Raw genomic sequence first — 60,708 nt, 5'->3', positions numbered from 1 at the left:
TAGAACAAAACATCACTTCGTATCGAGAAGAGCATACTGAACAGACACCAGAAGTGAAATAACGTGAAACCTAAACGCCTCGCATTTCATTACTATGGTATTACCCTGCAAAATAAAATAATCAGATTTCAGCGATTATAAACAAAATCATTAAAACGATTTGTTCCTTGCTGAAATACAATAATTATATAAAGTAAATAGCTTAAACGTGTAAGTTTCTTAAATTTCATCCCCTTTAAGTCAAAATAAGAACGAAAACAGAAAGTATAATACCGCAAAACTTTTGCATAAAATCACTGGGTATTTTATTCTCGTGTGTTATTTTCCCCTAACTTTTGAAAAGCTGAGGGAAAATCTCGATGGGTTTCAAAAATCCAAAATATAAGTTATATTAGCACAAAACATCAGTTCATTTTATGAAGAGCGTAATGCTTCGTCACCGGAAGTGAAAAAAACTTGAAACAAAAACTCCTCGTATTTCATTACTAGCGGGATAAAATAACCAGATTGTATCGATAATGACCAATCCTTTAAAACTATATTGTTTTTGGCTGTAGCTGAAATACACTACTTATCAGTGTATGATAGTTAGCAGCATATACGTGTTATTTTATTACATTTCCATCAACTTTAAATCAAAATAAGAACGGCACGATGCGTCTGTTTACAGAATGTACAATATCTAAAAATTAACAGGACGGGTACCGGATCGCGGTACTTCCAATGAACAGAGATGTAACCATTTTTGTTATTGTTTTTGTCTAAAACTATACGGCAAAAATATCTCAAGAAGGCGTTCAACACATTTAAATACAGGGAATCTAATTAATGTATAGATGGCAACTCTCGGTGTCACCGTTAATTACAACCTTACTTTTTTTGGTACTACAAACATGTGAATTGCTACAATGACTAAGTTTTATTTCAACACAATGTTAAAAGAAGAATACATGACATAATATACTATAAAGAAACAAATAAACAGTTTACTAATAAGCAATCTTAGTAGGCTTCGTATTGTACCAATCATGAGGGTTAACAAAGCACGGGGTTAGCTGGACACATATAGGAGTTTTACATTAGATGGTCTTATAAGTTCATAAACAAAGCACCATCATTATTGCTTCAAATTCACCCTCAATGTATAATTACCTCCTACCAGTGGTAATAAATAAAGTGTACGTGGCCTCCCTTTCTTAGCGTACGTGTGTATTAGACTGGAATATCATTTCTTCAAAATTCAATTGCTCTAGAAAAAAATCAGTATCCTAAATATTTTATTTTATTTTTAAAAATGTTTACGTTTTCTTTTGTTTTAATTGTTTCATCACCAATGTTTGTGTTTTCTTTGTTTGCTTTGTTCTTTGGTGTTCATTGTAATTTTGTGGCAGATGATACATGTTCATGAGCGCTGTGTCACACCTAGCAATTTACTACACGACATGCTTCTTCAGTAGCATACTCACACCAGGTTTCTATGTCCGGTAGGTCATCATACGACCAGATCATAAAGTTAGTTTCCTGTTTCCTTAATATTTTACACACTTCTCAAACACGTTAACACGTTCTTCCATAAGTTCATATGTATTGCTAATGTAAAACGTATGAAGATTAACATACTTTTCTGAAATATTTAGCTCCGATGAGTTGTTCTTTGTTATAATCTACTTCCTTAAGAACTTTGTTGCCATTTGGTGTGAAATTGCTCAGAAAAATACACTACTCTGTCAGTGGGTATGCCTTTTATCATGTAAGTTAATGGAATTATTTCAGAAATATCCTGCAGAGAATAGTTATCTTATTTTGGTTGGCAAGGTTTAAAGATGCTTCAGTTCGAGTTCGATGTAAACTGTTATACCCATTGAATTTTAAGAAATAAACATTTCAAATATTCACTGAAGGACACATCACTTTGTTAATGCGGAGGTATCCTCGCCCATTCCCCGCAGTTCCAACAAATATGTGTCATACAAAGTGCAGCAGTTCTAACGGGTTGTCTTGTTTGGGCAAAGCCTACTGATAACCTAAAACAAAATACTAATGAGTTAATTATCATGATCAACTGTTTTATTCTTAATCATTCTCTACCGTTCCAAACAACTCAACTTGAGGTGTCTGGCCCACAAATAATCTAGCCTTTATAGACTGTAATGCTAAAAATTGTTGACTGGTTTCCAGATCGGATAAATACGCGTGTAATTCACCGTGTTTGGTAGGGATGACATTTCAAGCTTCTTTTTGTAATGCATGCACAATTTTGCATTATACGTGTTAAGTGTGTACGGGAGGGGGAGTGTGCATTATCGATAAGATGTGGTTATTTTATCCCGCAGTAGAAAAAAACAGTGAAACTTGTATGAGAAAACATGAATGTAAACAAAATAAAAAGCAATACGGCTCAAGTAACTGTTTTTTACGAAACGGAATAAGCAGTTCCTATAGTAACGTCCATGCAGTCCGATGCCAAACACTATTGAGAACTCGACCGATATCTGCGACCTGTAAAAAACGTATCGTCATTACGGAAATGAAAACGAAAGCAATTTTCAAGCAAAACAAATGTCTGAAGAATAATTTAATGCTCTCGTATAGTTTCGTGTTTTAGAGGTTTTTTTTCCATAACAGGTTCTCATTAAAGTATTAACATTTGAATTGGTATACATTCATGATAGTTGATTTGTTATCATTTACGTCTTCAGCGCATTTTCTTCTGTATTCGGTGATGAGCCCCGTTTGAACACAATATTTACGTACACTGAACAACTCTTGGAGAAAATGATTCGCATGGAATTCGAATATGAACATAGGGACAAACGCTAAAATTAATGCTGATTATACTCTGTCAACTGAAAAGCAAATAACTATCTTCGCCGAAAATGCTCTGCAACGTTGTTGCAGGCCTCAACTCGCAACCTGACAATTTACAGCACCAGTCATGAGAACCTATATATCTACCATTATTTGTGTCCTGCACCACATGAAAGTATTAAATATGTCATTTTAGCCCAGGGAAATGTGATTGCGAAAAGACACACGTAACGAGCTGTCCTTGTGTTATTGCTGACGCTAAGGTACAGCTTAACGTCATTGACGTCGTCTTCGTCAAATCTACACACAACGCTTATAGTCTCTTGAGCAGTGGGTTACAGCACAATTCATTTCATGCTAGATTCAAATATTTTTCTTATGTGTTTCTACATTTTAACTAAATGAGAGAGGAAAACATCCGATAGAACGAATTTTAAATAATAATTCAGCTTAATTTGACATATTCAATTGCATCGTGTGTGTAACCTTAACGAGTAAGGGGTGACTATGAGGATGTACTAAATTAATATGTTTAGTTGTTTATTTTTTATCGTAATATCAAAGAAACTATATTGATACGCAGGCGACACGTAAGGTTTTCTAAAATAACGACGTCGTTTAACCTCTTTTATGTCCGTACAACGTAGGATTTCATGCGATGTGCTTCTGGGATAACGTGGAATCGACCAAGTGTGCTCCAGGTACAACATAATATGTATTTAAATAAACTTGTGTGAAATAATATCACATACTTTCATGGTGAATTTAACTGTTTTTGTTATTTGTTTGTCACTTTTATACTATGACACTTTATACTCATTTTAATTATTTATATATGTTTAAAGTAAGTATGACAACGTGAGCTTGTTTGAAATTGCTTTTTGCATTTATATGTTGCTTTTGTCAATCTCTACTTGGAACTCTTCTTGGAATTTTGTGATTATAACTGTCTTATCGGACCAAAGGATTTCGAACGCGAAAATATTTTCTCGTCTTTGAATTTTGGAACCTTCCTCGTGTATTCAAAATTTCCTCGTAGTTTTATAATATGATGTCAGGTTGGTAAGGTTGAGACTGTTTCGTAAAGGAATTCATCCTAGTATTTTTAATACAAATACTTACTTCCTCAACGTAGGATTCTTTCGAGATAAAAACGTATCGTCTGAATTGCCATATCTTGTTTTATCTTTAAATCGGTTCCCTAAAACATATAGTATGAAACATATTTCAAGTACAACACAACTTGCCTATTTTCTGATTCAAATTTGTGAGAGAATTTTATCATTGTTGATGAATTTGGAACACAATCAAGTGAAAAATACATGGAGCAAGGCACATATCTGTAACATAATTATGATTATCAGAGACAGTTCCTGGAATTGACGATAAACGGGACGTATTAATGCCTGCTTGGAATTTAGTTTTGATAAACGTTTAACAAAGTGCAGACATCACTCAGACATTGTCATTGACCAAATCGACACTGATTGCAAGATTTCGAAAGCCAAATCTGTAGTACCTTATTCTGATTGAAGGATAGCTTATCAGAGACACATAACATAAGATAGATAATGCAACGTCGGATAACAAGCAGTATAAAATAACATGGTTTATACTTGTTTGCAGACACATCCTATTTCGAGCCGATATAATCTACCCATAATGAAAGTTCAGCATAAATACCTCGTTCTTATTTATGCAGTGTCTTTTGTATTCGGTGATGAGCCACATTTTAAGACAAGATTTGACTACGATGAGCAACTTTTGGAGAAAATGATTCGCATGGAATTTCAATATGAACAGTGGGAAAAACGGATAAATGAAAGTCTGGAGAAAATGGAGAAACAGAGAGCTAGCATCCACACTGATTTGGAAGTATTGCGAAATGAAAGAGAAGAGTTTGACACGCACGTTAACGAGACGTTAACAGACATGCAGCAACTGTCCGAACTAAAAGACGCACAACAGCTGTCTAAACGTAAGAGTCACTTATCATATCATTATCATTTATTCTCCTTTACTGTTCATTTGTAATTTCCAATTTCAAAACATTATTATGTTTATTTTGACTAGGGAGTCATTTAATAATAAAATATTATTAAGTACCTTCAGCTATTATTTATATCCATTTTTCATTCATAGATTCTGCTTTTCTAGGCGGGACTTTGAATTTGACATGCATCCTTTAAAATGACATTATACATACTTACGAATAAAGCCGATTGCACTGTACATTCCAAGGAAGCATATCTTTTCGTGATTATTTTGTAAACCGAAGTTAAAACTGTTTTCACCTTCGTCGTCTATTTTGTCGGTTTCCAAAAAAGTACTTGTTATAAAATCCACCAACCGGTTAAATACAACTACATTATCAAACCGTACATAGTGGTTCAAGTACAATATACACTAGTTATCCAAATATGTTTAAACAAGGCACACATTTTTCAAAACAGTCGGTTAAACGGAAAACAAAATGGCTTTTAAAATAATTTACAGCATTCTAATAGTAAAGCGAGTTTCGACAGCCCATGAAAATATTCAATTCCTCTAATCCCATATTTGGCGAGTAGTAACCAAACAAAACGACAAAAAACTTGTATGAGCCAACGACTTTTTGTTTTAAATTGTTTAGTATTAGTACAACCTTTGTCCCGTCAATTACGAAATAGTTTTATAATAAAACCTGAATGATATTCAGTGGCATTATGTCGTTTAGACCAGAATGTTGTTTTGCAAGTGAATATCAGAAAACATTTCTCACTAATGTAAAAATACGAAAAACATTCGGCGACTGTCTAAACGTTAGAGTCACTTATTATATCAATATCATATATTCACCTTTATTATTCAGTATTAATATCAAATTGAAGGACATTTGAAAAAAATAAACACCGCGAACTTTCTGGTTAGATATATGATAAGTATATAACGAAATAAAGGATAAATATATATTTATTTACTCGAGGGCCATTGAAAGTGGCAAATAGATTGACGGATATATTTTTTGCTGTCAGTTAACATTAAAGTATATTGGTCTCTTGTGAACAACTGTTATATTGTATGACAATTTAATGTTAATATCTAATTAAACGCCTACACGCAAAACAAATTCATCAGTACCACTTATTTAAGAAATTGAAAAGATTTGTGCAAAATGTTTTTTCAAACAACCCAAATAGCTTTATTTTACACTTAATCGGAACTCGTTAGTCGGAAATTTCATGGCCTGGTTTGTTTCCTATATGTCCACTCGAATGTCCCCTGTAATTGTATCTGAAGGAATGGGTTTCAATGAGGCGTTATTTCTTGACAATACATCAGAATAGGAAAAAAACTCAAACTTATATATATATTTTAAGTCACCGATCATTCGAATCCTTTTATTCATAGGCTTTATAATTTAAAATGTCCAGTTGCGAATATACTCATTTGCTTTGCTTTTAATGTTTTTTTTTACGTTTTGTCGTCATATATATTTAAAACAATTAAAAAGTACAACTCACAACAGTTCTTGGAATCTTTTCCTGTTTACTTTTTAACTCCAAATGTTTATGTGCTTCGAAACAAAATAAATATTATAACAAAATGGTAGTTAAATAGAACCAATTCTAGAGAAATGTGATGGTACCTATACAACACATGAACACTAGAAAATACCATGTTCATCAACAAATATTTGGTTTAAACAACATTTATTTCAACATAACATCTTAATATTCAAGATATACACAGTTAATGCACAATTAATGGATCTACTATGGAAATGATGCACGTACTTTATTTACAAATAAGACAATCAGGGCAAAATAGAGAAGAGAACTTGTTTCTGAAAATACTAATCAAGTGATATGCAACGAAAAGGACAAAACTTGTAAACTTATATCAGCTTCTTTTTCGCAAACATAAAACAAAATTGATTTTCTTTTGTGATGGAAATGTAACCTACACATGTTCATCTTTTATGGATTTGTTTTCTTTTTCAGCTCCTCACTCAACAATATTGTTTCGAGCGCGAAAGGTTGCTGACTATACCCTCTCAACTGAAAACCAGATAATTATCTTCTCCGAAATGCTCAGCAACGTCGGCGGAGGCTACAATTCTGCATCTGGAAAATTTACGGCGCCAGTCGCTGGAACGTACCTTTTCACTGTCAGCCTGTGTCCGATACGCGGAAAGAGCATATTCTTCAACATAGTGACCAAAGAAGACGTAGTGGCGAACGGACATACGTATGATGTTGCGGGCTACCTTTGTGTTTCCGGAAACGCTATCGTGCAACTCGCCGCCAATGACGTCGTCTACGTCAAATCCACGTACACGCCTGACGTGCTTTTGCAAGGTGGACTGAAGGATGATTTTGACGCAAAGTCGAATTATTTTTCAGGCGTTCTTCTGCATTCAATATGAATGACACATATATCCAATTTGTGTTCACCATAAGGCGAATTAAATCGTTTACTGCAGTATATTTGCTAAAATGCAGGATTTGTAGAAATTAAGTTATGGACTTCGTTAATGTGTTGACATTTAATTCGTAATGTATCTTTATTATATTATCGAAATATTTGGCAAGAAAAATAACTAGAAGTGATATGTTCCTACACTCCTTTTTTAGGAATGTCGTAAATAAATTACAGAATGCATTTTCATTCATACATTTTGTTAAATAATATTGATAAGAGATTGATGCATATTTTATTGTTACATTTGATATCAACAATCAGGTAGTATTAATTTATTTTTATTTTGTTACGGTCAATTTGTTAAACAGAATAAAGCTATAAAAATAGTAATTTATGTTAATTATGAATGCTAATTTGATCAATTCACTCTGGAATGGATTAAATGATACCTTGAGAAGATGTTTTTAAATATTATTAACAGAACAATATCAGAAACATAATAATTATATTTATATTGCAGTGATAAGAATACTTCACTTGCTACATTCACTGTACATTCCACGGAAGTCAAGCCTTGCATATTTAGTTGAGTTGTCCATTCTGTTTGCAATGCGATTTGGATGAGTAATGATTTTTTACTAAATTCAGCATGATTCAGAACTGTTTCTTAGTTGAGGTTTCTCATCTTATTGTAAAAGTAGACGTTGAAAAGAATATAAGCTGTAGTTGCTATATTTCTGTAAACAAGCTTAAAATTTTGTTTAAATGATTTAACTAGTAGAACCCTCTCTTTTGTAAAAGAAAATCACCGTTAAAGCATTCCAAATGAAATCCAAAATCATTAGTTAGTAGCTTATTTATGAAAAGGGAAGCACCTTTTCTTATAACATAATAAAGTTAAGGACAGATACAGCAATAACTCAACACTATTCTCTATCATCTAAAACATGTTCAAGAAATACGCTTCATTAACAAAACACTATCGTTGAAAAGCCTTTGGTTGGATACAATTTCAACGATGCCTTGTATACGTTTAAAGAATATTTGTTGTTTACTACCAGAAAAGGTATGAATTCAATAATGATGTTGATTTCATTAAATGAAAGTATTAGTAATCATGTAGTTTCAGTGAGCATTGGGCCTATGTTTTTTATGTTATTAGACCTTCTACATGCGCGTTGTGGAGCATACGTCGTGACTAGGTTACTTCCCTTTTGGAGCAGGCTCCCCATCGGGTGTGTCGTAAAAACACGGACGTCTCAAAGGGTGATATAAAGAAAGAACGCGCGAGAAACATATGAAACAAAATATGTTGATGGCTGCTCACTGTTAAATGTTTAATTATTATAGTAATGTTTGTTTTCATACAATAAATTATTTAAGTATTGAAATATATATTTTCCTATTTCTTGGCTTCTCCGTCATTTCAACAAAGTAGCCATTTTGACCACAGCGAGTTTCAAATTAACAGAGTAATTAGTGCCTAAGTTGAACAGTTGCTCTACGGACAATTGTATGCTTATTGTTGTTATACAATAGTGCGACCTTAAATAGTCCAAATACGCACGTAGTGATCAGGTTGAATTGAAACAGGATTGTTCAATGGTCGACGGGCGCGTCGACCGCCTACAATTACCGTGTTAACACCCTAGCAGCAACATTTACGAGACAATTCAATATTAACATAATGTTTTAGCTTTAATATCTTTGTCAAGTTATATTATGAACCAGATTGGAGAAGCGTTATGGTTATAGATCAATCCAAAACTGCCATATATAAGCATGTTCGCAGCAACAGTTTTCTTCATCATAGTTATGATTTCTGGATATATAGATGGATTAAGATTGGAAAGATTATTAATTATATTGACTTCGGATCAAAACTAATGTGACATCAATTTAAGAAACATTTTGTGAACACCATTAGAGGTGAAATTTTTATCTGACCAAAGGTTACTTGCTCAGATTGTATTTTGTCCAAAATATCAATATTAAGCTCGAATATAGATTCATGTCATGACGAAACTTGCCACTTGCTAAAAACAAAGAACGTCTTTTGAGCACAACAAACTGTCGTTTAATAGGATAATCTCTAAACTTCTACCGAATGTTAGCCAATATTAAATAGAAGCCAATGTCGGGTACGCGCTATAGCAGGGCAATAACGAGGTCACTATATTTAAACATAGAAAGCACTCGTGTGGACAATATATGGTGATATTCCTAATTCCTAAAGGACATCATGAAAGTTTATCAGAACTCATTGTTTGTCTAAATGCTAGGTATACTAAAAACAATATGTCAATTTGGGTCAAACACTAGGTCACAAGTTCAAATAACAGACATTCTTGTGATCCAGTCGGACAAATGGTCCCTTCCGCGTACTCCGGTTTCCCCCACAACCAAGAACATCGAGTTTATGAGAGTGATTTATATAATATTGTAGAACTTGTTTCACAATCGTTGTATAAATAAATAAATTAAAACTAAGAATTAGCATTTCCGGAATATTGATAATAATATAAGGGATGATCCAAATATTCAAGGACACTATCTTTTATTATTATAATACATTTTTGTTTTATTTCTAACAGTTCAAGTCACCGAAGTCATTCTTGTTAAACACTGTAAAACTTTTCTCAAAGAGTAGCACTGTGCATTCAGAGAACATTGCTACACTCAATATGTTATGGTAAATATCAAATGTCATTCTTATGACTTTACCAGCTTGCCCGAGTGCATTCTCTATTCTGCTACTCTTTCAGAAAGTGTACTTTAAGTTTCACCCAAGAAGATTATGATGAACCTTCCATACGTACAACATCTTTCACTTATTTCAATTTGACCTAAAGAACCTGACACCTTAAGATTTAGTACTCACTTTATGTGTAGGTTATAAATGTTTTGACTTAAAAAAAAGAACTTTTAGAAATACATTTACTGTATTTGAGTAAGCATCTCAACAGTCAAATGAATAAAAAGAACGGGCAATTAATTGTAAAATCCTGATGGACCTTATATCTATACAAAATTTGCCTTAACATCATTTAAATTAATACAATCGTGTGTTTACACCAACAAACTACACATCGTTACAATCCCAAGCTCAATGAAACTGACGATCGTTCATGTCCATTATATTTGATATAACCATCCTTTGCACTTTCACTGACCCAGCGACCATGTCTTTTAAATAGTCTGGCATCAATGCCATTGTTTGCAGCAACAGTCGCTAAACCTGATCTTAATAAGTGAAGGCAATATATATTTACATCTTTTACGTGAGGTGTTAAAGCCTCTAGAAAAACGTCTCTGAGATTCGTATCAGACATTTTCGTTAAAAGGATAGGTGCTAGACAACCTCCTGTTATTATTGATGCCTTCAACTCACCCGATAAATTCCTCCGCCTTGCCAGATAAACATCCTCCATCCACGGCACTAACCTTGTATTCTCTATGTCTTCCTTGTTAAATGTTTGAGAGGAGCATCAAAGGAGTTGATTTCACTATTAGTTTGCGCCGTTTTTGTTGTATAAATTTTAATAAAAAAAGTCGTTGTTTAGTTAAAATATCTTTTATATCGCTTGAGATAGTTTTGATTGCTTGAGGTTGTGTAATCGATTTTAGTGCATTATGACGTTGTTGAAGGTTAGCAAAAAGTTACATATTTCATTCCTTTTTTCGACATATTGTACTTTTGACCGTAGTATCATTCATTCCATTGTTCGGTTGTAATAATATCTCATTCCTGATCAAGCAAAGTTATTTCTTCAACAAGAAAAGTATGTATAAGAAAAGTGGTTATCTTTATATTTCTAAAAGATATGACTTGCAATTAAGATGCATGTGAATTTTTCCATTTTTGTGTGTTTGATTGTCGAAACAAATAAATATGTTTTTTCATAGCAAAAATTAAAGTTATGAAAGTATAATAGTTATATTTAGAAGCATATAAAGGGAACCAGCTACAACCATTCAACCGTAATTTGATCAATTGTATATCCCAAGATAGGTATAAACAAATAATCAATCAATCAATCAATCATCAATCAATCAATCAATCAATCAGTCGATCAATTAATCAACCAATCAATCATTTATTGTATATGATATAACAAGAAAGCTATAGTTGCTTTACGACAACATTTTACAACTGCCAAGTTATCACAATATCCTTTAGTTTGATGACATAAAGAGATTGCGCAATAACATGTACCGACGAAAGTTCCCCAATTTTGCTAAATCTACTTGCAACAGTATTATTGTTTTTTAAAAGTGTTTTTTTTATCCAATTATGATAGGGAGTGAGGGCCTTTTTGATATGGAAAACGCGCCTTTTAGACTCAATTCATCATTTTAGAAATTCACAAAAGTTAACCAAGGTATACTAAAAATATGATGTTATTTATTTCCAAAAGTATGGAAGAGCAGTCAAATATGCACATGGACCATAAAGTGAGGCCTCGTAACGTTTGTAGACCAACAATTGAGGACTAGTATACGAGTATGGATCAACAATTGAGACAAACGTTTATGGATCATCCATTGGAACTCAAATATGTCTTTGAGGACTCACATACGTGTATGGATCAAAAACTGAGATTACACTGCTACTATTGACGAAACTTGCTTTCCTTACACCGCATGCATATTCTTCGTACACTGCTATTATTGACGATAAATCTAGGTCTTAAATACCGTATATATACTATAGATCGTACCCATGCACTATTGACCGTAGATCTAGCGCCTTAACTTCGAGTACATCCTATATTTCGTAACCATGTACTATTGGCGATAGATCTAGCGCCTTAACTACGTGTACATCCTATAGTTCGTACCCATATACTATTGAAGATAGATCTAGCGCCTTAACTTCGTGTTCATCCTATAGTTCGTACCCATATACTATTGACGATAGTTCTAGCGCCTTAACTTCGTGTACATCCTATAGTTCGTACCCCTATACTATTGACGATAGATCTAGCGCCTTAACTACGTGTACATCCTATAGTTCGTACCCATATACTATTGACGATAGATCTAGCGCCTTAACTACGTGTACATCCTATAGTTCGTACCCATATACTATTGACGATAGATCTAGCGCCTTAACTACGTGTACATCCTATAGTTCGTACCCCTATACTATTGACGATAGATCTAGCGCCTTTACTACGTGCACATCCTATAGTTCGTACCCATATACTATTGACGATAGATCTAGCGCCTTAACTTCGTGTTCATCCTATAGTTCGTACCCATATACTATTGACGATATATCTAGCGCCTTAAATACGTGTACATCCTATAGTTCGTACCCATATACTATTGACGATAGATCTAGCGCCTTAACTACGTGTTCATCCTATAGTTCGTACCCCTATACTATTGACGATAGATCTAGCGCCTTAACTACGTGTACATCCTATAGTTCGTACCCCTATACTATTGACGATAGATCTAGCGCCTTAACTACGTGTACATCCTATAGTTCGTACCCCTATACTATTGACGATAGATCTAGCGCCTTAACTTCGTATTCATCCTATAGTTCGTACCCCTATACTATTGACGATAGATCTAGCGCGTTAACTTCGTGTTCATCCTATAGTTCGTACCCATATACTATTGACGATAGTTCTAGCGCCTTAACTTCGTGTTCATCCTATAGTTCGTACCCATATACTATAGAAGATAGATCTAGCGCGTTTACTTCATGTACATCCTATAGTTCGTACCCATATAAAATAGAAGATAGATCTAGCGCCTTAACTTCGAGTACCTCCCTTATTACGATCACATGTACGATAGAAGATAGATCTAGCGCCTTAACTTCGAGTACATCCCTTATTACGATCACATGTACTATAGAAGATAGATCTAGCGCCTTTACTTCGTGTTCATCCTATAGTTTGTACCCCTATGCTATTGAAGATAGATTTAGCGCCTTAACTTCGTGTTCATCCTATAGTTCGTACCCATATACTATTGAAGATAGATCTAGCGCCTTTACTTCGTGTTCATCCTATAGTTCGTACCCATATACTATTGAAGATAGATCTAGCGCCTTAACTTCGTGTTCATCCATAGTTCGTACCCATATACTATTGAAGATAGATCTAGCGCCTTAACTTCGTGTTCATCCAATAGTTCGTACCCATATACTATTGAAGATGGATCTAGCGCCTTAACTTCGTGTTCATCCTATAGTTCGTACCCATATACTATTGAAGATATATCTAGCGCCTTAACATCGTGTTCATCCTATAGTTCGTACCCATATACTATTGAAGATAGATCTAGCGCCTTAACTTCGTGTTCATCCATAGTTCGTACCCATATACTATTGAAGATAGATCTAGCGCCTTAACTTCGTGTTCATCCTATAGTTCGTACCCATATACTATTGAAGATAGATCTAGCGCCTTAACTTCGTGTTCATCCTATAGTTCGTACCCATATACTATTGAAGATAGATCTAGCGCCTTAACTTCGTATTCATCCATAGTTCGTACCCCTATACTATTGAAGATAGATCTAGCGCCTTAACTTCGTGTTCATCCATAGTTCGTACCCATATACTATAGAAGATAGATCTAGCGCCTTAACTTCGTGTTCATCCTATAGTTCGTACCCATATACTATAGAAGATGGATCTAGCGCCTTAACTTCGTGTTCATCCATAGTTCGTACCCCAATACTATAGAAGATGGATCTAGCGCCTTAACTTCGTGTTCATCCATAGTTCGTACCCCTATACCATAGAAGATGGATCTAGCGCCTTAACTTCGTGTTCATCCATAGTTCGTACCCATATACTATAGAAGATAGATCTAGCGCCTTTACTTCGTGTACATCCTATAGTTCGTACCCATATAAAATAGAAGATAGATCTAGCGCCTTAACTTCGAGTACCTCCCTTATTACGATCACATGTACTATAGAAGATAGATCTAGCGCCTTAACTTCGAGTACATCCCTTATTACGATCACATGTACTATAGAAGATAGATCTAGCGCCTTTACTTCGTGTTCATCCTATAGTTTCTACCCCTATACTATTGAAGATAGATCTAGCGCCTTAACTTCGTGTTCATCCTATAGTTCGTACCCATATACTATTGAAGATAGATCTAGCGCTTTTACTTCGTGTTCATCCTATAGTTCGTACCCATATACTATTGAAGATAGATCTAGCGCCTTAACTTCGTGTTCATCCATAGTTCGTACCCATATACTATTGAAGATAGATCTAGCGCCTTAACTTCGTGTTCATCCAATAGTTCGTTCCCATATACTATTGAAGATGGATCTAGCGCCTTAACTTCGTGTTCATCCTATAGTTCGTACCCATACACTATTGAAGATATATCTAGCGCCTTAACATCGTGTTCATCCTATTGTTCGTACCCATATACTATTGAAGATAGATCTAGCGCCTTAACTTCGTGTTCATCCATAGTTCGTACCCATATACAATTGAAGATAGATCTAGCGCCTTAACTTCGTGTTCATCCTATAGTTCGTACCCATATACTATTGAAGATAGATCTAGCGCCTTAACTTCGTGTTCATCCTATAGTTCGTACCCATATACTATTGAAGATAGATCTAGCGCCTTAACTTCGTGTTCATCCATAGTTCGTACCCCTATACTATTGAAGATGGATCTAGCGCCTTAACTTCGTGTTCATCCATAGTTCGTACCCATATACTATAGAAGATAGATCTAGCGCCTTAACTTCTTGTTCATCCTATAGTTCGTACCCATATACTATAGAAGATGGATCTAGCGCCTTAATTTCGTGTTCATCCATAGTTCGTACCCCAATACTATAGAAGATGGATCTAGCGCCTTAACTTCGTGTTCATCCATAGTTCGTACCCCTATACTATAGAAGATGGATCTAGCGCCTTAACTTCGTGTTCATCCATAGTTCGTACCCATATACTATAGAAGATAGATCTAGCGCCTTAACTTCGTGTTCATCCTATAGTTCGTACCCCTATACTATAGAAGATGGATCTAGCACCTTAACTTCGTGTTCATCCTTTAGTTCGTACCCCTATACTATTGAAGATAGATCTAGCGCCTTTACTTTGTGTTCATCCTATAGTTCGTACCCCTATACTATTGAAGATAGATCTACCGCCTTTACTTCGTGTTCATCCTTTAGTTCGTACCCATATACTATAGAAGATAGATCTAGCGCATTAACTTCGTGTTCATCCTATAGTTCGTACCCATATACTATTGAAGATAGATCTAGCGCCTTAACTTCGTGTTCATCCTATAGTTCGTACCCCTATACTATAGAATATGGATCTAGCGCCTTTACTTCGTGTTCATCCTTTAGTTCGTACCCATATACTATTGAAGATAGATCTAGCGCCTTAACTTCGTGTTTATCCTATAGTTCGTACCCCTATACTATTGAAGATAGATCTAGCGCCTTTACTTTGTGTTCATCCTATAGTTCGTACCCCTATACTATTGAAGATAGATCTAGCGCCTTAATTTTGTGTTCATCCTATAGTTCGTACCCCTATACTATAGAAGATGGATCTAGCGCCTTAACTTCGTGTTCATCCTATAGTTCGTACCCCTATACTATAGAAGATGGATCTAGCGCCTTTACTTTGTGTTCATCCTATAGTTCGTACCCCTATACTATTGAAGATAGATCTAGCGCCTTAACTTTGTGTTCATCCTATGGTTCGTACCACTATACTATAGAAGATAGATCTAGCGCCTTAACTTCGTGTTCATCCTATAGTTCGTACCCCTATACTATAGAAGATAGATCTAGCGCCTTTACTTTGTGTTCATCCTATAGTTCGTACCCCTATACTATAGAAGATAGATCTAGCGCCTTAACTTTGTGTTCATCCTATAGTTCGTACCCATATACTATTGAAGATAGATCTAGCGCCTTAACTTCGTGTTCATCCTATAGTTCGTACCCATATACTATTGAAGATAGATCTAGCGCCTTAACTTTGTGTTCATCCTATAGTTCGTACCCATATACTATTGAAGATAGATCTAGCGCCTTAACTTCGTGTTCATCCTATAGTTCGTACCCATATACTATAGAAGATGGATCTAGCGCCTTAACTTTGTGTTCATCCTATAGTTCGTACCCATATACTATTGAAGATAGATCTAGCGCCTTAACTTCGTGTTCATCCTATGGTTCGTACCCATATACTATTGAAGATAGATCTAGCGCCTTAACTTTGTGTTCATCCTATGGTTCGTACCCCTATACTATAGAAGATAGATCTAGCGCCTTAACTTCGTGTTTATCCTATAGTTCGTACCCCTATACTATAGAAGATAGATCTAGCGCCTTTACTTTGTGTTCATCCTATGGTTCGTACCCATATACTATAGAAGATAAATCTAGCGCCTTAACTTCGTGTTCATCCTATAGTTCGTACCCCTATACTATAGAAGATAGATCTAGCACCTTAACTTCGTGTTCATCCTATGGTTCGTACCCATATACTATTGAAGATAGATCTAGCGCCTTAACTTCGTGTTCATCCTTTAGTTCGTACCCCTATACTATAGAAGATAGATCTAGCACCTTAACTTCGTGTTCATCCTTTAGTTCGTACCCATATACTATAGAAGATAGATCTAGCGCCTTAACTTCGTGTTCATCCTATGGTTCGTACCCATATACTATTGAAGATAGATCTAGCGCCTTAACTTCGTGTTCATCCTTTAGTTCGTACCCATATACTATAGAAGATAGATCTAGCGCCTTAACTTCGTGTTCATCCTTTAGTTCGTACCCCTATACTATAGAAGATAGATCTAGCACCTTAACTACGTGTTCATCCTATGGTTCGTACCCATATACTATTGAAGATAGATCTAGCGCCTTAACTTCGTGTACATCCTATAGTTCGTACCCATATACTATAGAAGATAGATCTAGCGCCTTAACTTCGTGTTCATCCTATGGTTCGTACCCATATACTATAGAAGATAGATCTAGCGCCTTAACTTCGTGTACATCCTATAGTTCGTACCCCTATACTATAGAAGATAGATCTAGCGCCTTAACTTCGTTTTCATCCTATAGTTCGTACCCCTATACTATAAAAGATAGATCTAGCACCTTAACGTCGTGTTCATCCTATGGTTCGTACCCATATACTATTGAAGATAGATCTAGCGCCTTAACTTCGTGTTCATCCTTTAGTTAGTACCCCTATACTATTGAAGATAGATCTAGCGCCTTAACTTTGTGTTCATCCCATAGTTTGTACCCATATACTATTGACGATAGATCTAGCGCCTTAACTTCGTGTTCATCCTATAGTTCGTACCCCTATACTATAGAAGATAGATCTAGCGCCTTAACTTCGTGTTCATCCTATAGTTCGTACCCATATACTATTGACGATAGATCTAGCGCCTTAACTTCGTGTTCATCCTATAGTTCGTACCCCTATACTATTGAAGATAGATCTAGCGCCTTAACTTCGTGTTCATCCTATAGTTCGTACCCATATACTATTGACGATAGATCTAGCGCCTTTACTTTGTGTTCATCCTTTAGTTCGTACCCATATACTATTGAAGATAGATCTAGCGCCTTAACTTCGTGTTCATCCTATAGTTCGTACCCCTATACTATAGAAGATAGATCTAGCGCTTAACTTTGTGTTCATCCTATAGTTCGTACCCCTATACTATTGAAGATAAATTTAGCGCCTTAACTTTGTGTTCATCCTATAGTTCGTACCCCTATACTATTGAAGATAGATCTAGCGCCTTTACTTCGTGTTCATCCTATAGTTCGTACCCCTATACTATTGAAGCTAGATCTAGCGCCTTAACTTTGTGTTCATCCTATAGTTCGTACCCCTATACTATTGAAGATAGATCTAGCGCCTTCATCCTATAGTTCGTACCCCTATACTATTGAAGATAAATTTAGCGCCTTAACTTTGTGTTCATCCTATGGTTCGTACCCATATACTATTGAAGATAGATCTAGCGCCTTAACTTCGTGTTCATCCTATGGTTCGTACCCATATACTATTGAAGATAGATCTAGCGCCTTAACTTCGTGTTCATCCTATAGTTCGTACCCATATACTATTGAAGATAGATCTAGCGCCTTAACTTCGTGTTCATCCTTTAGTTCGTACCCCTATACTATAGACGATATATCTAGCGCCTTTACTTTGTGTTCATCCTTTAGTTCGTACTCCTATACTATAGAAGATAAATCTAGCGCCTTTACTTTGTGTTCATCCTTTTGTTCGTACCCCTATACTGTTGACGATATATCTAGCGCCTTTACTTTGTGTTCATCCTTTAGTTCGTACCCCTATACTATAGAAGATAAATCTAGCGCCTTTACTTTGTGTTCATCCTTTTGTTCGTACCCCTATACTGTTGACGATATATCTAGCGCCTTTACTTTGTGTTCATCCTTTAGTTCGTACCCATATACTATTGAAGATATATCTAGCGCCTTTACTTTGTGTTCATCCTTTAGTTCGTACCCCTATACTATAGAAGATAAATCTAGCGCCTTTACTTTGTGTTCATCCTTTTGTTCGTACCCATATACTATTGACGATATATCTAGCGCCTTTACTTTGTGTTCATCCTTTAGTTCGTACCCATATACTATTGAAGATATATCTAGCGCCTTTACTTTGTGTTCATCCTTTAGTTCGTACCTTTATACTATTGACGATATATCTAGCGCCTTTACTTTGTGTTCATCCTTTAGTTCGTACCCATATACTATTGACGATATATCTAGCGCCTTTACTTTGTGTTCATCCTTTAGTTCGTACCCATATACTATTGAAGATATATCTAGCGCCTTTACTTTGTGTTCATCCTTTAGTTCGTACCCCTATACTATTGACGATATATCTAGCGCCTTTACTTTGTGTTCATCCTTTAGTTCGTACCCCTATACTATAGAAGATAAATCTAGCGCCTTTACTTTGTGTTCATCCTTTTGTTCGTACCCCTATACTGTTGACGATATATCTAGCGCCTTTACTTTGTGTTCATCCTTTAGTTCGTACCCATATACTATAGAAGATATATCTAGCGCCTTTACTTTGTGTTCATCCTTTAGTTCGTACCCATATACTATTGACGATATATCTAGCGCCTTTACTTTGTGTTCATCCTTTAGTTCGTACCCATATACTATAGAAGATAGATCTAGCGCCTTAACTTCGTGTTCATCCTATAGTTCGTACCCCTATACTATAGAAGATAGATCTAGCGCCTTTACTTTGTGTTCATCCTTTTGTTCGTACCCCTATACTGTTGACGATATATCTAGCGCCTTAACTTCGTGTTCATCCTTTAGTTCGTACCCATATACTATTGAAGATATATCTAGCGCCTTAACTTCGTGTTCATCCTATAGTTCGTACCCATATACTATTGAAGATAGATCTACCGCCTTAACTTCGTGTTCATCCTATAGTTCGTACCCCTATACTATTGAAGATAGATCTAGCGCCTTAACTTCGTGTTCATCCTATAGTTCGTACCCCTATACTATTGAAGATAGATCTACCGCCTTAACTTCGTGTTCATCCTACAGTTCGTACACCTATACTATTGAAGATAGATCTGCCGCCTTAACTTCGTGTTCATCCTATAGTTCGTACCCATATACTATTGAAGATAGATCTAGCGCCTTAACTTCGTGTTCATCCTATAGTTCGTACCTCTATACTTTTGAAGATAGATCTACCACCTTAACTTCGTGTTCATCCTATGGTTCGTACCCATATACTATTGAAGATAGATCTACCGCTTTAACTTCGTGTTCATCCATAGTTCGTACCCCTATACTATTGAAGATAGATCTACCGCCTTAACTTCGTGTTCATCCTATAGTTCGTACCCCTATACTATTGAAGATAGATCTAGCGCCTTAACTTCGTGTTCATCCTTTAGTTCGTACCCATATACTATTGAAGATGGATCTAGCGCCTTAACTTTGTGTTCATCCTACAGTTCGTACCCCTATACTATAGAAGATGGATCTAGCGCCTTAACTTCGTGTTCATCCTATAGTTCGTACCCATATACTATTGAAGATAGATCTAGCGCCTTAACTTCGTGTTCATCCATAGTTCGTACCCATATACTATTGAAGATAGATCTAGCGCCTTTACTTTGTGTTCATCCTATGGTTCGTACCCATATACTATTGAAGATAGATCTACCGCCTTAACTTCGTGTTCATCCTATAGTTCGTACCCATATACTATAGAAGATGGATCTGGCGCATTAACTTCGTGTTCATCCTATAGTTCGTACCCATATACTTCTATACCTAAATGATACACGTATGCGTCGAGGACGTCTCTACATGCTAGGGCCAACATGAAGACTCTTTTATTCCTAAATGATACACGTATGCGTCGAGGACGTCTCTACATGCTCGGGCCATCATGAAGGTTCTCTATCCATAAACGATACAAGTATGCGTCGAGGACGTCTCTACATGCTCGGGCCGTCATGAAGGTTCTTTTATCCCTAAACGATACACGTATGCGTTGAGGACGTCTCTACATGTTAGGGCCGTCATGAAGGTTCTTTTATCACTAAACGATACACGTATGCGTTGAGGACGTCTCTACATGTTAGGGCCGTCATGAAGGTTCTTTTATCAATAAACGATACACGTATGCGTCGAGGATGTCTCTACATGTAAGGGCCGTCATGAAGGTTCTTTTATCAATAAACGATACACGTATGCGTCGAGGACGTCTATACATGTTAGGGCCGTCATGAAGGTTCTTTTATCAATAAACGATACACGTATGCGTCGAGGATGTCTCTACATGTAAGGGCCGTCATGAAGGTTCTTTTATCAATAAACGATACACGTATGCGTCGAGGATGTCTCCACATGTTAGGGCCGTCATGAAGGTACTTTTATCAATAAACGATACACGTATGCGTCGAGGACGTCTATACATGTTAGGGCCGTCATGAAGGTTCCGTTACCCCTAAACGATACACGTATGCGTCGAGGATTTCTCTACATGTTTGGGCCGTCATGAAGGTTCCGTTACCCCTAAACGATACACGTATGCGTCGAGAACGTCTATACATGTTAAGGCTGTCATGAAGGTTCTTTTATCTCTAAACGATATACGTATGCGTCGAGGACGTCTCTTTATGTTAGGGCGGTCATGAAGGTTCTTTATCTAGAATCGATACACGTATGCGTCGAGGACGTCTCTACATGTCAGGGCCGTCATGAAGGTTCTTTTATCCCTAAACGATACACGTATGCGTCGAGGACGTCTCTACATGTTAGGGCCGTCATAAAGGTTCTTTGATCCCTAAACGATACAAGTTTGCGTCGAGGACGTCTATACATGTTAGGGCCGTCATGAAGGTTCTTTTATCACTAAACGATACACGTATGCGTCGAGGACGTCTATACATGTAAGGGCCGTCATGAAGGTTCTTTTATCAATAAACGATACACGTATGCGTCGAGGACGTCTCTACATGTTAGGGCCGTCATGAAGGTTCTTTTATCCCTAAACGATACAAGTATGCGTCGAGGACGTCTATACATGTTAGGGCTGTCATGAAGGTTCTTTTATCTCTAAACGATACACGTATGCGTCGAGGATTTCTCTACATGTTTGGGCCGTCATGAAGGTTCTGTTACCCCTAAACGATACACGTATGCGTCGAGGACGTCTCTACATGTTAGGGCCGTCATGAAGGTTCTTTTATCCCTAAACGATACACGTATGCGTCGAGGACGTCTCTACATGTTAGGGCCGTCATGAAGGTTCTTTTATCCCTAAACGATACAAGTATGCGTCGAGGACGTCTATACATGTTAGGGCCGTCATGAAGGTTCTTTTATCCCTAAACGATACATGTATGCGTCGAGGACGTCTCTCCATGATGGGGCCGTCATGAAGGTTCTGTTACCCCTAAACGATACACGTATGCGTCGAGAACGTCTATACATGTAAGGGCTGTCATGAAGGTTCTTTTATCCCTAAACGATACAAGTATGCGTCGAGGACGTCTATACATGTTAGGGCCGTCATGAAGGTTCTTTTATCCCTAAACGATACACGTATGCGTCGAGGACGTCTATACATGTTAGGGCTGTCATGAAGGTTCTTTTATCCCTAAACGATACACGTATGCATCGAGGACGTCTCTACATGTTTGGGCCGTCATGAAGGTTCTTTTATCAATAAACGATACACGTATGCGTCGAGGACGTCTATACATGTTAGGGCTGTCATGAAGGTTCTTTTATCCCTAAACGATACACGTATGCATCGAGGACGTCTCTACATGTTTGGGCCGTCATGAAGGTTCTTTTATCAATAAACGATACACGTATGCGTCGAGGACGTCTCTACATGTTAGGGCCGTCATGAAGGTTCTTTTATCCCTAAACGATACAAGTATGCGTCGAGGACGTCTATACATGTTAGGGCCGTCATGAAGGTTCTTTTATCCCTAAACGATACAAGTATGCGTCGAGAACGTCTATACATGTTAGGGCCGTCATGAAGGTTCTTTTATCCCTAAACGATACAAGTATGCGTCGAGGACGTCTATACATGTTAGGGCTGTCATGAAGGTTCTTTTATCTCTAAACGATACACGTATGCGTCGAGGATTTCTCTACATGTTTGGGCCGTCATGAAGGTTCTGTTACCCCTAAACGATACACGTATGCGTCGAGGACGTCTATACATGTTAGGGCCGTCATGAAGTTTCTTTTATCTTTAAACGATACACGTATGCGTCGAGGACGTCTCTACATGTCAGGGTCGTCATTAAGTTCTTTTATCGATAAACGATACACGTATGCGTCGAGGACGTCTCTACATGGTAGGGCCGTCATGAAGGTTCTTTTATCTCTAAACGATATACGTATGCGTCGAGGACGTCTCTACATGTTAGGGCAGTCATGAAGGTTCTTTTATCCATAAACGATACACGTATGCGTCGAGGACGGCTCTACATGTTAGGACCGGCAAGAAGTTCTTATATCACTATTTTCTATTTAAAACCGGAAGCCGCTCTTTTGATTTAGTTCGGTATTATAGTAATTTGACTTAATCATATGATAAAGAGTTACATTGCGTTTTGGCTTAAGCAACTACGTCCTTGTGTTATCAAAGTTGTGCACGCGATTAAGAAAATAGATTGCAATTATGTCACATTTTAAACGGGGCTATTATATGAAAATTTCTTCACAATACATTGAAAATTCTCATACCGAAAGCATATATGTGTATGTGTGATGTATTTTAGTTACATTTTTTTTCATCATTTTTTTATACATTGATTGGGAATAACAGACATATAAAAGGAATTCATAAGTTGGAACCATAATATTGCTACTGAAGAAACAAGGCAGTCCAAAGGACGGCTATATCCCCCGCCGTTTTTTTTTTAGTATATTTTGTTTTTTCTCGCAACCCGACTGCTACGGAGAATCTGACCAAAATTGTACACAACCACTGGTCAAGAGTGGGAATATAGGAAATACAAATTGTTTGATTTGTAGCCTAAATATTCTTGGATATATAAACATATTATAAAAGGATATTTGCTTAAGTTATACATATTGTGTGTAGTGTAGGTAAGATAAATGTCAAGTTTATTTTGGCTTAAACAAGCATGTGTACTATGACTTTTAAATGTCAGATGTAACCTTGACCATTGAGGTATGGACCAGGGTTTAGGTCAATGCACATCATTTCAATGTGGACAACATTTGTACCAAGTTATATGGTAATCCATCAATGCATAAGTAAGTTATAGCGCGGACACGATCATGTGTACTCTGATCTTTAAATGTCTCGTGTGACCTTGACCTTTAAGTAAGTTATAGGCCGGACACGAAATGTTACGGACAGAAACACAGTCAGACGGACGGACAGACAGACAGACTGACAGACGGACGAAGTGCATTACTATAATTCTATCCCCACTTCCTGGCGGGGGATTAATAAGCTTAAATGTTGCTATATTAAGGCTCAAAATGTTTCCAGCTAACCCCACGATTAAGAAATCTATAAAAGTCATTATATACACACTTATGAACGTTTTCCTGAAACCGATGGGCTATTTGGAATAAGAAACACGCATGTTTAAGTAACGTATAATATGGTGCGGATAATACACGATATTTTGCTTAAAACGTATTAATGTAAACATTAGAAATAATTTACAATAACTCAGAGTCTTATCAAGTTATGCTTATGACAAAAAATTAGATTTATCTGTTTTCGAAGTTTGAATTCAATACCTTACATAATGTTTCAAACAAAATATAAGTTTAGAAATTAACAAAGGCCAATAATTAAAACAAAACTGAGTCATGGTTTCTATACTCTGCAATTACATTAAATGAAATATATCTGTATATAAAGTTTGAAGTGAATACCTCAAAGAATGTTCACATTACGCTGTGGTCAAGATTGCCCAGACACACACAAACACGCACACACTAACACACACACCCAACAACTTTACACTTTTACGTTACTTTAACCTTACTTAAATCATGTCGATTCTTAAATTCATGACAGTTGGAAAATTCATTATATAGGTATTAACGAGGTCATAGCTTTGTCATTTGTTTGGAAAACCAAAAGCAGGTTTTAACAATGTTTTATATACAAAAAAAATCAACACTTTGGGTTTAACCGCGATGTGACTTGATTATAAACTTTGGTTAAGCCTTTTTACTCCGATAATCAGTCCTAAGATCTGGCCAGTAGACAGTGTTGTGCTGTTTGTTCCCTCGTTGAATTTAACATTTTCAAACTTTACTAGGACATTATCTGCATTAATATTCGGTTGTTGATCCGTTCCAGAGTAAATGTTTACACAGTGTCCAGTCAGTTTAGTATGATGCTCAACGCAGTACACTTTCCCGGGTTCCAATCGTATTGGGGGGAATAAATGGTCGAGTGTGGTCTTTTCTATCTCAAACTCAATAGATACATCTGATTGAACTAACACATTATCTTCATTTTCTTTCACAATAAACTTGCCAGTGGCCATCCCTGAAGTAGCTGGTCGAAAGAGCATCGCTCCATGAAGTGTACATGTTCTTGAAACGGTAAAAAAATTACATTATATTGCAATTCTATTGATCTGGTCCGAGTTGTTATGGAACGGAATCTCATAACCTTATACTGAGTTGTGGGTTTTTGTCTAGATTTGGTTGGATATCCAGATATCTTTTCGCCAAGAACAATGTCTTGATAGGAAGCCAGCTTTTCCTCTGGTGTTAAAACAAAGTCGTTCGCAACAAATTTAGAAAAATCTTCCACACTCATTGTTGGAAATCGAATCAACTTGACCAGCTCACCGATTTCGTCACGTATATTTTCAGCTGTTGGAATATTCTTTCCCTTTCGTTTGCATTCACACACACCCCACGCCTTCAATGCAGAATAAATATGGATTTCCTTGCAGTTCAGTATATCGTCTTCAAGAAGTAGTTTGACGGTATTCGACGAAAGGTTTTTAAATGATCTTGTCTTGAGCACGGCGATTGTATTCTGAGAAATAAAATTAATACACTCATCTTTAAGCTGGTCTTCTTGAAAGAGTAATGACTCGTCTAGAACGGTGCATACATTCAGAACAGTTATGGCTTTTCTAAGGAAATCCCGGCAGATCTTTTGCAGTGACGGGACGTCATATTTTTTCGCACAGTAAAGCAAAGACGTCACTGTTTTTTCATTCGTGTCACACGATCGTGTATATAAATACCTGAAAAATATTCCATTTAAATCTAAGAAAATCAGGGACATAACTGAAATGTTAACAATACAATAATCAGTAAATATAAATTGTCAACTTTAAGATACCAAGTTATGTTTTCAACCAAAATTGTCCATATTGACATGTTTCTAGCAGGTTTATTATATTATTATTTTTTTCCACTCAGATATATTTAAAAAAAATGATATTTGATTCCAAACTGAATTTATTAAACTCTGTGTGGTCACCAAGTCGGACAAATAGGTTTCCACCGAGTACTTCGGTTTCCTCCACAACACAAGACCATACTATCGCGCAACATCGGGACAACGAGAGTGATTAATAAAAGTTGCAAAAGCTTGTTTCACAATTGCTGTCAAATAAATAAGTTTATACTAAACTAAATGAAACTAAACAATCTGATTATGGATTAGTTCAAAAGACATACATACTTCAAAAATAGTCGAAAGACATCAGCATTGATATCAGGTATGTCCACTACAGTTGAAGTTTCTTTCAGTAACCCACAGAACATGGAAAAGAAAACAGGGCTCCTGCTTGCTAGGATCATCTTGTGAGCACGGATAATCGTTCTTTTCTTTCCAGCAGCGAATGATATGTCATTGAGAATTCCGTTTTCAAGTAAGTGCAGGTTTGTCCTTGAATGTTATATCACATTCACAATATAAATACTTCTTTGATAATTTACAGCGCTCAATACAAATGCGCCGCTACATAGCTTGCTTACGTCCAATACATTCATGATTTTACATCAAGAGTTACCATACTAGTTTAACATATAAAGTATAAAATAACAAATGTTACATTTTTTATGATGGCGTCATCATTTATTACATAAACATTTCTTTTATATTAGGTCTTTATAGGCTTTGGCATTAATAACCTCGTGTTGTTTATGTAGTGAAATCCATACCAAAGTTTAAGTTCGAGATGTATCTTTAAAACAACACAAGCTACTCGAAGTGATAATACAATCCCAAAGAGTTCTTTATCGATAACAGTGTGTATACCACGTGATACATTACATCATATATGCTACGCCAGAAGGCAACCTTTTGCTTTAAATGAAGACTTAAATCAAAGAAAGATTTACTTTTACTACACCATTTTAAATAAAACAAAGGGCAGTCTATGCCGCTGAAAAAGTCACGCCTTCGTTTTATTACCAGAGTTTGTTAAGGTGATTAATTTCATCAAACACTTCGACAAACCTGTTTTCCAAAATAATGTTTTCACAGTGCTCCGTCAGACGGCCGTATTGTTAAAAGGTGTGCAGAAGTCTTTTAAGAAACTACACTCTATATCAAACCCTGGTGAAAAACCGAAGGTGGGGCTCCGTAAGCGGCGTAGTTGTCATTTAAAATGGTAAATAGATTATAAGATAGGAAAGTTATATCGGTTTTAAGTCTTCTTTCGAGGCAAAATATTTCCTTCCGACGTAGCATTTATGACACAATTTATCACGTGGTATACACACACTGATTATAAGGACAGAACAATTTAGTATGTACATTCAGTCAATGCAAAAACACTTAGTTTAAGAGGTCCAATGTCGTTTGCTGAACCATTTTCCATAATTCTGATTTCTGGTTTTATCACATAATTTTATACATAATGGGAAGGTTTAAACGCAAAGACAATTAAGATTAAATGTCCATTTCATTAAAAATTGCATTCCTTAACCTTTTTCATAGTGCATTTCCTTACATGCAGTTTATTCATATTAATACTATGTTTATTTTGCAAAGATACCATTTCAAATACATTGTACTAACTGAAACATAACGAATTCGAAGAGTAATCCGGTATCGCAATATAGGTCCCAGGTCCCGGAAGTTAAACGTTTTAGCAGGTCAGTCTTATCTTTCAGCTATATATGCTTAGCTTGAAGATTATGGCAAGGAAAAGACGAAGGTGACTTAGGAGGCGTAGAGTCGCGCAGACAAGAAAGCATCAAAATACTCTGATGCGGATGTTTATATGGACTCGTTTATTTCCGAAACAGATGTGAAACTTCTGCTTTAACATATGACAATTTGGGTTGAAAAGCATTTATATCAACATATTTTCCATTAAAGATATGGCATTCAAGGACTTAATTCAAATATCAGCTTCATTTTCACAATCCCTGCTGACCTATTAAGCTTAACCGCAAGGCAAAAGTAGGTTGGGAGGGCTAAAATTACAACGTTTCAAAAGTTGGCGTTTAATTTAGTTTCACAAGGAACAATCTAAGGAGTGGACCAAATTTAACGAATGAAGATTTTATCATATTTTGGATATTGAAAACATTTTCGGAAAAGTGAGTCTACAATATATATATATTTATTTGTGTCAAAATGACCTAGGTCAGTTTAGATTACCAAGAAACAAAGTTTTATTGGATCGTGGTGAGAAAGTAAGAAGGATATTCAATAAAATAATAAAACATGTGGTATTAATTCATTTTAGATAAAACAAAAATGCTCATATATTTCTTAAGGGCATTCAACATTGCAAAAGTGGCTGAGAAAGGCCAAAGAAAAAAAATAATAATATTTTGGGTAGTAAGGAGTTGACCTCCATCTATGATAGGCCATTACTTTTTCAAACTAACCGCACCAAGCCCTTTAGGAAAGAATATATACATCAGATTCAGATCTAAAATGATTCACCCTTTTTCTGAAGTCTATCGACATTAAAACTTTTTTAACTGGTTTTTTTTGTCAAAATGTTTAGACTGCTTTATCAACAATGTTATGCGAGTTCTTGGTGATATTTTTTTTAAATAAGAACTTTATTCAATATAATAATGAAAAATAATGGATGAAATGCAAATATCTTTTTTAAGACCTCACTCAGCAATCAACAGAAGGCCTTACTTCTCGGTAACTTGTCCCTAGTTCCCCGCTGGCCATACTGATCTTTACAAATATGTGACTTCAGTTAATAATAAAATTTAAATACTCTACTTACCTTAACAATAACTACACAAAGACAAACTTATATAAGATTGTTTACGGAAAAAGGCAAATTTTGTACAAAGGGATCTTACTGATACATTTAAAGGTTACAGTCAACTGAATTAAAGTAAGGTTTTGGGAGAGTTTTTTAGTTCGCGTTATCACGATATTATCACGGTGATGATGCAATGCTGATTATTTCCTTCAACCGACGGAAAATGTTTGTTTTATCCGACGCCGATGAGGAATCAATCCAAATTTAACGTGTACAAAAGTTGGTATTGCTCATCAAATATTCTTTCTTACTATTATCTTATGGGGTTTTAGAAAATATCCTTATTTTCTAAGAATCATCAGATTATTGCTCAGTCTTAATTATTTGGTATTTAAGATATGTCGTTTTACGACAATGTCAAACAAACAAAGCAATTGAAGAATGATGTCATATGAAAAACCGAGGCAACGTACAGAAACTTAGTGTTTTGTCCCATTTTGAGTTATATAACTCATTCGGGCATAATACACACAAGCATAATAATTATATTTAAAGAAAACATGATTCCAGTTAATTAAAATGCATTGTTTAATCGCATGCAACTTCTATTGGTGTTGGTTCGTTGGATGCCATTGTTCTGATTACATAAACACGTTAACGCTAAGGAAACTTATGTAACTTTCACTGCGGATGTTTGCGAATCACTACTTGTCTTTTATAAAGGTTTTAGTAAGCGTTTACATGCTTTGTGCTTAATGTGTTTGTGTCTATTAAAGGCGATGTTTTTGGAATACAATACGAAGTATATGATAGATTAAAGGAACAAAATGACAATACTACTTTATAAAAAAGACTGAATATGATTTTCTGAACTTTTTTGGAGCGTTCATGACGAGATTTATCGCGTCGTATTCACACACTGTACAACTAGGTTTTGATCTTACATGAATGAACGGTGTAAGTATCATCAACGCGTAACACCAGGGCCAGTATTCAATATTGATCGTATTCTTATTCTTAAACATGCCTCAGTGATTCCATTCAGCCTATTGGTCAGCTAAATATACAGGCCAATCAAAACACTTAGTTTCTAATCCTAAATTTAAGTTGCTGAGTTGCTTATTGAATACAGCCCCAGGACGCCAGGGGCAACGCTGCAGCTTTCACTGTTAGAAAGCGTCGGTAGATTATGAGCAATGTCGGCGTCAGAATAGGTTATACACACAGTTATGTATTTAAGTCCGCTGAATGCGAAACAGATCGGAAATATGCAAACAACCGACCAAACGTGTACCTAAATAGGACAAATAATAGGAGTATGTTAAACACAGACGTTTTACAAAGGACAAATGCATGAGATGAATTAACAATATATATGATAATTAAGGTTTAATCATATGTCCGGGATTGTTTTATGTTTTGATATGCATTCAGGGTATCTGCACACTGGCTTACAACATACTTTCAAGAAGCTACCGAAAAAATGCCAAACATACCCTTTATAATCCATCTTGCTGTCAGTAGCAAAAGTAATATAGCATAATTATATAAGACAACAATACAAATACCTAGCAACGAATTGTTTTTGATAACAGTGTTCAAAGTGATTAAGAAAACATTAGTTTATATGCATTCGTGTGACAGGAACAATGGAATGCAAATCCAAGCCAAAACAAAAACAATCATCAATAAATTAATCAGTGCCTACTTCATATTGTAAGAAAAGTTAATAATTAACAATTTACCTTAATTGTCTTTTTATGACTAAATGTATTTGCATGACTTAATCAGGTAAACAAGAACGCTTGGAACTTCGGCCAGAAGTAACCGACACAAATATAACAAAAAATGCCTAAATTGCTACACACGTTTGTAGATTGGGCTATGTTCCAATGACTTTTCGGTATTTTGTCACATGATTGCTTTTGTTTTTTGCCATTGGATAGTAATTCCGCTCTTTGCAGTGAAGGTGCGAAATAGAAATAGAAATAGCGATGGTTGTAGAAGAAAATGAAACCAAAAAATTGTAAGGTTCGTTATGTTCAAAAAGTGCCATCGAAAATAGGACAAGAGACACAGCATCACAAGGAATCAGCCATAACACAACTATCCAAATATCGTTTTTTGGTTCATAACTAGAAATCATGATTTATAAATGGTGTAATAGTTTCATAGTTCAACAGAGAACATCACGTCAAATACATATGTTGTTAAGCCAGAGCTATGAGGTACGTGATGCACATTTAATTATTGTTGTAAAAGGCTTATGTTTTACTGATAATGCCAATGTTACTTGAAGTTTCATGTCATTATCTTAAACGTATGGTAGGTAAGGCCGACATTTATGACGAAAATTTTAACGACGACAAAGCTATGGCAATAATTTCTTTGATATATTAACAAACCCTTATAACACAAAACAAGACACTGCAGGTACAAACCCACTTTCGAAACGTCTCGAATCTGTTATTTTTCAATTAATGCTTTGCTCCAAGTAACAATAGTCTGCTACATGTTACCAACAATAAATCGATAACAAACGAAATATGTGAATGTGTTAAGAGTTTCCTTTTAGATTTTATCCCTGCCTTCTCGTGGCGAATTGACAATACCTACATGTATCTCTATAACACATAACTTTATTTCATATCGCTATAATCTGTTCGGGGATGCTTTGCTTAAGTGAACCAGTAAGATAGCTTTGAGCGCTATGAACGTTTCGGTGTCTAGAATTCTGCAGAGCGTTTTTTCAACGCTATGTTTTAAGAACCAAGTAAACTTTCTGTCGGAAGAGCTTGAATGTTTTCACCTCTTTGTATGGGCTAACTATTTTAGCGGAAACCGCTCTTTTGTTTAAGGTCTTTTTTGATAGTTATATGACTTAATCTCATGATCAAGAGTTGTATTGCGTTTTGGCTTAGACAACTATCTCCTTGTGTTGTCAAAGTTGTGCACGCGATTAAGAAAATGAAGAGATTGCAATTATTTCACATTTGTAAACGGGGGATTTATATGAAATATTCGTCACAATACTAGAAAATTTTCATGAAGACGCCTCAATGTTTTGTTTTTATTTGATATGGTTCGACGAAAAGGACAAATTACAGATTACTGTAATAAAATGCAACAGTTCGATTTGGATGTAGACACGAATCTTATTTTTATCTGTTATAATAATTATCATGTTTTACTGTTATTTTTATTAATACAATATTAATATATTAGCATTTCATGACATTTTCGCCTTTATAAATGTAATACTTCTGAAATATGTTTAATATGCTTAGATATATGCTCCGAAATGTACTGAAAGCAAATATAAACTGAATGACATTAAACAATCTAAGCATATTTTAAACATTTCAACATGTGTACAAAACAATATCGGTGGCATAGTCATACAACAATACTCACCGGCGTTCATAGTAACACGAGGTCGACAGGTATAACGGCTTAAACCGTACAAACGTATATGTGCATTTGTTATATATGTTCATTACATTTTTTTCATTATTTTTAATAAATTGAATGAGTATAACAGACATGAAAAGAAATGAATAAGTATCAGCTATAATATTAACAATAAAAACAATAAGTTTAGGTATTGCTATTTTAATGCTCAAAAGGTTTCCTGCTAGCCAAACATTAAGAAACCTATAAAAGGCATACAATACATACTTAAGAACGTTTTACAAAAACTCATGGGCTATTTTGAATGAGAAACACACATGTTTAAGTAACGTATAATATGTAACGGATATTATACGATTTCTTTTGCTTAAAACATATGTATGTTTAAAGTATAAAGCATAGCATACAATAACTTATAATCTTATCAAGTTATGCTCCGGACAAAAATTAGTATGAAAACTCATAATATATATATATATATAGTATTGAATGAACAGGGGGCAATCATTAAAGAATACTGCAACCAGAGTTATGGTTTCTGTGCACTCTTTCTCATTGTGATCTATCGGTATGGCAAGTTTGAAGTATGTATTCGACTTGTCAAGATATGTTAAGGTAAAAAATAAGAATGTAAATGAACAAAGGGCATTATCTAATACAATGCAACCAAAGCCAATACTGTTTGTGGACTCTGAGTTATGATCCGGACAAACCAATAGGTATGTAAAATAAGAAATAGCTATGAGTAAAACATACTGAACCGGAGTTATGTTTACTGTGCACTGTATCATTCCTTAACGAGCTCTTTCTGTATATGAAGTTTGAAGTCGATACCTCAAAGACGTTTCAAGTTAATATGCTCCGGTCAAAAAGTAAGTAAGGAAATAAAGAAAGGAAACACCTAAAACAATACTGCAGCCAAAGTTATTGTCATGTGTAGTGATCTTTCCTTAATGTGATATATCTGTATACGAAGTTTGAAGTAAATACCTAAACACTGTGTGAGTTATGTTCCGGAGAAAACAATGTGTATGGAAAATAACAAAGGGCTATGAATAAAATACATGTTGAAGCCAGAGTTATGGTTCATGTGCAGTGAACGTTTCCTTAATGAGATATATCTGTATACGATGTTAATACCTTAAACACTTTTTGAGTAATGCTCTGGACAAAAGAAAATAGAATGGAATTTAACAAAGGGCCATAGCTAAAAATGACTACAGCCAAATGATGGTACCTATGCCCTGCACATCTCCGTTAATGTTAGAATATATTTATATATAATTTTCAAGTTATGCTCCTGTCAAACAATAAGTATGAAAATAAATATTTACAATAAATGAAGATATCACAGACAAATTTTAACTTATTGTTCCTGGGCGCTTTTCCATAATAATATTTTTTTACTGTTTTAAAATTTGAAGTCAATTCCTAAAACACTTTTCGAGTTATGCTCCGGACAAAATATATGTTTGGATATTAACAAAGAGCAATAACTAAATATTTACAGCCAATGTTATGGTTTCTGTGCAGTGTAATTACCCTAAATGAGATTTATCTATATATGAAGTTTAAGGTCAATACCTCAAAGAAATTTGCCCTGACACACACATACATACACGCACGCACACACACGCCTACCATTACGTTATCGATCTTGCCTTTTGGCAGGGGATTAATATAAAACATACATATATGAGGCAATTTTTGAAAAGATGAAAACAGACATATTATTATAACAACACATGTTCAGTTATCGAAATTGATAGAAAATCGTAATGGCTGATAAACAGATTTATCGGATTTAAAATTGTGATTCCCTGAATCAAATAATCTCTGGATTATTTAAAATGTTCAATATTCAAACATCCGTAACGTTTCAAACAGAAACATGTAAATTAAGGATACAAAATTACAACTTTCAACTTTAATAGTGACGTTATTTTAATCTTACCTTTAAAATCATGTCAATTCTTAGATTTATGACAGTAGAAACATTTATCATTTAAGTATTAAATAGATCTTAACTTTTTTTTTTGGAAAGCCAAAAGCAGGTTCCAAAAATGTTTTAGAAAGAAAATAAGTTTTAGAAGTTTTTTTTTGTTTTTCGAAAAACAAATCAACACTATGGTTTTAACCGCAATGTTACTTGAATATCAACATCAATATGAAAAATTACAGAAACAAGTCCAGTAGTCGAATATTTAACACATAAACCCCGTTTTTTTATGGCACATGGTCAATGCCAATGACATAGGACACAAAATCACACAATTCCAAACCAAAAACATGGAATAACAACACAAAATTTCACAAACAACACACCACATATATAATATATATATACAACTAAAGGTGTTAATCAAGGATTGTTGGCTCCAACCTTAAAACGCTCAGTAAAATGTAAATTTACTAGGGGTTTAAACTAATTTGTATACACAGCCTCACTCTTATCCCAACAATCCTGAATAAAGTAAAAACGTAAATGGTAAGTATTATCAAAATATGCACTTACTTGAGAAAATTTAAGAATAAAACAAATAATAATCGACTAATAGGTAAATCCCAAGTCCCAATGATTAGGGATCCCATCTCTATCTGCAGACGAAGGAATACAATTCAGAGTACTTAAAGCCTGATTTGGGCTATTTTGAGTATTGTCTAAATAAAATGTATAATATACAAATAATCATCATTTCTTCTTTCCCATATCTTGCATTTTTGTGTCATCTAAAAGTCTGAGAAGTTTGACTGAATTAGCTTCACTGGTAAAACAGTTATGCACATAAAACAGGCCAAATTTGTCAGGAGTGTAACAAAAAAACGTGACACTTTACAAAAAGTACTCAATTCAAAGCATTACTGTAAACAACATTGGCGAATGACAAAGTAATAACTTTATTAACCAAAAAAATACATATGTTGACCTCAAGGTGATAAAATATTTCATCAATATTCTTTTATTTATACATTTTGTACATGAAATATTACTGATACTGATAATGTGTGTTTGAATTTTTTCCTCAGTTTTTTTTTTTTAAAGTTTTTTCTTAAAGTATAGCTCGGATTAATTATCATATAACTTGCAATTGATTTATTTAAAGTTCAGGATAATATCATTATTACATGTGTACAATTTATTTTGTGTGTTATTACTCTTGCTGTTGTTTAGCTTTCTAGAAAGAAGCTGGCCTAAAAATGTCAGGAGTGTAACATTTGGTATAAAATGAAACACAGTTTTGGTGAACAGTTAACAAATGTACTAATCAGGGTGTTTCCTGGAAGTCTATATCATGGAGTGATAATAAGAAATGATCATAAGTGAAGTTAGTGATTGGTTACTGAGCATTTAGATGATACGTGCCCGTCAGGAGTGTAACATTTTTTCGCGAATTTTAGGCATATTATTATATCAACATTTTCAGAAGTATTACAGTATAATTGTACAAATGTTAAGATTTCAAATGAGAAGTGAAAAATACCTTTTTTAATCTGATGTTAATAAGGTAAGTTTAAACCATTGATGCCTATTAATGTAATCAAAAATGTTTTAATTTATAACAACTTAATTACTATGCAACTAATAGAAAAATCATACAGTGGCAGACAATCAACAAATGGTACTTTTTGCTACAATGAGGCAAACAGATGGCCCTGTTCTATAATTTAATTCATTTAAACCTATATGACTTTTATTTCCAGCATTACTGTTGACATGTCCTTCAATGTTACACTCCTGACCAAATATTGTTTATGAGTGTGAATACTATTTTTTTTACAGAAGAAGTATCATTTGAAATATAAACAAATTAATTGTAAGCCTTCCAGGCTTACAAAGGGGCACTAAGAAACAAGGAAAGTTTAAATACAGGGAAGAAAGTCAGGAAAGAATTAGGTTATACCGAGAATATCTTGAATAAGACAATGTTAATTTTTACAAATTGAAAAGGAAATAAGGAAACACAAGAACCAAGCCAAATCAAAAAAAGCTGAATTATGAGGAATCTTTTAGAAAGACCCAAAGCTTGGGCCAAGACTATAAAGCTTTTAGTAAATTAAAGACAACTGCTATCAGACGATCAAAGTTGGTTGACAAAGATGACCATAAAGTTGTGGAGGAAACTCTTGGAAGTAAGCGAAGTCGGCCGTCCAAAAATATGAGAACAAAAATGTCAAAAGTAAGTTGGCATCTGCAAACAAGAGAGATAGTCGATAAGGCCAGAAGAATGTCATGTCTAAATAGATACAAGAAGAGGAAGAATCTTGCCCAACAAAAAAGACGCCGTGCATATTCATGGAAATCATATACCGGCACCTAAACGCCAATTGCTTAGTTAAAAAAACTAAGTCTAGGACAGCAGATAAATGCATTGAAAAAGGCAGCCTAGACCACAGAGAACTGTCTGACATATCAGTATGTCCTTTTGACACTATACATAGCAGACATGTGTCGACAGGGACTGTGAGAATTGCGATGCGAACTATATTCATAATTTTTATGAGCCATTACTTTCAATTTGTACCAGATCATTTCCTGGCTGATAGTTCGACAGTATGCAGAAAGAAAAAGTCTCTACGGTGACACAGAGGTGACAGCACTTTATTTATATTGTGGCCACAACTTAGTTACTGGAGGGCAGAACTTAGTTACATGTGGCCATGACTTATGAAATCGTGGCCACAGCATAGTAATTAATAGTAGGTACTAAGTTGTTGTCACAAGTAAATAAATTGTTGTCACGTTTTAATAAGTTGTGGCCTTAAGTTACTATGTTGTGGCCTCAAGCTACTTAGTTGTGGCCACAATATAAATAAAGTGTTGCGAAAGTCACGTCAGTGCCACTAAGTATCTTTACATAGCAAAGGCAAAATAGATATTCAACAGTAGATGTGAAATAAAGTTATATTATTATATCATTTACCATATATAATAGATGGGCAGATATTTTATGTAAAATATGACTTTCTAATGAACATGTCTTAATTGTGGATGGCTCAGATATTTAGATTAGAGTTTTGCAGTGAGCTTCCTCCAAGGGGATGTACACAGATGATATATCATGGCAATTTCCAGATGATATACTAAGAAACTAATCACTGCCAACACTTATGTTTGGTCTTGGGTTAAAATTGAAATTCGATACAAAGTAACTTGAGCGTTAAATATTTCGTCAGAAGTGTAACAATTGGGAACAGTTGTATCTAGTTACCAACACTGAATACCATTAAGTTAATGAAATAAAAGTGTTACTGTTGTAGTGCTTTACTGTTATTTCATTTGAGTTTTACAATGTTTTACAAGTTGAGCAAGAATTAAGTAACAGTAGACTTTTTGTATGGTTTTAAAAACATTTTTCAAATAATGTAAAATCACTGTGTCAATGCTAAATTTGTTTAATAATGTTTCATTGGCTATCATTTACTTTGTAATTGCATTTCTTTCAATTGATACTGAGAATTTTTATGTGAAATCTAGTTAATGGTTATGATCTACATATGACAGGAGTGTAACAATTTCTTAAAATATTGTTCCTGTTTTGATTTTTGCTGCGTGAAGTGAAATCATAATGCCTCCTAAGATGTCTTTGTTAATGTCACTAGTTACTGTTTGAATTCTATGAACATGTAAAAAAAGATAGTTTAATTGCACGGTTTAAATAGAAAATAAAGAAAATACCTTTGAATCTAAAATTTCCTTGGTTCAAAAACTACAAAAAATCAAATTCTTCAGAAATTTTGAGCGACTGAGTAAATTTAACATTCTATTAATGTATGCTGACATTAGAGCTACTGAAATGATATTTGGGAGACATGTCAACTAAGGTTTTTTCAAGAAAAAATGACATTGAAAGTGTTCATGTATTGTGTTTTTATTTCATATTTAGTTAAATAAAAGTTTGATAAAAATGTTAATATGATTTATTTTCTCTATACAAAATCAATTTTGTACACTACAAAGATTGTTCATCAAAACTAGGCATGCAACCTAGTATTCAATGATAATTTAAATTCAGGCATTTTTTCAACTTTTCTAACCATTATTTTTAATAGCCTATTTAGCTTTTCACCCCGATCAACAGTCCTAAAATCTGGCCAGAAGACACTGTTGTATTGTTTGTGCCCTCTTCGAACTGGATATCTGCAAATTGTATTTGAACATTATCTGCATTAGTCGGTTGTGGATCTTTTCCGCAGTATGTTTTTAAACAATTGCCAGTCATTTCAAAATTATATTGAACGCAGTAATTTCCCCCGGGTTTCAATCGTATTGGGGAGAATAAATGGTCGAGCGTGGTATTTCCTATTTCATATTTAATAGATAAATTTGATTTAACTAACATTTTATCTAAATTGTCACTGACAGCAAACATGCCAGTGATCATTCCTGAAGTAGCTGGACGAAAAAGCATCGCTCCGTGAAGTGTACATGTTCTTGAAACGGTAAAACCAATGCCATTAGATTGCATTCCTATTGACATTTTCCGAGTTGTTATGGAAAGGAATCTCATAACCCTATACTGATTTGTAGATTCTTGTCTAGGTGTGTTTGGATATCCAGATATCTTTTCTCCAAGAACAATGTCCTGATAGGAAGCCAGCTTTTCCTCTGGTGTTAAAACTAAGTCTTTAGCAACATATTTAGAAAAATCTTCCACACTCATTGTTGGAAATCGAATCAACTTGATCAGATCACCGATTTCCACACGTATATTTTCAGCTGTTGGAATAATTGTTCCCTTTCGTTTGCAAGCATATACACCCCACGCCTTCAATGCAGAATAAATATGGATTTCCTTGCAGTTCAGTGCATCGTCTTCAAGAAGTAGTTTAACGGTATTCGTAGGAAGTTTTTTAAATGATTTTGTCTTGAGCACTGCAATTGTATTCTGAGAAATAAAACCAATACACTCCTCTTTAAGCTGGTCTTCTTGAAAGTGTAATGACTCCTCTAGAACGGTGCACACATTCAGAACATTTATGGCATTTCTGAGGAAATCCCGGCAGATCGTTTGCAGTGACGGGACATCATATTTCTTCGCACAGTACAGCAAAGACGTCACTGTGTTTGCATTCGTGTCACATGATCTTGTATATAAATACCTGAAAAATATTCCATTTCAATCTAAAAACAAGAGCTGTCACAGTATATGACAAATGGCCCCGAATGTGACATTGGCCTATGAACAAGGTCAGTACTTGAAAAGCTGATCTTGCCCTTACGTGTCAAATACATAAGTCATGTTATTTTAAATTGCCTCTGAAAAAAAAAATACCACCCATACTTGACAACCTACACTCTTATGTCCTCATATATTGAGCATTCCATTGTGAATAAACACTAAAGTGTATCTTTCAACTTAGAGGTAGAGACATGGGTCTTGCACGTCGTCTTGGTATGTCAAACACATGTGGCAAGTTATTCTAAAATCTGTCCATACAAGAAAACGTTACAGCCCGGACACGACAACCTATACTCTATGTCCTTATATGCAGCATTCCATTGTGAATAGACACCATCCATCGTGAATGGACACCTAAGTGTGACCTTGACCTTAGAGGTAGTGACAAGGGTCTTGCACGCGACACGTCGTCTTGGTATGTCGAACACATGTGACAAGTTATTTTAAAATACGTCCATACAAAAGAAAGTTACAGCTCGGACACGACAACCTATACTCTGTGTCCTTATATGCAGAATTCCATTGTGAATAAACAACTAAGTGTGACCTTGACCTTTGAGGGAGTGACACGGGTCTTGCACGTGACATGTCGTTTTGTATGTCGAACACATGTGGCTAGATATTTTGAAATATGTTCATATAAGAGAAAGTAACAATCCGGACTATACAAACCTTTACTTTATGTCCTTATATGCAGCATTCCATTGTGAATAAACATATAAGTGTGACCTTGACCTTAGAGAGAGGGACACAGGTCTTGCACGCGACACGTCGTCTTGGAATGTCAGTTATTTTAAAATATGACCATACAAGGGAAAGTTACAGCCCGGACACGACAACCTATACTCTATGTCCTTATATACAGCATTCTTTCGTGAATAAACACTAAGTATGACCTTGACATAAGAGGTAGGGACATGGGTCTTGCACGCGACACGTCGTCCTGGTATGTCAAACACATGTGGCAAGTTTTTTTTTTAAATATGTCCATCCAAGAAAAGGTTACAGCCCGGACACGACAACCTATACTCTATGTACTTATATGCAGCATTCCATTGTTAATAGACACCTAAGTGTGACCTTGAACTTAGAGGTAGGGACAGGGGTCTTGCACGCGACACGTCACCTTGGTATGTCAAACACATGTGGCAAGTTATTTCAAAATCGGTCAATACAATAGAAAGTTACAGCCCAGTTATTGAGCCGGACACACGGACGGACGGTCGGACAGACGGACGGTGCGATTTTAATATGCCCACCATGGGGGCATAAAAACAGTGACATAACTGAATAGTTAACAAAACAATATTCAGTGAATGTAAATTGTCAACCTTAAGGTACCATGTTATGAGTTTAACCAAAATTATCCATGTTTCTAGAAGTCTTTTTTTCACATTGATTTCAGAAATGATGGTTTTTTTTCAAATTAATTTTTCTTAAACACTTTGTGGTCACCAAGTGGGTCACCACCGGGTATTCCGGTCTATCCCACAACACAAGACCACACTCCCGCGCAACATTGTGACAACGAGAGTGCGTAATATAAGTTGCAAAAGCTTGGTTCACAATCGTTGTAAAATAATTAAGTTTAAACTAAACTAAATTAAACTTAACAATCCGATTATGGATAAATTTAAAAGATATACTTACTTTAAAAATAATCTAAAGGCATCAGCTTTGATATCAGGTATGTCCACTACAGTTGAAGTTTCTTTAAGTAACCCACAGAACATGGCAAAGAAAACAGGGCTCCTGCTTGCTAGGATCATCTTGTGGGCACGGACAATCGTTCTTTCCTCTCCAGCAGCGAATGATATGTCACTGAGAATTTCGTTTTCAAGTAAGTGAAGGTTTGTCTCTGAAAACTCATCTGAGTACTGCCAGCAAACTGCAGTTTTGTCGTTTTTGTCAGTGTTCGCCATCTTCTAGAAAATAAAAAAAATATAGTGCAATCGTTTCTTTTTTTATATCAAGCTTAAGGGACCCTGGTTTGAACGACCTCTTATGTAATACTACATTTACAATATAAATACTTTTTGGTAATTTAAAACGCTAAATACAAATACGTTGCAATATAGCTTGCTTATGTTCAATATATTCATGATTTCGCATCATGAGAGTACTTTACTATACTAGTTAAACATTAAAAGTAAAACATAACAAATGTTACATTTTTTATGACGGCGCCATCATTTATTACATAAATAATTATATTAAATTAGGTCGTTTTTAGGCTGTGGCATTAATCACCTGGTGTGAATATGTGAAGTCCATACCAAAGTTTAAGCTAGAGATGTATCTTTAAAATAACACAAGCGACTCGAAGTGATAATACAACCCCAAAGAGTTATATATAGATAACAGTTCTTTATAGATAAAATTAACGATAGTTTGCCATATAAAGACTTTTGCAAAAACAAAGTAAAATGAAAAACGTTAACAAGAAACGCTGCAATGCGACGAATGCAGGTTGTCAATGATTGACAGAAGAATTTCAGCAATCGTTGTGAGATTCATTTTTAACTGGCTATTCTATTTGTAATAACCATGACCTTACCGTGACCTAGTGACCAAAATACAATCCAATGAAAATACTCCATAAACCTTTCTTACGTGACAAGTTTGGTAACAAATATGTTAACCCCAAATTGCATTCGATACTTACTATTTTTCTATCATTAGTAGCAGTGACCTTGATCTAAAACATCACTATCGGGGCCCTAAAAACACAATCTTATAAACGGTCTATAAAAACTATTATATGTACTAAGATTGGTCACAATATGTCAATCCTAACTAAAGTTATTCAGTACCAACTATTTTTCTATTTGTAGCAACAGTGACCATGACCTTTATCCTAGTGGCCCAAACCGCAATCCCATAAAAGGTCTCTATTAGGCCAAAAAAATTTGTTTGTTTAGGGTAACCTTCCCAAAATTTATAGGTAGGGTAGGTAGGGATTTTTTTTTTTTTTTTTTAAATCTGTCGTAAGTTCAGAGTGTTTTCTTGCACATGGCAGTCTTTCCTACATTACTGTCATTGCCTGACTTTGTTTTATCATATAAACAATAATTCTCTGATTAAAATCTGCATTTATCCGCCCTTCGTAACTCTCTATTCGCTAACGAATATTTTTTTTGCTCAGTAACGGAAAAAAATAGTTAGGGTCGGCGCATTTTTATGGGTAGGGTCGGGTTTCCCGAAACAGACATATTTTTTTTAGGCCCTACCTCTTCCTATACACCAAGTAAGTTCATTACATAACAAAGCTAAATAAAATTATATTTGGTACCATATGTTTGACCCCATCCTCCAACAGGGACACCCGAACAACAACGTACGTCAATATAAAAACACGGTTTCGCTTTACAAATATAAAAATGTGCCTGTCAAAAGCCAATAAAGAGTAAAAATAAAGAAATAACTAGAACTCCTCGAGTCGGATTTGTCGCCTGACGAATAATTTACTGTCGACGTTATAGCATCAGGCAAAACATCTGAAAAGCACAGTTCTAGTTATGCTTATATTTTAAATACACTATCCCGTGCCAGGCGACACATCTGATTTGCAGAACCCCTAACGCCGCGGACAAAAAAATGCTCTAATGAAATCAATGAAAGGAAAATAATAAAAAAAAACGTGCAAGGTAAAGTAAAACATGACAATTAACAATGGGCAAAATCTCTTATATCGAAGCAAGAGAAACAGTTTTTGTGCACTTCACTCCTCCTCAATAAGATCTTAGGATCTACCTATGAAGTTTAAAGTTGATAACTCTTATAGTTTTCGAGATATGCTCCGGACAAAAATTAACAACGAAAATTAACAAAGGGCAATAACTCTAAAAATATGCAAGCAAGAGTAACGGTTCTTGTGCACTGCACTTGCCCTGAATGAGATCTATCTAGCTATGAAGTTTCAGGTTGATACCTCTTATAGTTAACTATATATGCCCCTGACAAAACTTTAAGCATGAACATTAACAAAGGGCAATCAAAATATGGAAGCAAGAGTAACAGTTCTTGTGTACTGCACTTGCCCTCAATGAGATCTATCTAGCTATGAAATTTAAAGTTGATACCACTAATAGTTTACGAGATATGACCCAGACAAGTGAAAACGGGACGTGGACGCCAACAAAGGGTAATAGTTCTAAAAATATGGAAGCAAGAGTTACGGTTTTTGTGCACTGCACTTGCCCTCAATGAGATCTAACTAGTTATGAAGTTTCAATTGATACCTCTTATGTTCTTTAAGATATGCCCCGGACAAAATTTTTAAGCATGAAAATTAACAAAGGGCAATTACTCTAAACCTAAGAAAGCAAGAGTTACTGTTATTGTGCACTGCACTTGCCCTCCATGAGACCTATCTACATATGAATTTCAAGTTGCTAACTCTTATATTCTACACGATATGCCCCGGACAAAATGTAATCATGAAAACTTACAAAGGGCAATAACTCTGAAAATATGGAAGTAAGAGTGACAGTTATTAGGCTCTGCACTTGCCCTCAATGAGATCTATCTACATATGAAATTTCAAGTTGAACTAAAACTAAAGCAATATGGAAACGATATTATTTTTGAATCAAATCTAGACCAACACAACACTTTACAAATTTCTAAAAAAAACCCACACCTTTGAAACGACGTATTGATGTCGTGGATAAATATTACAATTCGCGATGAATATAATAATCTTGCTATAAGCAAAATGGTGATATGGAATTACAAATTACTAAAGCAGAATGGTCTCACCTTGTTTAAAAAAATGGTATCAGAAGGGTATTAAATTATTTGAACACATTTACAATTATAGAGCCAAGACCTTTTACAAGTTCGATGAACTTAGATTTCTGTATGACATTAATGAACAAGATTTTTTAAAATATCTAACACTTGTAAATTCTATACCAGAACCATTCAAAAGAAAACTAATGTCAGAAACGATTAACCTAAACTGATAAATTACTGAAATCAAAACAGACTAATAAATTCCTTTAATCATTACAGCAAAGTGATATTTTAAAACCGTCGTGAGAAAGTAAATTTATGGCAAACTTTATTCCCAAGTTGAGATGACGACAAAAAATGGAAGTCAATTAATAGGGAAACATATATCACTACAACAGACACGTGTCTGCGCAGTTTTCAGTATAAATTTTTATTAAGAATAATACCGACATTTAAATATCTGTATAAATGTAAATTAATATCACCCTCTTAGTGTCTTCTGTAGCATAGAAGCAGAAACAATAGAGCACGTATTCTGGGACTGTCAGAAGATACAACCTTCATGGGACGAACTTAATATCTATATGTCTTCGCAATCAATACACATTATGATGACAAAACAAGAAGCATGTGTAGGTACTCAGGAAAATGGAAAATACACAGTCATATGCTATTTCTTAATTGCGTTAATGAAATTTATATCTTTTCTATGAAAAATAAATATACCTACTTTCAACTTATACAAACAGTATTTGATATTGAGAAAAGTAATTGAATCACAAATCACACTGTTAAACGATAAATATGATACCCACGACAAAAAATGGCAAGTTTTAGACCTCGATCCTAAGATAAAAGTCACAGTGAATTCGGCACTCTAACATAACGTATTATACGGTCATGAATTACTCATTATAACCGGTATTTGGTTCAGTAAATTATAACGATCATTGATTATAATTACCTTTCCACCTTTAAATCTGTATAACTAACTACATTACTTAGCTTCGAAAATCCATTAGGAGAAAAAAGCTTGAGAGATTGGAAGAATGTGTACGTGTCGGTGGATGTGTATGTGTTGGCGGGAAAGGGGCTAAAATAACCCACACACATATAATTGTTATTATGCCATTATTGCCTTAATGTATGTGTGTTAATTTGTACTCTGTGTAATAAAATAAATGAGAAAAAACATTTCCAACTGCATGGTAACACCTTAACAGCATTAATAAATTAAGATAAAAGATTATAACCATAAAAAAATATTAAGTTTTTGTTTACCAGACTATAACGTGCCGTTTTTTTATAATAAGTTTAATAACTGATTATTTGTTAAAATAATGAACTGTATATTATATACTGAAGTTCAGCACTGTTTACAGTAAGGCTAAATGGAGTGAGAAGTACAAAGTAATGTTGTTGTTTTCACTTACATGCCTTGATCACAATATATATGTTTTGTGTGATAAATTTTCTTTTCAATATATATTTCGTGCTTTATGCTTTAATAAATAACCAAGTTTAGAAATCAAAGGGATTAATTAATTGGTCGTTATAATATGACAATTATGGATGATTCGTTTATTTTAAATGCGTGCTTAAAAATATTGTTGCAAGTAAAATAAATACAGCATGTGTTCAACATAAGGACTTCACATGTTATTTTCTAAATTGCTAAAGGAATTGTCTAAATGAGTTGTTTATTGACTCAATCTATATAACCTATATAATAGAGGCCCTAAGCGATACCGGCAGATATCAATATGTAAGATCTTGCCAAAGATTAATAAGAAAACCAGTAGTCATGGTTAAAGCAGTCCCTGCTTTTCTAAATAAGCGATCCCGGCAGTTATTAGCTTTTGTTTTAGTTTCATCAAATGTTATTGTTCCTTTCTGTCAAAAGTGTAAATTACATACTGTTAGCACATACAATCGAAGCAAACAAAATAGAACAAATAGGTTGGGCTACAAGTTAACCACGTAAGTTTCAGCTCTTCCAAGCTATATTCTGATATCAGCTTCTTTTTTCACTTCATCCATCCTTGCTTACCTATAAAGTTGACCAAATTGCAAAAGTGAGTGGGAGTGGGGAGGGCTAAAATTAAAACACTTTAAAAGCTCCAAATTTATTAAGTTTAACAAGGAACAATATTTTTCGGAAAAAGATCCCGGAAAATAATCATTTCTGTTTTAGTGAATTTCATAGAGTATTTGATTTTCGCTTTATCGCTATGACTTCTTTATTATGAGTTCGTGTATTTAATACTAATGTTATGGTTTTAGTATTAAATGTCTAAATTTAGCTAGTAAATGATTAATTAATACGAATAAGTTGTATCCTTAATAGTTTTCTACTTTTTCGTAAGTTTGATAAACTTGACACCCCTACTCTGTAACATTAGTTATATATAATCGTTTCACCAATAGGATTTGTTAAAATGGACCATTCCATTTTGGTCACGTGATGTTAGGGTATATAAGAAGCGAAAGGCATAGAAATAGTTAGTTCGTGTCTCGACGCCGATGTAAGAACATAAAGTTAATATATAGGGAATCTTTGAAGTATCTTTTTGTACTGTTTAGGGCGGGTTCTGAACTATTGGAGGCTAGGAGAATTAAAGTAAAGCATTGCGCTACAGCTTCTAGTTTCCAGGTTCGGACATCCGTGGGGTTTCTTTTTGGCCTCTTAGTAAGCCTGGATCATTGCAATACAGACGGAACAGGGTCAATGGTTTGATTCCCCGTAAAAGCTATACATTTAGGACTGTGGGTTTCGCTGATATATTGTGATTGGTTTATAAACGTTTTGTGTGCTGGTCCAGTTTGAAGTTATTTCATAGATGTTGTAGTGTTTCTGTTTGTGCGTTCTTGGTTTTTGGGATAATTAAACATTGATTCTTGAACCATTATAATTATTTTCAATCATTTGGTTTTGTAAACAATCATTGTTAATCACTTGAATATATTATTAATTTCATACTTAATTTTGGGACAATGCAGTCCGAGAATAGGTTTATAGTTTAATTTAAGGTAGCGTGTCCGAGCTAGCTAGGGAAGAAACGTTACAATAACTTTGTTGTGTTTTTGAGTCAAAATGTCTAGACTACTTTAACAACAGCGTAGTATGGGTTCTTGGTGATATCCTTTTAAATAAGAAAGTTATTTAAAAAAAGAGGAAAATAGTGAATGAAATTCACTTTCTGGTTACACTTTGCACATTTCGCGGAAAGTACGAAATCCTACGGAAAGTACCTACAAAATGCTTATTTTTGTAAAAACACAGTCTGAAAATGTTAGTTCTGTCCGACGTCGATGAGGAATCAAATAAAACGCGACAGAAGTTGGTACTGCTCATTATATGTTTTTCTGTACTATTATCTCATGTTGTTTTTTTAGAAAATATCCTTATTTTAAAGAATTACCAGATCTTAATAAATTGGTATTGAGGATATGTCGCTTTACGATCGTGTCAAACAAACAAAGTATTTGAAGAAAATTTTACTATCAGATGAAAAACGTAGGCGACGTGCAGAAACTATGTGTTTTGTACCCTTTTGAGTTAAATTTCATTTGGGCCTAATATACACACGCTTAATAGTTATATTTAAGGAAAACATGATTCCAGTTTATCTAAATACATTGTTTAATTGCAGGCACATTCTATTTGTGTTGGCTCGTTGGATGCTATTGTTCACGTTTATGCTAGGGGAACTTATGTAACATTCACTTACCGATCTTGGCGGATCATCACTTGTCTTTTATAATGGTTCAGTAAGCGTTTACATGTTTTTAATGTGTATTTGTCAGTTGAAAACGATGTTTTTGGAATACAAAACGAAGTATGCGTTAGATTAAAGGAACAAAGTGACGAAAACACTTTAAAACACATTTCAAAGACTGAATATGCTTTCCTGAATTTTTTCTGTCAACCGATTTCACATATCTGAAGTAAACAGGCCATTCAGTTGAAATGTTGCTTTGAATATTCCTTTCTTCGAGGTTCAGAATATGTTTTATTTAAAAAAAAATATATTCGTGTTCTTGTAAAAAATCTTTGACGATACAAACGTATTTAAATATGCATCGTTATGTAACATAAGAGAAAATAATGAAGTTTCACACTTGTGTTTAAATCTGCAACGTTTATTTTGATACTATGTGAGTATCGCGTAGCCCGGCAGTTTTTCCTCAATACAACCAATTTGAAAAAAAATATCAAAATGTGCATTAGGGTGATACGAATAAAGAGATGTAAGAAAATAAACTGGACAAGATTATAATATTAACCTACAGGTATACAATGCACAATATACACATGCAGGTACTTAAACTAGTTTTCGAATGCTAAATAAATGTAAAACTATAATTTAAGCACCATTTCACTGCGATACGTGAAAATGGAGTTGAAGGATGTTAATATTGGTCAGATAACTATGTTATTTTCAAGAACTTGTAACTGTAACCATACTCTCATCAAAACTGTTTTACAGTTAAATGATGCGATATCGTCTAGGAATTGTCAGTGAAACAACAATTTTCAGGAGCCCGAGTCTACTGAGGGTTTAGTTTAAACTTTATTTAATTTTACAACGATTGTGAAACAAGCTATTTCAACTTATATTAATCACTCTCGTTGGCACGAGGTTGCGCGAGAGTGTGGTTTTGTGTTGTGGAGGAAACCGGAGTACCCGCAGAAAACCCAATTGTACGGCTTGGTGACCACTATCCAAACTAACATGCGCCCAGGCCGGGAATCGAACCCGGGTCGCCTTGGTGAGAAGCAAGTGCGCTAACCACTGCGTTAACCGGACAACTGTTACTGAGGGGTTAAACTAGTTAAATACAAGTATTGACTCTGGCAAGTAATCAACAGTTTGTCTGGTAGGTAAAACCAAGAAACATTATGTAAATTAGTTATTTTTCGATAGCAAAAATAAATGTAAAACTCTAATCTAAGCATTAAAACCGCACACAATAAGTTGATGCATTTTTTTAATGCACTAAATTGACTTTAAAGCCAGTCTAAGGGCGTTTTTGTTGATACCAAACCAGTTTCAGTTTTTGTTTTAATAGTTTCAGCACTGTCGAAACCAGTTTTGATAGTTTTGCTTGAAGTAACAAATGCATGGTTTTGTTTACAGGTTAAACAACATGGCGGTGCTACTGCATGTAGCCATTATTTCTAATTATTTATAGTACCTTTTTCATTTAGCTCATTTGCCCATTGTAAGGCATAGTTATCAAAAAGATTGAATTTCAACAAACGTGGTTGATCAATTTCCGCCATGTTGTTTTTAAAGTAAACTAGTTTTCGGATGGAACGAACCGATGAAGCCGCCTCCGGTAGGGGTTTCGATAGTTTCAAAAACCGGTTTCGTTTTTCGTTAAAAAAACGATAAAACTGGTTTTGGTTTTGTTTGAATCTGTAACAACAAATACACAGTTCGTGAAACCGTTATAAAACCGAAACCAGTTTTTTTACCAGCAAAAACGCCCTTTACTTTAATCGTAACGAGTTTTTAATATCATTTTTTTCATATGGCAACGAATTTTATTATTTTATATTTTGATCACATTACTCATTCGTTGCCAACAAATTAAAATATTCTTTTATAAGTGAGTTTATGGCAGTGTGACGCTAAATTAGCAGAACGAAATGCTATCAATATCGAGAAAATCATTTGGTCTTGAGAAAACTTTTCACAGAAAGAAGAAATCATATAGTACAAAAAATGTAAGTCATTGAATTCGGCTGAAGTGTACAATCTTGCTTGCCAATGGCTGATCGTATTTAAGGATATTGTTTTTATTAAGTTTGTATTTCTTAAATCGTTTGGTAAAATTAAGTAAGTTTTACACTAAACCACCTAACGTTCTACTTTGTAAACTAACTGATATAATGAATGATTGATTGATTGATTATTTTTATTGATGATGATGATAATGCTGCTGCTGCTGATGTTGATGATGATGATGATGATGACGACGATGAAGACGATGATTATGATGTTGATGACGATGACGACGATGATAATAATAATAATAATAATAATAATAATAATAATAATAATAATAATAATAATAATAATAATAATTATAATAATAATAATACAAATAATACAAATAATAATAATAAAAAAAAATAAATAAATAATAATAATATAATAATAATAATAATAATAATAATAATAATAATAATAACACTAATATCAATAATTATAATAATAATAAGAAGAAGAATAATAATAATAATAAGAAGAAGAATAATAATAATAATCAGATTACACTTTAGAAAGATATAAACAAAGGCTTCTCGACTCACGCGTTGACGTTATGACGGATACCGGTCCCAAACTATCGCGATTTTTTCATTTTTCTCATGATGTTATTGAAATGTTTTACATGTTAGGAATTGTAAGAGGTCTTATGTACTCCAATCAACTCAGCAGGTAGTTGAAGGTCCCCAAGAACGTAATTAAACCGCGAGTCATCAGAAGAACAGTTTAGTATACTTCCATGTGTCATTCGTGTTCAAACTCGAAAAAATGCAGAATTCACTTTTACTTTGATGAACATAATCCTGATTATCCATTAGAAACATTCTAGAAGTATAAACATTGTTGTCTTGAAGTTTCATCAAACAACACTTTTAAATTTTGTTTATATTTTATAATTTATATTAATTAATATTTTACTAATCCCGACATTGGCATGTACTCATTCAGTTTTCTTGTATTCTTTTAAGTTCGTTGTGACCTACTGGTTTTCAAAGCAGACGTACCACTTCCGTTACTTTTAATAGATTGTACTCTAGTAGAAGTGGAAAGTTGCGTATGGTGTGTTGTACGCGACGCTGACAGTTGTCTTGTTTTGTTTTTGTGGAACTATTGAAATTTCACTGGAAGGTTTAAACATTTTTTCGTTTAATGTAAAAGCAGTGATTGCTTTCTTTGTACCCACTTCCAAACTGGACCCAGTGTTGATAGTTGTACTAATATTCCCTTCACTGTCTTGTTCTACAGCGTCTAAAGGACTACCCTTGGAGTTTAGCGATACGGAGATGCCCACTTTGTCAGTTATCGCTTTGAAACGAGTTAAGATAGTTTCAAATGCTTTTGGTACATTTGAATTTTGTTGGTCTTTGCTTATCGTGAAGTTAGATATTAATTCGCTACTGTGTTCTTTGGAACTTGTTGGAATCGTTGTGATTGCAGACGAGGAATCTGATTTGTTTATTGTGTTTGCATTTTGAGTCTTTGTTGACGTCAATCGCTGTACGAGCAGTGGTCTCAATACTAGAAGTTCTGTCAGTGCATCAAGCAAGAGGTCAATGGTAATTTCTTCCACAGATTTGTCGGTGTCATTTCTCGTTAGGTTACTTATAAAAGGCATTATGAAATAAAACTCCATACCATTTGCTACTTTGGTAGGTTTCAATGGTATCTGAGTTGGAATAGCCTGATAGTCATTCGTATTCCGTTTTAAATTCGTCTCTAAATCAACACTAGTCAGTACGTTCATGGGGGTTTTAATACTTGGCAAATTTGGAAAAGTTGTATAATTGCCTTCGTGTATAGTTTCATCCATGTATTGTTTAATTGCATAGCCTCTTTCAGTAAATGATTGCACAGTTTTTGTGCGACTTTCAGTTGCCATGTCTGATGATTAACCATTACCATGGATTTATCGTTTGCAGTTGTTGTTTGAAGTTGATATTCTTCAATGATTTCATCGGTTGAATTTGTGTTATTTGTTCCATTGAAAAGCATAACCATTATTGTTTGAGTAATTTTCTCTCGTAGTCCGACACTTTCTACGGCTATCGTTCTTGTTGTAGAAGATGCGTTCGCGGATGGAATCAATGAGGATGTGGTTTTAGAGCAGTCGACCTTTAGTTTAGAGGTTGTACCTTTCGTGTCAATATCACTATCGAATGATGAATTATCCGAACTATGGTTTCCAATCATTTGTTCAATAACAGCCTGGACATCGATCAGAGTAGACTGTATTAAATCATCCGTTTGTTGAACAGAGAATGCCGTCACTATTCCAGCAGATAAACGGTTTTGTAATGTTTGATTTATATCTTCAAGGATTTGTCTCACCGTGACAAGAGTTGGTTTTGTGTTTGGTTGTATTTTATTCCACTATTACATAGGCTCACACGATAACCCGACAGCCAATCAAATCGCAGGAATGTTAGTTAAGATACTTCTGGTTTGAGTTTACCCATAAGAAAAAAATTGTAGGGAAAGGGGTCGGTGCAATAACCGTAAAACCCATAAATACTTTAATATTCATAAGTATATACAATAGAGTATGCGAAGGGGTTGGTGTGGCTTGGGTTCATACTATATTGTGTTGAAGGGGTGTATAACATATGCCAACATATTAATTGTCTTACACAGTGGTAGGTGCTGATATTGTCAGAACAGTGGCCGGGCAGAAGTTTGAGTGGGTACCTGTGGGTAAGGATTGACCTGATCATGAGAAAAAAACAACATGTTTTTTAAGGTAATGTTTCTGATATTATCAGCAAAATCTAGTGGTATTTAAATTACATGATGAATTCAAAAACATCCTCTTAGTAACACCTTACAATTATTTTTTCCCTTTCAAGCTAGATTAACTATAACATTTTTACCAACTACACATCAATGTACCATGTTATAATTACCATGTATATAAATGCTACTTACAATTTTGCTATTTAGATGTATGCAATTTTCCTTCAATTTATCCCGTGGAAAAAGCTAACCATTTTACAGTGGTATGTCAACTAGCGGAACCGTGCGCGTGTTAATTGCCCGGACAGCCGGGAAAATTAGTTGATGTTATCACTTTGTTCAGTGCTCAGATCCATCTTTTATTTTGTAATTGTATGCATGACTATTATAAGGAACAGCTTTTGCAATTATATCGTATATTCCAATATTTGTACCTATTTTAAACTATATGTTTTGATATGTATGTTTGTTATTCATGTCGGAAAAAAGCTCATTGAGCTAATGTTTTCTTGTAATCATATACCCGACTTTAAATAGAAAATATTGTATATTTTATCTTGTATATTTGGGATAAATGTGAAGGTAAATCTAATTATTTTGAAGTGATATTTACTCCAAAAAAGAGATGTATAGATGTGTATACATGTATATGTGTAAATATGACTTTAGTAAAAGTCCATTAAATTATCAATGATTTCATTCTTAGATTTTTTCTCACATTGGAGTAAACATATTAACACGTATATTTAACCTTTTATTATAACTATACATAACGATCCAGTGGCGTGCCGCCCCCTCCCCCTCCCCCCAACCCACCCATCATCACTAAAATTGTCGAAGTGATCTATTCATATCAATATGGTCTGGGAAAAACTCCAAGATAATGAGATATGATCGACATAATCAGGTTAATACATCGTTGTTACGTTAAGATGCAAATAAGGCCTACAGAGTCGAATTTGGTAGAGATCCTTCCAACATGATCAGTACTCTAGCCATTGTTATGTCAGTTGGTCAAAGGTGGTGGTGACCTTAAGCTGAAAATCCGATTTCGTTCAATAACTGAAGAATGCTTATACCCACGTACCTCAAAGTTGGTATCCTGATTTAAAGCATCTGCTTTCTTTTAGTCATGTTTCAAAAACATTCGCGACTTTTTTGATACTTTACATCAAAATTAGACTTGTTTGACAAAATGTATAGCACCAAGGCTCCTGCTCGCGGACACAAGCAATGAGATCAAAGGGCCATATGTTGTCGCTTAAATTGTTTTCGATAGCTAGGTGAATAGTCTTGCCTGTCAGACTGGTAACGAGCAAAAGGACTATAACATAAGAGAATAACATTGTCTTTTATAGTGACATCGGATCATACAATACAATAGGCCATCAAATGTCTGTTTTCTTCCGATTTCAACAACATTACAACACCATGTACAACATTATATACGGCCATAAACAACACCATATACCACCATAAAATCGCCATATACAACATAAATACGACCATATACATCGCCATTAAATAATTCAGTGAGTTATATCTGTCATGTTATGTACCCTCGAATTTCTCACTTTGACCTAGGTCAGCGGGCTTATGTAGAAACATTTTAGTTTTTATAAATGAAGCTCAAAAACACAATTGAAGCTAAGTATCAAATAAAAAAAATATAAATGAGATTGGTTGATTAATTTAAATTATATTAATTTGGTTGCTTTTGGGGTTGTTTTGTAATATTGCCTAAAGCAAAATTGTGTTATTACTTTTCTCATTTTACACAAAGTAACGGTGTTGTTGCCTTTCATAATCGTTTCCTTAAAAGCGTTTCTATTTCGTTTGCGATCTTGTATAGGGTTTTTTTTTGTTTCGTTTCTTAACTTTGAAAACACATATGAATGTATAATCGCTTGTCTAATAAGAGAAACAGTTTATTAGAAATAAAAATAAAAACTTATGGTCACAACAGTGTGCTACAATTTTTATTCTTCCTTGTTTTTATTTTTTTTATCTAAATGTAGTTTCAAGATTGCTCGCCTGACCTTGTACTAAATTTGAATCATATGAGCGGAGAGAAAACCTGAACCTAACCTGTTAAACACTTCATTAGTCGATGGTAGCTTTTTTTCGATAAGAACATACAAATGAAAATGTTGCGTTTTCTTTTCTGAAAAAGTGTGCAGCTAATTGCGAAAGCACATACACATAGACAGGATCTCACAAAAGGCTTTCGACAATAAATGTAGAACGTGATTTGTCTATATATAATTACCATACTGCTTACCTCTTTAAGTTAATTATTAATTCTGTTGTTCAGACTTTTTGCATTCAATTTTCAAATCGTGATACATATTTCAGCATCTTCTTCATCAGTATTGAAACTTAATTCGTATATTATATATTATATTTTGTTCAATATGATGAACTAACTTAGAATGATTTAAAGAGATTTTAAGATAAACAAACTTAAAAAAGTTCAGATCATAAAATGGGTAATGATGTAACACCAATATGTGCTCATATATTTTTCTCTAATATGTTTTAATCAGAATAGTTTCATTTTTCTGTACTTTAAAATTTAAGTTATCCTTTTTTAAGAGTTTGAATTTTGTCATGGAAATATGGTAAAGAAGAAAGAAATTGAAACATGTGAGGAACTGTCCGGTAACAGGAAGGATTTTCGGTAACAGGATTGAACCATACATTGAAGCCATGTTCGTAGATAATTGCTTACTTTATTCAATGTACTTAAAACTAGATACAAACATCATATTAAAATTCTATCTGGGAAAAAAGAATTGTTACTTTTGAACTCCAAATTCATATATCAAATTCAATTTGTAGTTGGATGTTTGCCGCAGCAATTCGTTCAGGCTACCAGATATTCCCTGCCTGATATATTACACTATAACAATAGGGAGTGTAATAGGAGGGAACAAATCTTAGTAAAATTGCTGAAGTATTTAAGACGTTATCCACACTATCTGTTTATACACTTACACTAATAATTTAATGTGAGCCTGTTTCATTTAAAACCAGTAATCAGGAAGTGAAATCAAGGTTTACACATTACAACCACTTTTCTTGATAACTGGCAAACGACTCATTTATATGTTCACCGTTCTGTTGTTAATAAAGTGAACGTTTGTTGCATGTTAAGAAAATTTCAACATGATAGTGATATTACTACACTTATTATAATTATTATTAAAAGCCAAGGGCAACAGGACGGACATAGAGAAAATGTATTTCGATTTTTGTAGGATTTAGTAATAATTCGATATTTAAACTATCGAAAATAAAATTGTTTTAAACATTATCATATACGAGTCTTTATTCTTTTTTAATTTGTTTTCAAAATAACACGGCAAAATGTATCTAAACAGCAACTGATATAATCCTACCAAAATCAAAATATCCGTTGGTGCGAATAAGGTGTTGCTATTACATGAGATGAAATACACATGGCTCAAATCCATCCAACCTCCAGAAATGGGGCTATTTCGCCCCCGATGATAAACTTACCGAAGTAGGCATATGCGGTTGTATTCATATATTTTAACTTTTGGAATATTTGCCACTCCCATTACTTTTAATTTAAGTTTTTTATTGACAAAATACATGGGTTAGTATATAAATAAAACACAAATAATCAAAAAATTGCAAACCATGAGACATACATCAACATGTTGATGTATGTCTAATGCATGCATACTATAGTGCCATAAAAATAAAACACAAGCATGAACATTTGAGATAAACATAAAATAAATGGAAACTCAGAAAAATATACGTTGTCAAACCTAGACCATACGTTCATACTAAAACATCGTTTACTCTTTACTCTTTACTCCAGCCCACTTCTCGAAAGCCTTATTAAATGGGATGTAAACTTATTTATTTGTTTGCATACCCAAATGACTTCTATAGACCTTTTGACCCTTTTTACGCCCCAAAAAGATACATTTAAAGCAAAACCGGAAGTAAATTTAAATTCAGCGCGCACGTTATTTCGAAATGTGCATATCACGTGACTTCCCGACTACCTTAAATTTAATGGTTTGCATTTTTTAACAAAGACGTGAATGACGTCAAAACAAAGCTGTGATCTTCGATTTATTACAATAACTCAGGCCGTAACCTTTTGACTTTCGCCCCTCCCTCAGAACCAAAATATACTTTGTTAAAAATTATACGGGGGTGTTTGAAGGTATTCCCCAAATGAAAATTTTAAAAAGTTCTGGTTCATTTTGAGCGTATTTTATTATTTTTTTATCCGCTATTGACCTAAACTTATTCGATAACTGACTGTACTTTATAATTATCTACCGGGGAAGCGTTTAATTCCTCCACACAACAAATTTGTTTCCGTTTCTTCAGAAAGAGAAGGCACAATATTTTACTGAGCACAACATGTCCGGTATAATGGTATACGCTATTTTTTTATATTTTTTATTTTTTATTTTTTTTAAGTTTTGTTATCAACCAAAGTGTATCGAAATTATATGTTTTGAAGAACTAAAATATAACAATAAGTTATAAGAAACTTGTTATAGTAGTGAATAAACTATCTTTTGTGACCAAAATTTACCTTATTTTCCTTCCTCTCTTCTTTACAAAACTCCATAATGAAAATAATTCTCACAAATTCATTAGCTACTTAAAGCTCGAAGTCAGGTTTAGAAAATTAATCACCTGATTTTCGGAAATTAAAAAATCCTTATCACACAACTGACATCAATGGGAACCCGATGCGTGGCTAAATAGATCGAGTCATACTGGGATCCCACTAACGAAAACACTTTAAAAACCCGTACACACATCTAAATAATAAGTAAACAAACGGGTAGAGGCTTGCTCGTCTGAGCCGATTAAAGTTTGGTTTTAAGAAACTTTTAATAAGCCAAATTTCATGTATCTTTAAGGTTTAATATTAAGGAAGGATATCAATGTAACCATTCATACATGTATGTTTTCAGGTCTTAAATAAATATGATGCAACCGACGGACATTGTCGTTATAAAAAAGGTTATAGTCGACATGTAGAGGTAGGTTCAGTGAGTACGGATATGTTATCTTTAATAGCATTTATATCCTGCAAATACTACATATACTAGCCTAGGAAAACTTAAAAGAAGTTGACTCCTGTCCCGAACGGCATTATGGTATACTGTATTCATTGAACTATTGTGTATTAAAGATTTGTTATTAACGAACGTGTATTGAACATATATTTTGAAAAACTAAAATAACATATATTTGTCGTGAAATGGTAGCGAAGTGAACGCAATTTATCATTACCTTATTTATTTCCTCGCTTCATCACAGTATTCTATAATGAAAATGACTCTCACACTTTATTAAGCTGGTTAAAATTTGAGTTCATTTTTTGAAAAATTAAATCACATAATTTTCAGAAATTGAAGGAAATTTTAGTAACCAACTTACATATCAATGGGAACCCAATACGTGGCCAAAAAAAGGAAGTCATCTGTGGGATCCCACTACTTAATCAAAGCACTGAAAGTGCTGAACGGCTTGAGTGATGATTCCTTCTGTGATATTAAAAATGATCGTATGAATGATAGCATGGCACTCGCTTGCTTGTCCTCAAACCTGTCCGTCCGTACACTTAAACCTGACTACACAGCCTCTCGCTTGCTCTCACGCCTGCGCGTACACACACTTGAACCTGACGACACACCCTCTCGCTTTCTCTCACGCCTGCGTGTACACACACCCAACCTGACGACACACCCTCTCGCTTGTTCTCACGCCTGCCCGTCCACACACTTCAGCCTGACAACACACCCGCTCGCCTGCTCTTACGCCTGCCCGTCCATATACTTGAACCTGACGACACACCCGCTCACCTGCTCTTACGCTTGTTGGTCTACACACTCCAACCTGACGTCACACCCGCTCGCTTGCTCTCATGCCTGCCGGTCTACACACTTGAACCTGATGACAGACCCGCTCGCCTGCTCTCACGCCTGCCCTTCCACACACCCAACCTGACGACACACCCTCTCGCTTGCTCTTACGCCTGCCCGTCCACACACCCAACCTGACGACACACCCTCTCGCTTGCTCTTACGCCTGCCCTTCCACACACCCAACCTGACGACACATCCTCTCGCTTGCTCTCACGCTTGCCCTTCCACATATCCAACCTGACGACACACCCTCTTGCCTGCTCTCACGCCTGCCTTTTCACACACCCAACCTGACGACACACCCTCTCGCTTGCTCTCACGCCTGCCCGTCCACACACTTGAACCTGACGACACGGCCATTGATTCATTCAACTCAAAACCCAGGTACCAACCACCCCACCTACGTAACTGAGTCGGTGTATACCAGGAGCAGCAGAATAAAACGGCATCATAGCAAAAGGTGGTATATATACATGTACAACCAAACTTTTATACTAGTGTGCTATTATTTTATGCAATTCAACTTCAATTTAAAAAGAATGCGAGCACAATTGTAATATAGAAAATACTCTTTCATTTCAGATCGTAGCTTAAACAACGAAAGAATAACAAATGATTTACAACTGTACATATTTAAACCAATTATTCGTAACAGCACTTTATCGAAATAGGAATCATTAGAATGTTCATAAGCATATGACTTACGTACGCAGGGGTTGATATTGTTTGAACTTACACACAAATACAAAGCAAAACAAAGGAAAATGACCCAGCTTTCCAAGAAACTGTAGTATAATGCAAATATACGTTTGCGAAGTCTGAAGTATATATTAATGGATAATGATATGGAATATATGTTCTTCCATCTAACATGCAATGCTACTAGGTGTATTTCGTCCATTTAGCTATTTTCACTGCTAGAGCAGTGCAGGCAGAAAGGAGAGAACCGCGCTGAATTTATTATGTATTTTACATTTGAATTCCCTTGGGTTTTCCAGTTTATAGGTGTTTTTCCTTTCATATCAGTGTTTTACGTGTGTATTACTTTTAGTATACGCTAAATGTTATATATATTCTTATATTAATTTCTTTTTTAAATTAAACATTATTTCAGGTATGTTTAAGAGCACAGATTTCCATTGAAATCTAGTACTTTCGAGTAGGATGTTCATCTCAACATGGACTCAGTTGCATTTTTGTGGGTTTTTTTACAAAAATGTTGAGCTAAGGCTCACGCTTAAAAACAAAACATAAACATACCACAAATAAGTCTAAAATGATCGAAAATCGGTTTGAAGAAACTTTCAAAAAGCCAAATATAATTTACTGAAAAGTTTTATATTTAGCAAGTATCAAACACGAATCTTTCATACATGTGCAGGTGTTTAGCGGATTTTGAGAACATAATGTAACCGACCGAAATTATCGTCACAAGAAAGGTTACAGTAGACTATAGTGGAAGGCTGGGGTACATTTTAACACTGTCGTAGCTCCATGCACGCTCTGGCCTGCAAATCGTTTTCAAATATATTTGTTTAATGAAGTCCGAAAATGCATTCTTAATTGCGGTAGGGTTATATGCTTCAGGTCAAGTATATGTTATATCAGAGCTTACTTTTTAGTGAATTTGTATGTTGTTTTTTTATTCCGAGAAATATTTAAAACGCGCAAAAGCATATCTTGCATTTTAACAGGGGGCGCATTCCCCGAAACCCCCTAACAAACCGGGTCTGCACACACATTTTAGATTAGCTTCGCCCTATTTCCAAGTGTAAAAAAATATATATATATATATATATGATTTTAATATACTATATTTTCTTTATTGTTTTTTACAATCATTGAAGATATTAACTTCAATTTCATGAACTTATTCACAGAAACAACGTGCTATTTTGTAACAAGATATACAACTCCACTTTAAAAATTGTACGAGATATGGCCGTTTGTAACAAATATATATGTTTATCTTG

The 60,708-nt window shown here is 34.7% G+C and overlaps 3 protein-coding genes across 4 annotated transcripts; 1 reads left to right on the top strand and 2 right to left on the bottom strand.

Moving 5' to 3' along the window:
• Positions 1–4,450: 4,450 nt before the first annotated feature.
• LOC128239890 (complement C1q tumor necrosis factor-related protein 3-like) lies at positions 4,451–8,589 on the top strand. The gene is made up of 2 exons (XM_052956339.1): positions 4,451–4,786; positions 6,792–8,589. The coding sequence occupies exons 1-2, from the start codon at positions 4,471–4,473 to the stop codon at positions 7,214–7,216; spliced, it is 741 nt and encodes a 246-aa protein (XP_052812299.1). The 5' UTR covers positions 4,451–4,470; the 3' UTR covers positions 7,217–8,589.
• Positions 8,590–24,410: 15,821 nt separating this feature from the next.
• LOC128223116 (BTB/POZ domain-containing protein 6-B-like) lies at positions 24,411–30,476 on the bottom strand. The gene is made up of 3 exons (XM_052932411.1): positions 30,463–30,476; positions 26,461–26,667; positions 24,411–26,017 (listed from the first exon to the last, which is right to left on the bottom strand). The coding sequence occupies exons 1-3, from the start codon at positions 30,474–30,476 to the stop codon at positions 25,276–25,278; spliced, it is 963 nt and encodes a 320-aa protein (XP_052788371.1). The 3' UTR covers positions 24,411–25,275.
• A 1,643-nt stretch (positions 30,477–32,119) lies between these two features.
• Positions 32,120–58,197, bottom strand: LOC128231718 (BTB/POZ domain-containing protein 6-like). 2 transcript variants are annotated; one of them, XM_052944964.1, is made up of 3 exons: positions 58,101–58,197; positions 41,209–41,483; positions 32,120–39,478 (listed from the first exon to the last, which is right to left on the bottom strand). In XM_052944964.1, the coding sequence occupies exons 2-3, from the start codon at positions 41,478–41,480 to the stop codon at positions 38,434–38,436; spliced, it is 1,317 nt and encodes a 438-aa protein (XP_052800924.1). In that variant the 5' UTR covers positions 41,481–41,483; positions 58,101–58,197; the 3' UTR covers positions 32,120–38,433. The 2 variants fall into 2 exon arrangements, with proteins under 2 accessions (XP_052800924.1, XP_052800837.1); XM_052944877.1 differs by lacking the exon at positions 58,101–58,197 and adding an exon at positions 57,391–58,089.
• Positions 58,198–60,708: the final 2,511 nt, after the last annotated feature.

The sequence above is a fragment of the Mya arenaria genome, chromosome 1 (assembly GCF_026914265.1).
Source record: "Mya arenaria isolate MELC-2E11 chromosome 1, ASM2691426v1".
Taxonomy (NCBI): domain Eukaryota; kingdom Metazoa; phylum Mollusca; class Bivalvia; order Myida; family Myidae; genus Mya; species Mya arenaria.
Note: the sequence above shows the minus strand (reverse complement) of the source record. Positions and strands in the feature narration are given on the sequence as shown.

What these genes read in the sequence shown, in the direction of transcription:
- LOC128239890 (XM_052956339.1), top strand. Translation starts at nt 4,471, where the DNA reads ATGAAAGTTCAGCATAAATACCTCGTTCTTATTTATGCAGTGTCTTTT. An exon ending in CGCACAACAGCTGTCTAAAC is followed by an intron (nt 4,787 to 6,791) that starts GTAAGAGTCACT and finishes TTTCTTTTTCAG; the next exon opens with CTCCTCACTCAACAATATTG.
- LOC128223116 (XM_052932411.1), bottom strand. An exon ending in GTCTTTCGACTATTTTTGAA is followed by an intron (nt 26,018 to 26,460) that starts GTATGTATGTCT and finishes AATATTTTTCAG; the next exon opens with GTATTTATATACACGATCGT.
- LOC128231718 (XM_052944877.1), bottom strand. Translation starts at nt 57,426, where the DNA reads ATGGAGTTTTGTAAAGAAGAGAGGAAGGAAAATAAG. An exon ending in AAGAGAGGAAGGAAAATAAG is followed by an intron (nt 41,484 to 57,390) that starts GTAAATTTTGGT and finishes TTTATTTTCTAG; the next exon opens with AAGATGGCGAACACTGACAA. An exon ending in GCCTTTAGATTATTTTTAAA is followed by an intron (nt 39,479 to 41,208) that starts GTAAGTATATCT and finishes AATATTTTTCAG; the next exon opens with GTATTTATATACAAGATCAT.